This window comes from Suricata suricatta, chromosome 6 (genome assembly GCF_006229205.1).
Source record: "Suricata suricatta isolate VVHF042 chromosome 6, meerkat_22Aug2017_6uvM2_HiC, whole genome shotgun sequence".
In the NCBI taxonomy this organism is placed as follows: domain Eukaryota; kingdom Metazoa; phylum Chordata; class Mammalia; order Carnivora; family Herpestidae; genus Suricata; species Suricata suricatta.
Genome location: NC_043705.1, coordinates 85,310,003 through 85,379,221, shown reverse-complemented (window position 1 = coordinate 85,379,221; position 69,219 = coordinate 85,310,003). Strand labels below are relative to the sequence as shown.

At 46.5% G+C, this 69,219-nt stretch overlaps 4 protein-coding genes across 6 annotated transcripts; 2 read left to right on the top strand and 2 right to left on the bottom strand.

Moving 5' to 3' along the window:
* Positions 1–9,915: 9,915 nt before the first annotated feature.
* ARL10 (ADP ribosylation factor like GTPase 10) lies at positions 9,916–19,490 on the top strand. Of its 2 annotated transcripts, XR_003910131.1 has the most exons (5): positions 9,916–10,190; positions 10,871–11,072; positions 13,816–13,991; positions 15,957–16,302; positions 16,736–19,490. XR_003910131.1 is itself a non-coding variant. In XM_029942818.1 (4 exons), exons 1-4 carry the CDS (start codon positions 10,008–10,010, stop codon positions 16,128–16,130), a joined length of 735 nt encoding a protein of 244 aa, XP_029798678.1. In that variant the 5' UTR covers positions 9,916–10,007; the 3' UTR covers positions 16,131–19,490. The 2 variants fall into 2 exon arrangements, 1 of the variants encoding a protein (XP_029798678.1); XM_029942818.1 differs by having other exon boundaries at positions 15,957–19,490.
* A 1,742-nt stretch (positions 19,491–21,232) lies between these two features.
* Positions 21,233–25,578, bottom strand: NOP16 (NOP16 nucleolar protein). Its single transcript, XM_029942815.1, has 5 exons — positions 25,387–25,578; positions 25,190–25,298; positions 24,019–24,088; positions 22,256–22,362; positions 21,233–21,687 (listed from the first exon to the last, which is right to left on the bottom strand). Exons 1-5 carry the CDS (start codon positions 25,491–25,493, stop codon positions 21,541–21,543), a joined length of 540 nt encoding a protein of 179 aa, XP_029798675.1. The 5' UTR covers positions 25,494–25,578; the 3' UTR covers positions 21,233–21,540.
* A 128-nt stretch (positions 25,579–25,706) lies between these two features.
* Positions 25,707–26,672, top strand: HIGD2A (HIG1 hypoxia inducible domain family member 2A). Its single transcript, XM_029942816.1, has 2 exons — positions 25,707–25,931; positions 26,284–26,672. Exons 1-2 carry the CDS (start codon positions 25,778–25,780, stop codon positions 26,448–26,450), a joined length of 321 nt encoding a protein of 106 aa, XP_029798676.1. The 5' UTR covers positions 25,707–25,777; the 3' UTR covers positions 26,451–26,672.
* A 1,689-nt stretch (positions 26,673–28,361) lies between these two features.
* On the bottom strand, positions 28,362–48,858 carry CLTB (clathrin light chain B). 2 transcript variants are annotated; one of them, XM_029942813.1, is made up of 6 exons: positions 48,477–48,858; positions 43,081–43,127; positions 34,976–35,093; positions 34,625–34,736; positions 32,519–32,572; positions 28,362–29,032 (listed from the first exon to the last, which is right to left on the bottom strand). In XM_029942813.1, exons 1-6 carry the CDS (start codon positions 48,661–48,663, stop codon positions 28,861–28,863), a joined length of 690 nt encoding a protein of 229 aa, XP_029798673.1. In that variant the 5' UTR covers positions 48,664–48,858; the 3' UTR covers positions 28,362–28,860. The 2 variants fall into 2 exon arrangements, with proteins under 2 accessions (XP_029798673.1, XP_029798674.1); XM_029942814.1 differs by lacking the exon at positions 32,519–32,572 and having other exon boundaries at positions 48,477–48,857.
* Between the last annotated feature and the right edge of the window lie 20,361 nt (positions 48,859–69,219).

Below are 69,219 nucleotides of genomic sequence, written 5' to 3'. Positions count from 1 at the left end.
CACCTGAGTGGCTCAGTTGGTTAAGCATCTGACTCTTGATTGCAGCTCAGATCATGATCTCATGAGATCAGCCCTGGGATTCTCTCTCTCCCTCTCTTTCTGCCCCCTCCCCTGTTTGTGCAAGAGCGCATGCATACCTGCATGCACACACACACACACACACACACACACACACACCGTCTCAAAAATAAATGTTATAAATAAATAAATAAGTGCTTTTATCTCTGAATTGCCTTTTTGCACCTCCTTGGGCATTTCATACTTAAACAAATTTGGAGCCTCAAAAATTAGAATTGACCAGGACCTCTGTTTCATCTATTCTGGATGCCTCAAAGCATCCTACATTCCTACTTCATGGGGGAGGCAGGGAACAGGACCGAATTCTGCTTACCTGCCTTCCTCCTTAGACTTGCCAACATCCTCAACCACCCAACAGCAGACAGGAGCTTGTTTGTTGAGATGGGAGCAAGTGGAGCATTTGCATTCTGGGGTGGCTAGACTGGAAGCCTGCCCCATATATCATCAGAGATGAGGCATTTCCACTGCTCGCTCAGCAGCAGAGAAAATGAACACTCCCGAGGGGACCTTGCCAAAGATACCTCAGCCGACCAGGAAATGGCAGAGTTGGAATTCAAGACCACCGCTGAATGCATGCTAAAAGTTTGGCTGTAGGCTGTCCTTGGCCTCAGCTCCTCTACTTTTAATATCCCTGGGGCAAGAGAATTAAAGACACATTCCTAACGGACGGGGGGGGGGGGGGGGGGGGGGGGGGGGGGGGGGGGGGGGGGGGGGGGGGGTGGACCCTAGGAGTAGTAGCTCCCTCTAGTGGTGAGGGGGAAAGATTTCCCTGAAGAGATTAATTAAAGGATGTTGGGTCGACTGTCAGACTCCCCTAAGAGACCAACTTGTCCAGCCTGATATTACAGGTGGTGCAACTAAGGTAGAGAAAACAGAAGGAACCAGGCCAATGTCACACAGTTATTCTGGGGCAGTTAATTACATAGAAAATGTGTTCTTGTGTCTTAATGTCAGATGTGACGCTCAGTGCTTGGGATACACTGGGGAGGAGGACACAGTCCCTGACTGTTGTGGGCTGAATTGTGTCCTCCCAAAAGTCATATGTTGAAATCCCAAACCCCAGTGACTCATAACAGAACAGTATTTGGAGATAAAGCGCATTCTGCTGAAGATTGAATTTAAGTTTTCCTTGGGAGAACTAGGGAAGAAATCGCATACCAGCAGCTGGCCAATAATTAGTGTTGTGCACTTAATGTCCTTAACCTATTCTCCATTAATAGTTTTTAAAATTTTGTACTGGGATGTCTAAAAAACTTAAATTTTGCATTTCATGCTATCAAAATGGTATTTTCTTCCCAAACCAAAATAATCTGATCAGAGCTGGGGGGGGAAATTTTAGGGGGACACAGGTCTATTTTTAAAATAAAAATATTTCTTTTAAGATGAGTTTCCTTCTTGAAAAATCAGTGTATCATAAAATGCTGTTGAACAAATCATAAAAATAACTGAACAAATAATGTTTGCTTTGAGATGCACAAAGTTCAAAGTAAAACAAACCAAAAAAAAGAACAATGCTGTGTATAAACTCCAGATTACCACATGAATATTTCTGGATTTCGAACCAACATGAATGCTCAAATTGGCACTTTTAACAATCCCTCTCTTTCCTTTAATAATTGGTTAAACATCTAAAAAGAAATTGAGACTAGAGGATTTTTGTCAACTACCTAGGACTTTTATTGGGGTTTCTTTCTTGTTACTCTAATTATGTTTTGCTATTTTCTCCCATGTCTCTCTCCTTGGTGCTAAGACTCCATCACCACAACAACTTCAAGTCAACAGATACTCCTTTCTCCTCAAGGAGGTTGTCCACACATTGTCCACCTTGGATTCACCTGCTTCCACCTTTCTTAACACCCCTATATGTCCCCGGACTGACCAAGGTTGACCCATAGGTAGGAACATCTCTACACTGCCACTCAGCCGGAAGAAGCTACAGAAGATGAAACCTTCCACCCTCAGCAACCTTAAAGATTTAAAGGTCAAAACTGATTAGGGGGGATATGACAAGGGACCATAAAGCAAGCTGAGGACAAAGCACAAGCTAGCACCCCCAGCCCCACCCCCAGGTGGGATATGTGTGATATTCCTCAGGCACTCCTGGCTGCCCAAGGACAAAGGAAAGCAAAGAAAACAAATAGGAAACTGATAGAGATTGCCATCATGCAGGACACAAGTCTCCATCAGTTTACAAATATCTTAGTAAATTACAAGAAAAAGGCATTCATATTCAATAGCCTAACCTCCAGAAACCTATAGACTCAGTTTCCTGGAGCCCCTAATATCATCCTCCCCTCCATAGTGATGTGGGGAACAAAGGCAAGAAGGAAATGGTCAGGAAAATTAGATTTCTTTATAACTGCAGCCCATTGACAAATACTTGAGGTAAAAACAGGGTATAACATTTCTCCAGAAATCCCCTATTGTCATAATATGAACGCCTTACTAGAGAGAAAACAACCTCAGGTTGGCAATAGCAAAGCCTCCAGTATCTTAAGAGTCCTCTTTAGGGGCACCTGGCTGGCCAGGTCGGTTGAGGATCCAGCTTTGGCTCAGGTCATGATCTCGAAGTTTGTGGGTTCGAGCTGCATGTCAAGCTCTGTGCTGACAGCTAGCTCAGAGCCTGGAGCCTGTCTTCAGATTGTGTCTCCCTCTCTCTCTGATCCTCCCCTGCTCACGTTGTCTCTCTCTCTCTCTCAAAAATAAATAAAACATTAAAAATTCTTAATTAAAAGAGTCCTCTTTAGTATATCAAAGTCTTTCCGGAGGCCTCCTTTTTGTCTTTACCTTCCCCAACTCCATAGTCTATAACTAGTCACTCTTCACAACCCCAGTGCAGTTCTTTCTGCCCATGGGCCCTGTCCCTGTGCTTTAATAAAATCACCTTTTTGCACCAAAGGTGTCCTCAAGAATTCTTTCTTGGCTGTCTGCTCCAGACTCCTCCCACCCTCTCCAGGCCACCACTCCAAAACCTTATCAACTCCACTCCACCAGCTTAACTCACAAAATCCCCCTCTTGAATACCTGAAACCAGCTCTTATTTTCTCATCTTTTCATGTTATCATCATTCCCTCTGTGTCTGTAGGGAACATGAATGCTGATAGCTCTCCAGCTTTACTTCCACCAAGAGTATGGCTATTTCTCAAGTCCAGTTTGAAAGACTCAGACACTTGCCCTGGCTTGGGTCAGTGTTCCCTCCACTGCAGCCAACCGGCTGTGGCCAGAAGTATGCTACATTAGAAAATGTTAGCTTCCCTAGGAATCTCATGACTGATAGGAAAAGGGGGAGACGACAGAAAGAACAGTAGATGTCAGCAGACAGTAGATGCACTCAGCACCCGCTCAACAAAGGTGTGATGAATATTGAAGGGACAGGAATGGCACTAAGGGCTGGAGCAGCAGGGGCTCAGTCCCTGCCCTCAGGGCAACACAGGGGACTGGTGATAAACTAATATTCATCCAAATTGCTAATTAAACAAATGGTAAAATGATATGAACTACCACAGAAGAAAACTGATTAGCAAATAAACATAAAGAAAGTTGCTCAGCCTCATTCCCAAAGGGAAAAATACCAGTAAACAAAGAAATAGAAGCTTATTTCCATCAGATTTCCAAAAAATGTTAAGTTTGATAATACTATATGTTGGCAAGGATATGGGGAAATAGAGACTCAATATGTTTTTGGAATGGATTAAAAATTGGGACAACCATTTGGGAGAGCAATTTGGCAGTATTAACTTTGAAGATGCACACATAGAATGACTCAGCAATTCCACTCTCTAGGATACACTTCACATATATATCCCTCGCAAATGTGCTCACAGTGGGGTGCCTGGGTGGCTCAGCTGGGTGAGAGGCTGACTTTAGCTCGGGTCATGATCTTACAGTTTGTGGCTTCAAGCCCCGCATTGGGCTCTGTGCTGACAGCTCAAAGCCTGGAGCCTGCTTCCGATTCTGTGTCTCCCTCTCTCTGCCCCTCCCATGCTCATGGTCTGTCTCTCTGTCTCTCAAAAATAAATTAACATTAAAAAAATAAATTTAAAAAACTTACCAATGTGCTCAAGGAAATGCATATAACAACCTTCATTACATCACTGTTTTTGAGAGCAAAAATATGTAGTCAGTCCAACCATTTCAACAACAAAAGAATAAAAAAAGTAAACTGTGATATATTCATGCAAGGGAATACTACACAGCATTAGAAATGAAACCAGGTCTCCATGTGTGACATGGGTTAATCTCAAAAACATCATGTTGGATTAAAAAAAAAAAGATAACAACAGTATGTTACCTGTAGAGGACGCTTTTAGGCAATAGGCTCGAGGAGTAGAAACTTGAACCAGGCTAAAGTGCCCACAGTGACCACCAACCTGACGCAAAAAGATTCATTCATCAAGTGACCCACCTCAAAATAGCCATAGGCTCTAACTGACCAACCGCAACCAGGCACAGTTCTTAAGATCACCAAAAAAAAAGGAAAATTCCATATGTCCTACTTCCTCACTCTGCCCTCTAACTATAGCCCTTCACCACCACCTCCTGGCAGACAGCCTCTCCTCTGCTGCCCTGCCTGCTGGCTCTTTGGCAGTGTGTTTAATAAACTTTTATCTCTTTTGTTTGGCCTTGGGTGTATTCTTTCACCACCGTGTCTTGGCCCCCTATCCAATCAGAATATGCCACATTACTATTTACGTATATTATTTTTTTTTTTAGTGTTTTATTTATTTTTGATACAGAGAGAGACAGAGCATGAGAGGGGGAGGGGCAGAGAGAGAAGAGCTAGCTGTCAGCACAGAGCCTGACGCAGGGCTCGAACCCATGAACGTGAGATCTGACCTGAGCTGAAGCCGGAGGCTTAACCGACTGAGCCACCCAGGTGCCCCTTACGTATATTATTAAAATTTTTTAAAAAAGTTTTGATATGTACATAATAAAAGTATAAAAATATAAATGGGCATGATACACATCAACTTCAGGATAATGGTTATACCTGGAGATAGGAATAGCATCTTAGTTATGTTCAAAAATTTTAACTTTTTATTTTAGAGAGAGCACATGTGAGCAGGGGAGGGGAGAGAGAAAGAATCCCAAGCAGGCTCCACATTCAGCACAGAGCTCAATGCAGGGCTCGATCCCATAACCTGAGCAGAAATCAAGAGTCAGATATTCTACCACCATCCTGGTGCCCCTGAAAAATCTTTTTAATAAAAAAAGGGAATATAGCAAAATGCCAACTCTCAAATTTTGGTCAATACATGGGTATCTGAACATGTTTTTCATATTTAATATTTTTAAACTTAAAAATGTTGAGTTGATTAATTAAAATGATGAACAATCCAGAACTCATCTATGTCTGTGAAATTGAAACATCCTAAAATCCAACTGAGGACACATGTGAGAAACTTCAGAGCCAGTCCTTTGAGTTTCCCTTCTTTTTCAGAAGAAAAGTTTAATAAAATGAGTGGACCTAGATTCCTGGATCTATACAGAGAGAAACAAAATATCAAAAGCCTGGTTTTCAAGACACACAGGCCTGGTTCAAATCATAGCTGCCTCGGTTATTCAATATATGTTCTTGGGTAAACCACTTCCTCTCTCCAAGCTTGTTTTCTCTTTTATGAGATGGAGATAAGCTGACCAGATGGCAGCCCCAGGTCAGGGGATACCTGAGAGTCAAAGGGAAGCTGGCACATCAGGGAAATGCGGCCATGGCCATCGGAAGAGGGCTGGGCTTGGGTGTGAACAATGACAACCCATTACAGTAGAGGCCAGAGCTCTAAGAAGGGAATCAGGCCCTGTTGGGTTTCAGACAGATGTACCCCTTCTTCCCCCACCCCCCACACCCTTGCCCTGGGGAGACCTTGGCCAGCCCTACCACCGTTACTGCAGGCTGAGGAGACACTGGCTGGGTCGCTGGGTAGGCACCTGCTCCCCCTCAGGAACAAACTACAGTGTAGTGAACCAGCCTGTATTTTAGCAGCCTCTCTTCCACCACTCCTCTTCCCTCTCCCTGTACCCAAGTCCTAAACTAAAGCGACCAGGAGTGCAAGTTTCTATTAAGAGTCTTACCTGGGCCAAGAGAGTTACAGAGAGGATCTCCAGGGATGCAGTTGTCTGCTCAGGATAAAACCAACTAGGGGTATAAACTGTATACCAGAGAGCCTCCTTCCCAACTCACCAGGAATAGTTCAAACTACACTTGAACTATGCTGCCTCCCCCAGGCACTCAGTCCTGGCCCCAAGGAAAGAGGCATTCACAGGGGCAGATAAGAGATGTCTGAGGGGTACACACCCAACAAGAGAAGACAACATACAGGACTACCTTATCCAGACACACCAGAGTTAATGGATGAGGCAGGGCAACAACTGAAAATTAGCATTTTAAGTTTATTCTAAAAAAAAAAGAGAGAGACAGGACTTTGGAAATATGAATGGGGAAACAAGAAATCAAAAAGAAGAATCAACTACAGAACCAGATATGGAAAATATTGTAGATTAAATAAAGCCCCCAAAGGCTGTCATGAATAGCAGAGTGATATAGCCAAGGACCAAATAAGCAAGTATGAAGATCTGGTTCAAGAAATTGCGTTAAAAGTATAACAAAGGTATAAATAACTAAAAGGCAGGTTAAGCCACTGCTGTCTGAAGCTGGCTACTTCTGGATGGTTGGTGCCTGATAGAACCAGTGGGTCCTTTGGTCAGGGGTCCTGCCCCTCACTGTATAGTGGGTCCCCTCATTGTATGCTATGTTGTTTGTGGCTACTCCTGTGGACTGGGTGGGCATACTGTGACTCCCCAGATAGTGATGAAAAAAACAAAAGGAAGGAAGTTAGTTAGTTAGTTAGTTAGTTAGTTAGTTATAAAAAGATTGAACACAAATATCCCCTGGACTTTAAGAACAACAGTGCACAAGGATGAAAATGGCACCTGAATTCCAGCTCTCCCTTCTTTCTTTGTTTTTCCTGCTCTATCTCAGCCTCTCTGACCTCAACCCTTCTTTACAGATGGGAGAAATGGGGGCCTATATCTGGGCAGTTTAACGTCTTAATCCACCCAAGACAGATTGATCTCAACCCTCTGTATACCAAATTTAAGAATCCCATGGAAGGGTCTTCTTCATCCAGCTTGATCCAAGTCATTATCCTGGAACTAATTATTTGTGCCAAGTATCATATAAACATGGCAGGTTCTCAGTCAATTCAATCATCAGGGAAACAATTTTCAGGAGATGAAGACACAAGTTTACATAGCAGTACCCATTACACCAAAACACAGCATGATTATATAGTACGTGATCATTAAATATCAGCTCCCTGATGCCCTTCTTGCCCCATCATCAGAGACATGTAGTACTTATCCTGGTAGAGATGGGGAGCCACTAAGGAATTTTAAGCTAAAAATGACATTGTCAGCTTTTAGTTTGTCAAGACTGCTGTGTAGCAATATGGAAGTTAAACTGTATAAGTAAAGTTGGTAGTGTTAATCTTTAGAATTTAATCTTTACGGGGGCCTGGGTGGTTCAATTGGTTAAGCGTCCGACTTCAGCTCAAGTCATGATCTCACATTCATGGGTTTGAGCTCCATGTGCTGACAGCTCAGAGCCTGGAGCCTGCTAGGATTCTGTGTCTCCCCTTCTCTCTCTGCCTCTCACACACTCATGCTCTGTCTCTGTCTCAAAAATAAATATTAAAAAAAAAATTTTAAAGAATTTAATCTTTAATTGTAGAATATCTAGATGTGGTTATGACTGAAGAGGAATTAACATCACCCAGAGATGGATATATTGATTAATGGGACTTGGTCTTCCCTTTTTCAAAAGGTAAAGGGTGACTATTTTTATGATGGATGTTATATCATGTAGGTGGAAACATAAAGTTTAAAATGGATATAAAAGCAAACTGGATGCAAAGGGGTGGACTGTGCTGGTCACGTGCCTGTTTACTTATGACTCCATCCCTCACCTTTCACCTGCCCTGCTCTGTATTTAACTCTCGACTTCCAAAATTTCCTTGCCAAATGATCCAGTTAGTTTCAACTAATGGCACCCAATGCCAGGTAAGAGGAGATTGAAAAGGATTGGTCAGAGACAAGGGGAAAGATCAAGAAAAAAATGTGTTGTAGAAGCCAAGGGAGGAGCACATGCAATTCATTCAATTCTGCAAATATCTGTAAGTGTGAACTCTGGGCTTCAGTCTTATACTGAGCACATCAGACTCCAAGATGACAAAAGCCTGGTCAACACCCTCAAGTTGAGTGACGGAGAAAGTTTCAGGCATAGACTGTGACAAAACAGGGCAACTGAGCTCTAGCTGAGAGAAAAGACGATGATCACCCACTGGGTGTCAGGAGGCAGGAAAGGTAAGGCCAAATTAGACCTTGAGGAGCCTTTACGTCTCAAGGGATTAAGGTGCTCTCTTTTTAAATGGCATAAAACTTACATGAATGCCAAGACTAAATCCCTTTTTATTTTAACAAAAAAAAACTTAAAAAAATTTTTTTTCTGACTGCAAAGTTCTGGATAAATTCACTGGATCTAACTTTTCTCTTTGGGAACCTTGTACTCCTGTTTTGCCAGGGAGACGATCCCTCAAGGAGTGAGCTGGTACCTTGGCCAGGTTTTGAATGGCATCTCTGCCATGACTCCATTTAACAGTGTTAAATGGTGTAAGGAAGTCAAGCAAATAAAAGCTAAGATGTTACCAACAAATTTAATAAAGAGGGATTTGTTGGGGCGCCTGGGTGGCTCAGTTGGTTGAGCTTCGGATTTCGGCTCAGGTCCAATCTCACGTTTGTGGGTTCCAGCCCCGCGGCAGGCTCTGTGCTGACAGCTAGCTCAGAGCCTGGAGCCTGCTTCCAGTTCTGTGTCTCCTTCTCTCTGACCCTCCCCCTCTCATGCTCTGTCTCTCTCTGTATCAAAAATAAATAAAACGTTTTAAAAATTTTTTAAAAAAGGGATTTGTTAAGAGACCCACGTGAGAGCAGTTTCCCTGGGTGGGTGGGGTTCGGTACAGGATATGCACATTATTCAGAAGTAGGGCTGTGATAGAAAGGAAAGGAGGTAACCGGTGAAGGGCAGTTTCCCAAAACAAGAGAGATCTGAGCATACCTGTGAATGACTAGAAAAGAGCCCTTAGTCCCTCCTGGTTAACTAGATGGCTTGGGTTGCTTACAATAAGAACATCTATTCACCGTGCAGCCCCTCGTGGAGTCCTCCTTCAAAGTATCTCAGGATGTTTCTCCTGCTACCCCTGGAAACCTTCGCAGTCACTGTTAGTCACAAAAGACTAAACACTGACTCGTGATCCTGCCTGCTTCATTATCATGCCCAAGACCCCAAGAGAACAGAACCCCTGGAGTCGGAGAAGCAGCAAGGGAAGGTAGAGTAGCAAGAGTCTGGGATCCAGGTTCCAGTCCCGCCTCTGTCACTCCATAACCTGACACCCCATAGCCTTGTGATTTGTCTTAATTTGTTCCCCGAGGTCTTGAGGGATGCCCAGAAAACATCTTTTGGGTTTGAGTGCAGGCTGTACCAATGCACTACAATGCAACCTGTGCCTCGGTTTTCCCTTCTAGGAAGCCCTGTTTTACGGAGTAACCGAGAACAGGGGATCACCTAACCACTAGGCATACAGTTAAGTGCTCGGTAAATGCCAATATCACCATCTCCCATTGCACCTAGGTACAGCCTCTCGCTCCGCACCGCACCTAGCAGCGGGGGCGGGAGGTCCCTGCGCTCTGGTCTGCTGGCCCACTCCCGCCGCCCTGGCGCGGACCGCCTGTCGCCGCCAGCAGCGGTGCATTGTGGACCTTGTAGTGCGGGGCTGGGCTTGGGTGGGTGGGCGCGGCCGCTGCAGTCGCAGTGAGGCCATCTTCCGCTGGCCGGCTGGTTCGGCCTGTGCAGCCCGCACCCGCGCCCCTCGCCCGGCCCGATGGCTCCGCGGCCGCTGAGTCCCTTGGTGCTGGCGCTGGGCGGCGCCGCGGCCGTGCTGGGCTCAGTACTCTTCATCCTCTGGAAGACCTACTTCGGGGGCGGACGGGAGCGGCGCTGGGACCCGGGCGAGGCCTGGTGTGGCGCGGAGCCTGCCCGCCTTCCTGAGTGGGACGAGTGGGAGGTGAGTGCCGGGCCGGGGTCTGGGTCTCCGCACGTGCAGCTGAGGGGTGTGACGCGGCCCTGCTAGGCTGGAAGCGCCTGGGTCCGGGACTTGGCGCGGCAGCCCGCTGGTCCCTTGCGAAAGGGCGCGCGGCGGGCAGCCAGGCAGTCGTGAGTCCCGGAACCGAGAGACGGGGGGCATTTCAGGAGGTGTTAGGCAACACCCTGTGCTGCCGCGGGACCCGGGTTTCCTCGTGGGCAGCGGGGCTCCGTGGGCGCGGACTGGGAGCGATGTCAGGCTCGCGGCCTGTCCTGCCGGCGTTCGCCGAGCACCTGCGCAGTACGCACAGCCCCGCGGCCTTGGGCTTGCCAGGAGAGGCCTCCGCCCCCTTCCCGGCCTCCGACAGAATTGAGTTTTTCCCTGTCCGTGGTACCTGTGATCCTGGGTCGCGGGGATTGCCAGTCTGAGGAGACTGAAGCTTCGAAAGAGAAAGGAATTTCACCGAGGTCACTCAGGGAAAGCCAGACGAATAGGGTTTGGGATTCAGGACTCCAAAGACAGCGCTGGTCCCACGGCGCCAGACCATGCCTGCCTGCCCGTTGACGGGTGGAGGGTGGGATGAACACTTTGGTCTATTAAGTCTTCCTTTAAGGAGGGTCCGGAGGGAGGGTGCCGGCCGCAACCAGACCTGTGCTCCACAGCCTGAAGAGGAGGAGGACGAAGAGCCAGCGCTAGAGGAGTTGGAGCAGCGTGAGGTTCTGGTGCTGGGGCTGGATGGCTCAGGGAAGAGCACGTTCCTGCGCTTGCTGGCTGGGAAGCCACCGCTGGAAGGGCACATCCCCACCTGGGGCTTCAACTCTGTGCGGCTGCCCACCAGGAACTTCAAGGTGGACCTGCTAGAGAGTGAGCAGACCCCCCCCCCCCGCCCCCCACACACACCGTCTCCCCATCACTTCAGCTGGACCCAAGCCAGGGATCTTTGCCTGGTGGTGGCTCCAGCATGCATATCAAAGTAGGACTCCTCCCTGTATGATCTTCTTCCCCGGCCTCTCTGGGGCACAGGATATAGTCCAAGCTCTGTATTCTGAAGTGGTGGGCCGTTCATGATCAGGCAACTCCAGCTTGGTCACTGCCTGTCCTCACCCCAACTGAAGCTCTCATGCCTAACAGTGAGATACCAAAAGCTAAAGTTGCCTGTATGCCAAGCAGTTGACAGGCATTATGCACTAAAATCCTCCCAACAACTCCAAAAATCTGGAAAGTCATCAGCCTTATAACGTACATGAGGAATGGGAGGTCTGACAAGTTACATAATGTATCCTGGCTCACCCAGCTTGCCAGTCTGCTAATGCAGACTCTGGCTCTAAGCTCTTGATGTTAAGTATCATGCTACGTTGCTTGTTTCTGAAGGGTACTTGCTGTTTTCTTCTGCCCTTTGTTTGCACTGTTCTCTCAGTCTGGAAAGCCCTTCTTCCCTTCATAAACTGCTACACCTTCAAGATTTAGGTCAAATATGATATCCCTGTGAAACTTCTCTGACCCCCAGGCTAGGTTAAGGGCTCTTCCTCTAAGTTGGTATTTGCCACAAACGAGGCTGTGTCTGTGACTAGGCAGCTGGGGCACAGATGGGTGGGATCCAGTTCTGGCCCCTAAGCCCCAGCCTCAAGCAGACACCTGGGAGAGCTTGTTAACTGAGTGATCAGAGAGGATCTGGGCAGCCCCTGTCCTTAGTAGTAGGCTTCTTGGGATCCCAGGAGAGGTTGGCAGAGGGGATATTGAGGGACAGCAGTACTTAGCCAACTGGGTCTAACTACAGACTTCGTGGGGAGGGACAAGTGGACTTCTGCCAGCCACAGGACTCAGAACATGAAGATTGGGTGGGTTAAGTGCTAGGTAGTGGGACTAGACTCTTGAGGGCCTGGTTGTTGGCCTGAATGGGCCCAGTTCTTCTGGTGTCAGACGTTTGCTGGCCTGTCCCAGCGATATCTTTCCTCCCTGAATGTGACATTGATATTCACCTGGAATTTGGTCCTTTAAACAAGGTTTCTCCCATCACTAGAAGAAGGGGTTTAGTGTTTTCATGTTACCCAAGAATCTGATTGGTTACAGTCTCCGTTTGATAGGGTTATTCCTGGATTCAAATTCAGACCTCCCATTCAAGTCCTAGAGAGCTTTCCCTTTCCGCAACACTCACTTGGCTGTGGTCTCCAGTGCCCTGCCTGGAGCCCAGCCAGGAATGGGCCTTTTGTGGATCTTTGATAACCCTTCCCTTCCCCCCACTTCCTGTATCTATTTTATTAGCCAATTCTTTCAGCTTTATTTTCCAATAGTCTGCATCGGTCCATTTTTCCCCACTTCTACCACTGCCTGCTTGATCCAAGCCATCATGTCAGTACTGTAATAGCCTCTGTGCTTGTCTTTCTGCTTCTACTTCTGTCCCCTGTGACAGCCAGCAGTATCTTTCAGAAACCCATGTGTCTCTTGCTTAACACCCTGAAGGGGATCCCCAACAGCCTCACTGTAGCCTCACAGCCCCTATGTGTTCAAGCCCTGGCCAACCTTGATGGTGATGGCTTCTTCCTCCCTCCCCGAGCCACCCTGGCTGCCTTCTGTCTCTCGAACACAGTGAGCTTGCTCTTCCTTCTGCTTGTAATGCTTTTCTCTGCTGCTTCCCTTAGCTAGCTCCTTTTCATGACTCCAGACCCAGCTCACATGCTGCTTCCTCGGGGAGACCTTCCCAGATGACCCAGTCCAAAGCCACCCTCAGCCATTTTCATTATTTCTGTTTGATCTTCCTTACTTTCTGAAATAAGCTTATGTGTTATTACCATGTCCGTCTTGGTTACAGACAGAGCTCCTTGAGAGCAAGATCCTGTCTACCTTGCTCACCTCTGTATCCAGATCAGCGCTTGGCACCTAGTAAGCACTCAGTAAATACTTGTTGAGTGCCTGCTATGTGCCAGGCATTGTGCTGAGGGCTTTGGGGGGTGGGAGTGGGATCCAGATGTAAACAGCTCTAACTTTCAAAGAGCACAGAGTCTGCATCAGAAATCTATTCAGCAACACTAGGATGCCGTGTAACTAAGGAGGACTGTGCAGAGGGACAGAGAGGAACAAAAAGGCAACCCAGGGTACTATGTGGACAGCCACGTGTGGTAGTAGGACTGAGTATGGTGTTTGCAAGGAAAGAAAATGGGGTGTCCAGATTGAACAAGAGACACTCAAGGGAGAATGGCTGTACACAGGCTGGGCCAGGAGTCCTGGCATCTGACCACACCATTACTGGCCAGGGAGGAAGCTAGGAACTGCAGGAAGCAGCCCAGGAAAAAGAACTAGAGAGTACTAGTTAATAAGCACCAGTCCTGTGAAAGTTGTGTTGTGTGTGGTACTTTGGGGTTTTGCTGCAACCTGTTAGTAGGTAAGTTCAGAGAAGAGGAGAATGCTGCTGCTGGAAGGCAGTGACATGCCCAGGGAGCCCCCGCTGTCAGAGCCAGAGCTAACCAGGCCCGATTGGCTCCAGAACAGTTGTCTTTTCCTTGCCCTCAGCTGGTGGAGCCCTGGGAAGCCGGAAGAGGGGTGGTCTTGGGGCTATATGTACAGAGCCAGGGCCAGGGAGACTCTGAGCTGGCCCCTGACCTCTCCTCAGTCGGTGGCAGTCAGAACCTACGCTTCTACTGGAAGGAGTTTGTGAATGAAGTAGATGTGCTGGTGTTCATGGTGGACTCGGCTGACCGCATGCGGCTGCCTTGGGCCCGGCAGGAACTGCACAAGCTGCTAAACAAGGACCCTGACCTGCCTGTCGTCGTGGTGGCTAACAAGCAGGTGAGAGCCATGGAGGGCTGGCTGAAGCCAGTTGGGCTTGATCTATCGATCCCTGGGCAGGGGCAGAGAGCACAGGAAAGAGATTCAGGCCGGGTCCATGACCTGGAGCACCTGGCTGAGATTCCATCTCCCCCTTTTCTGCCTGTGCTTTTTCCTCTTCCCTGATCCTCATCTTCCGTCTGCCTTCCTCCTTGTCTCCCTGTCACCCACCATCCTGGAGAAATGAAAACAATAATGATTAAGCATCCACGATACGTCAGGTATAGTTTTGAACAGCATTTCTTATTATGCTTCTAATTGACCCTACTAGGTATGGGATACTATTCCCATTTTTAAAACTGGAAATCTGAAGCTCAAAGAGGTTTTGTAATCTCCCCAAGGCTGTACACCTTGAAAATAGTGGAATTGGGATGTCTAAATGCAAAACTTGTGCCTTTTCTGCATTGCCACGTCCTTGTGACTTTCAGCTCTAGATCAGAGAGGTAAAGCTGGGAAGTAATAAGTTGAGCAGATTGAAATGACAATAATAACTAAGATTTATTAGAAGTGTGCTTTCAGTGGGCCAGGCTAACCACCTGACAATCATGACCTCACTTAAATCCTGCAAAACCTCATGATAGGCCTCGTTATTATCCCTCAATGCCCAGAGTTACAGCTGGTATGTGTCAAAGTCAGGACTTGAACTTAGATCTTCCTCAAAGATCCCTCTTAACCACACTGTACCTCTCCTGAGCCTTTGGCCAGACCTCAGGTGCCAGTCTCAATACACCTAAGGTGCCATTCTCAATACATACCAAGCAGAATTTTGCCACAGTACAGAGTTCTGTCATTGTGGCCTGGTCCATGTCCCCGAGGGCTGTGGCACGTGTTCGCAACCTGCCTTGAAGAGAAGCTGTACGTCTTTGATCCGTTTTCCTTGCCTATCAGAAAATATTTGACAGGGGCGCCTGGGTGGCTCAGTTGGTTAAGCGTCCAGCTTCGGCTCAGGTCATGATCTCACGGTTCATGGGTTCGAGCAGCTCTGCATCAGCTCTGTGCTGACAGCCAGCTCAGAGCCTGAAGCCTGCTTCAGATTCTGTGTCTCCCTCTATCTGACCCTCCCCTGCTCGCACTCTCTCTCTGTCTCTCAAAAATAAATAAAAGACATTTAAAAAAAATTTTTTTTAAATATTTGACAGTTATAAATATGACCATATGTCCTACTTTGCCTGAGATGGTCCCTATGTATGCCTGTTATTCTGGTATAATTATTAATAGTGCCCACTTTGAGTCTCAGAAGTACCCTGGTTTGGATGATGAATTCTATTTATAAACTATAATTTATAGCAATCTAGAACCTATAGGAGACAACACCTAAGGTCCCAGCATTCTATGAATTGCTCCAAGAATTATTTTAATTTGGGACCAGGGATGAAATTAAAACATACCCTTGCCAGCTATGCTCTGCAGTGGCCTCTTTTCCCCTCAGCCAGTGTCTAGGAATCTGGAGGAGATAAGGCTCTTGTCTGGAAATGACCCTAGTAAAAGATCTCCCCACTGCTGAGTTTAGGAAACTGAGCTAGGATTCCTGTAAGGGCTGTAGGCTTGGTTATCACACCAACCTGGGTTTGAAACCTGGCTTTGTCACTGTGTCCTTAGCTAAATGCCTTCACCTCCCTGAGTCCATTTCCTCATCAGTTCAGTGTAGACTGGGAGAATCATATAAGTCTAAGTGCCTCTTACAATGCCTGGCTTAAAGGAAGTGCCGTTTCCTACCACAGTGGCTGGTGGTGGTATGGAAAGAGGTTGGTACAAAGAAGATCAAGATGAGGAACAAAGTTAGGACAAAGGGCCCCAGAGGCTACTCTGGGAACTTAGGCCCCAGTGTTCCCCACGGTAGCCAGAGAACAGTTCCTTTGAGGGTGACAGCATGCATGCTGGGAAACTGTCAGCCCTGTTCCAACCAGCTTCTCCATCTCCTCCCAGGACCTGAGTGAGGCCTTGAGCATGGTGGAGCTGCAGCAGGAGCTGGGACTGCACGTTTTCGATGGCCAGCGGGAGATGTTCCTCTTGGCAGCCAGCATCGCCCCTGCAGGACCTGGCTTTGAAGACCCTGGCACCGTGCATATCTGGAAACTGCTCTTGGAGCTTCTCTCCTAGGCTGGCCCCCACACCTGCTCACCCACCCAACCCTGGAGATCCCTATTCTGCCATTCCTACCTATCTACTGCCAGCCTAGGTCTGAGGCAGGAGCCGTGTGACAACTCTTCCCTTCTCCCATTCTCCAGAGCAGGGCCTGAGCAAGGCCAAGAACCACACAGAGGCCTTCCTGGTGAGGTGGCCGTGAGGCTGAAGAAGGGAGGCAGGTGGGGCAGAAAGTGGAAGAGCATAGTATCTGGCTCACTCCAGGCTGGAAGCAGATCCACCTTTCACCAGTGAAGGCCTGCACCCTCCTTCTCTGACCTGTACAGTGAGGTGTTTAGCGGGCTCAGTTCTCGCCACTGCAGGTTGCGGTGACTGAGAACCAGTACAGTGTCAGAAGTGCTCCCAGTCTAAACCATTCCCTCCTGGTGACTTCACACCCCTCTCATGCAGGCAGGTTCTGGGCAGTACACAGTGAGCCTTGGCTCCAAGGCCCACAATGTCCTGCAGCCCCAGATGTGCCCAGCTGGGTCATGGTCTTGTGCTATCTCTGTCCTGGGGCTATCGCTTTTAAAGAGAGGTAATTCCCATGGTTTTTTCTAACTTGGAAATACATTTTCCAGCCATGAAGGTAAGAAGTGCTAGAATGAACCTGAAGATCCTAGCAACCTCTCTGAAACCTCCTGCTTCTGCAAGCCAACGCCTGCCCACCAGACTACAGGATCAAGCGGTATTCACCCCGATCATAAAAACTAAAGGCTTTTTCCGCCCTAATCTGGACACAAAAGCTGCTGCTCTTGTACTAACTGTGCCAATGTCCATGTTTACAGAAGTCTGGGGAAGGAGTCCATGTCCCTGGGGAGATAGCTGTTAACTGGAGCTGGGTGTTGGCCTCAGAACTGTGTTTTAATTATTTATTTATTTATAAAAGGAACAGGCCAAAGTTTTAGGTTCTGTTTCTAGGTGACTGTCATGGAAAATTTGTGTCTTTGAGGAAAATAGCTGCAATTGTGAGGCAATGTGATAACCTCCACCTGTCAGTGGAGACAAAGCTCTAGCTTCCCTCACCCCCACTACCATCATTTATAGCTGTGTTCAGTATCATACTTCACATTAATCCACACGAACTTAAACTCCACCAACTTGGCCCAGTGTGTCCAAAGGACACATCCCCTTCTGGGTAGATGGTGACTCTAGGAGAGGAAATTTCAAACATGTAAATCCAGGTAAAAAGAAATGAGAATTAGCAGATCAGCCAATGGGGGGCTTTGAGTACCTCACTCAGCCTTCCTGGACCTGCTGATTCCCCAACTAAAGCAAAGTTGGACAGAATTTCTGGCTTTTCTCCAGTGCACACTACAGGATTCTCCTGTCTCCAGTGATCAGAGTTTGTCCATATATTGGCGCTTCTCTTTCGTGCAGGCAAAAGGAGCCTTTTGTCTGTCAGGGGCCACTGAGTAATCAATCAGTAGCCACAAATGAGCTTTTTATTTTTTAGAGGCGATACCTAACTCCATTTGCCTTTTAATTGAGAATACAGATTATGTGCCTTCATTTCATTTGACACTTACTCAGTGTGCTTCAGTTCCACGCTGTGGCCTATGTGAGAAGAGGCACCAGGAGGGAAGGTGGGGACGGAAGCTCCCCAAGTCCAGAAGTGTGATTATTGGCCTGCTGTGCTCTTGGGCTGTGGGTATAGCAACAGAATCACTGTTATTTGAAATCCTGACTAACTTTCTACAGAAGAAAGAAGAGATTTGTCTTTTATTTAAAATACTTAAGGAATGACTTAGCTTTTAGAATACGCTTTGAAACTTTGCCGACAAGTTTTCATTTTGACACTGAAAGATTCTAACACTTCACTTCTCCATTCTTTGAACTCTTTTTTTCCCAGTGCTTGACATTTACCTTTGGAACCAGCAGCAGTGTTGTAGGGGACCCTTTTCTAATTAAGATCTGCTTTTGGTCTAAAGAGTATCATTATGTAATACAATTTTCAAAGTCTCCAGTGAGTGCAGTGAACTTGAATAAACAGTTTAACTGTATCTACTTGAGCAACTTTTGAAGACCACTCACAGAATTGACAGGTCCCAGTGGTACACCAGAAATCACACCACTGAGGGGTGCTGAAGGTCCAAGTTCTCTTGGCCTATGGGTGTGCCTCATCACATTTGTGCCTGACAGCTGTGCTCTGGCTGGGTTGTTGGCCTATCCTCCAAGCAGAGTGCCAACACTGCTTATCTGCTCTGGGTTCTACCAGGATTAGACCAGGTGAAGTAGATGAATGGGTCTCTCTTATGAACAGCTATGCAGCTGGCCTGTGGTATTCTTACCCAGTTGCTCTTCAATGTGACTTTCTGATTCACAAGCCCAGATCACCTGCTCCTGGGACCCAGCCATTATCTGGAGTTCATCTCAAAGTTTTCTGAGCTAGCCTGGGTTACACTGTCCCCCACCCCCACTGCCCAACACTACAGCTTCCAACCTACCTGAACAGGAGTTAGAGGTCAAATGTCTGCAGCTCTCCTAGCAAAGGCAGCTGGAAGGAAGGCTCTGGATCTGAGAGAACAGATGGGCACTCCACATCAAAGGAAATCCTCTGCTTCTGCTTGCCTGTTGAACCTAGGCTTGATCATTCACCCTGGCTTTGAAGGCTTCTGTTCTAAAGATTTACTTAATGCAATGTGGCTTCTGGTTTTCCATTCTTTGACCTGCTGCCAACCCTCTGAGAGGCCAACTTGGCCCAAAACTTGGTCATGTGGATGGTTTGAGCAAAATTAGGTTCTCAGGACTACTGAGATCACCACCTTGGACTGGCTGCCTATCCAAGAAGCCTCCTCTTGGTGCCCGGATGCGGGTCGTAAGCTTGCGCTGACACACTGGCATCCAGCTGAAAGGAAGGGGGTGGGGTGGTGAAATCAGTTCATCACAGCCCTCCTAATTCCCCGGAGACGTGTGAAAATCTGAGGACTCTTGCCTGTCTGCCTGAATGAAACACTAGATTCTCCAAAAAATGTTTCCACTTGTCTTTAGAAAACATTTTGTTCTTATGCTAGTTTAGTAGCAATTGCCAGCACTTTGAACTAGCTGCTGAAACTCACCTGTGGTACTTATCCTGGTGCATCTGTCCACACCTCAGACCTGGAAGAGTCTGAGCAGTCTGCCTGTCTCATTTGTTGGCTCACACATCCTCCAAGTCCTTTCTAGTAGTTATGAAAAGAACCTCCACCTTTTCCTCCCATCAAAGATCTGGAAGTAAAGCGGCCTTGCTGTCCCAGCCCAAGCCCTGTGAACCCAAACCTGTAGGGTTACCAAGAACAATCTGCATTAAAGCGCGCCGGCAGCAGTTTGAGCCACACAATAAATGCCAAAAACTCAGACATGGTTTCATTTGAATTCTGAGTTTGAGGAGTATATGCTGGTGCTTACAGCTCCAGTGAGGGGCAGGTATGGAGGGTGGTCCCAGAATACTTCCTGTGACACAGTCACTGGTCAACACCAAGCCCCAGTCCCCTGACGCTTCAGCCCACAGCTCAGTACCTTTTGGGAAGTATCTAAACCTGGCTGGCACTCCTTGGGAGTTCTAGATGGAGGGCTGGAGCCAGGGTATGCAAACAGGAGCAAAGGATGTCTTCTAACTGCCTCCATCCCAGAGATCAGAATGGGGCATTTCCCTAGCACCTGCCTTGGGCTGGGCTCTGGATTCCCAGGCAAGGTGCCTACACTCCAGCCCAGTCTGCTAGGGGATGTCAAGCAGATTAAAAGGCAGTTATGACTGATCTTTATTGCTACAGGAGTCTGGGGTGTAGGGACAATAGGACACTTACACAGCCTGGGAATGGGGCACAGTGGTAGGAAAGGCTTCCTAAAATTGGCACCAGAGTTGGATAAAGAAACAAGAGGACAGCCATCAGAGGCCTGAATTTGGAATGCTGTGGAGGGCATTATGAAGCCAAACAACAAAAGCTCTCGTGAGCTCTGCTGCAAACTAGATCCAAAGGCTGTGTGTACACTGCTTACAATGGGCAGTCACTGCTGGGGTCTAAGCTGGCTGGGTCCCCTAGGAGGGGTTTCTGGGAACCTGTTCAGTTTCCAAGCTGCCTTCAAAGGGGACGAGAGCAAGTAAAAGCCCAGGCTTAGCTGTTGGACAGAACTGACTTCAAACTTCACACTGACCTCTCAAGTCTGAGTCTCCTTACATGTAAAAGGATAAAGCCACACACCTTACAGTTTTACATGAAATGATTTATGTAATAACACCAAGTCCTTTATAAGAGCAGTAAGAAGAACCAGATTTTAGGGGCCCTTCTAGAAGAAACATTAGGAATAAAGGGGTTTGAAAATTGTAATAGCTGAAAATAGGGGCACCTGGGTGGCTCAGTCGGTTGAGCATCTGACTTTGGCTCAGGTCATAATCTTGCAGTTCATGAGTGTGAGCCCTGCCTCAGGCTGGCTGCTATCAGTGCATAGCCCGCTTCAGATCTTCTGTCCCTCTCTCTCTTTGTCCTTCCCCCACTTGCACTCTCTCAAAACTAAATAAAACATTAAAAAGATTTATAATAGCTGAAAATAAAGGACCAGCAAATGCCCAGCGCCCACCCCACAACATGCCTGTAATCCTGTTCTATGAGTCATTGGCCACACAGTGTGTAGCCCAGTGCTTGGCACACAGTACAGTGGTATTAAGCAGTCTACCAGTCTCAGAAAGCAGATCTGGGGGCCCTGCACTCCTTTCAGGGCAAGCAATCTGAAGATGCAGTGATACCCAGTCACAAGGATGCCACAGTACAGCTACTTGCCCTCTGGCCATGGAACCACAGGGTAGGGCCACGGACAGCCAGTCTGCCAACCTCCAGCCTCAGAGTGGGGCTAGCGTTGGCAACACAGACCCCTTCCATGCAGCCTGGGGTTGCCGGCAGGCTTCTATGGAAGGGTTAATGCTGTGCAGGAAACCAAGGCAGAGCAATGGAACCAGAACAGGGCAGAAGAGGAGGGAGGCCACACCTAAGAGAGGGCGTGGGAATGTGGCACACAAAGGGCTGGATGGCCTCTTTGCCCGGGTTGAGTTGGTTTTCACAGGGGCAGTCCAGGGCTTGGCTGGGAGGGGAAACACATAACCATTAAAGAAGTAAAATAGCCTTATTTTATTATGTACACATTATATGTAAACAAACCACCCACTCTGAAAACAGCAGGTTCTGGCTTTTCCCAGGGCCCTTAGAAGCCCCCTGGAGACGGTTCCTTCCCAAGAGGAGCATGTATGTGTGTGCATGTGTGTGTGTGTGTGTGTGTGTGTGTGTGTGTAACCTTTTGATTCCATGGGGTTTGGCCAGCCTCATTTGGCCGCATGCCCCTCCTTGCCTTAAACCCTGGCTTCCAGCTTCTTTGGTCCAGGAGGAGGCCTCAGCCTGGGGCAGGCATAAGCCCCTCACTCATCAATCTCCATCTTATTCTTCTGCAAAGAATCAACGAAGGCTTGCCACTCCACTGGGTAAAAACGCTTATAGACGTTGATCTTATTCCGAATCTGTTTTGGGGTATCTTGATAGTAATTCTTCTCATCTCGGGCCATAGCCTAAGAAGAGAGAAGGGCCACTTGAGGAGGGCTGGACAGGCAAAGGTCAGCTCCCAGTTCTGCCTGAGTTGGGCCAGCCACCTCGTGTCCCCAAGATTCAGGTTCCTCACCTCAAAAACCATCTTATATGTAGGGAAATGGGTGCAAATGCCCTCGGTGACCCAGCAGGAGCTGAGGCCAGAGGAGTTGCTAATGCTCCATCCATAGCTGGCTGATCCCACTTGAGCACCAGAGTCCAATGCAGCCATATTTTTCAATTTTTTAGAGAAGTCAAAAACATGAACTTTTATTTGAAACCTCCCATAATTAAAATGGCAACTTGTTCAAGTTCTTTAAAAATAACCTGCAAACAAAATAGCGTATCTGTGAGTGGGATATGAACCACAAGCCAGGCAGCCTATCCCAGGTGTAAGCATCTGTCAATGAGATCAATTTCCTAAAGTCTCTCTTTCCTTTCTTTGTTTCAACTCAGTCTCAGGCAAGAAGTCAAGAAAATCAGACCCCAAATGGTCAGGGTGCCTTCCCAAGAGACTCAAGTGGTTCTTCCTGCGAGGCCCAAACCACTCACCTTATAGTCCTCCCCATGATTCTCCACCATGTAACGTACATAGTCAATGAGGTCTCGAGACAGCGTGTTTCCTTTCTTTTCTGGGAGGCTGGCCTCTGCCTCCAGGTCTGGGGTGAGAGAAACCAAGAGACAGGAAATGAGGTTTTGCCTCCTGCACTTTTTGAGTTGCCCAGTCACCCTTTCATCTAATCCCAAACCATGGCCATCAGATGGGCTTTGCCTCTCCATCCTCAATTCAAGACTCTTCAGCCCCTTGGACCCGACTCTGCCTATGACATAATCATCTATCAGTGTTACCACTACCTAAAAGGCATCTCTCTTTGGGTCTCAGCTTGATAAGAGGCAGGCACCAAACTAATAATCTCTACTCAGCACCAGGTCCTGGGCACAGAGATACATTGCCTACCACAGGCTGGGACTCCCTTTCATCTCCAAAACTTCCTGAGAACTTCTTTTCTCGAAGTGTTACAATAATAACATGAAATGGAAGGTGTGAATGAGAACTGATGTTGCAGGGCCTCAGGCTGGGCCTCACAGGCGCCTCACTGCTCCATGTGAGAGAAAAAGCCAAGCTGTGGAGCCATCCATGGCTTTACTTTTAAAATATCTAGGCAGGGGGTGCCTGAGTGGCTCAGTCAGTTAGGCATCTGACTTCAGTTCAAGTCATGGCCTCATGGTTCATGAGTTCAAGCCTGGCATCTGGCTTGCTGCTGTCAGCACAGAACCCACTTCGGATCCTCTGTCCCCCATTCTCTCTGCCCCTTCCTGCTGAATCTCTCTCTCTCTCTCGAAATAATAAGTTTAAAAACTTAAAATAGCTCACAGAAAGAAGGTGGTCAAATGTTATCCAGGGGTTAAATGTTAAATTGCTTATGGCCAAAATGATCTTCAACTTAGTTGCAATGAGCTGGGGGGCAGGGGAGATAGGAACAGGGAATTTGTTGTTTAATGGGTAGAGTTTCAGTTTTGAAGCCGAAAAAGTTCTGGAGATCTGTACATGACAATATAAACATACTTAACGCTATTGAGCTATACAACTAAAAATAAAAAAGACAGTAAACTTTATGTAATATGTTTTTTTAACACAATTTTTAAAAGTTTTTAAAAATGAGAAGTAAAACTTTTTAAAATTAACTTTGACTACAGTAAGAACACTTGATTTTATTTATGCTATCCTATGTACTAATTCTTATAAGAATCACTGATGGACTAATAGGAACTCGAAAAATTCTCTATCAGATGTCTGGCCATTTAGAACTCTTTTACCTTTAGGAGAACCGTTAAAAAATCTTGGACAGGTAAGAAGAAGGATGGGTGGAAAATTTCAGAGTATACCTGCTTCCCTGCAGATTTTACTCTGCTCTGTCTTAATATTTGGTCTCTATAGCCTTAATATGCATGAAATTGAAGTGTCACTGAAACGACTAAATGAGATGGTGGAATCTCTATAAAAATCTGTTCATCCTTAAATTCATGACAAGCTGAACCCATGCATGAGACTTAATGGTTTCTTTTCTATTTTCTTAAGGCACCTACCTACATCCTCCCTGAACATCTCTGACCTCACTCCACACACTGGAGTTTAGTAAGTAGACTGAAAATGTCCCAGTAAGAGATGCAGTCTTAACTTTGGGAGCCCTGGACAGGTCCCCTTCTTCCCTCTGAACCTCAGTTTCTCCATCTGTAAAATGAAGACACCTGAAGGGCCTTTCTAGCCCTGACTATGCAGGATGGTGACCTAGAGGAATGTAGCCAGCACTCACCATTTAGCACATAGGGTTTCCGCACAAGCTCTTTAGGCCTTTCCTGTACGTCAATGTCCATGGCCTTCACCTGCAGAGAAGAGAGGCTGTGAGACCAGTAGACAAAGCAAGGATCCCAGATGAGGGGAAAATTCTAGAGGTCTCTGCCCTCCCAACACAACTGCATTACCCATAAGAATCCCTACACAAGTTCAGGCAGAAAAAGATGACAGAGAGAACCACTGCCCAAGATGCTTTATAGTTCCCAAAAGAAACTCAAGCAAGCAATTCATCCTTCTGTGCCTATCTAGAAAATGGGCATAATACCCTTTGCCTACCTCACCTCATGTGTGCTAATCAGGTGAAACAATGCACATGAAAGCTCTTCATAATTTACAGTGAGGATGTCAGATATCTTTTCTATGAAGAGGAACAACCTGACAGTGTTTAGCAGTAGCTTCATATTTGATCAAGAAACAGTAGTGCCATTTTACTCTGGCATGATGGAATAAAAACAAAACTTGTCTAAAAGCAATGAGACAAATCCAATCAGCAAGCCCCTTCATTAACTACTGAGCACTAGTCACATCCTAAGCACCACTGGGGATTTAGTAGTGAACAAAACACAAAGTTGTCTCCAAGGAGATGATGTTGGGGTAAAGAGGCACAGACAATAAAATATATAAAATACCATCAAGTATTTACAAGTGCTATGAATTAAAGCAGGGAAGAAATTACTGAGTAAAAAATGGTGCTATTTTTGAAAGGGCGGTTCAGGAAAAGACCTATTTGAGAGAAACTAAGGAAGCCTCAAACCAGGATCACTAGGGGAAGGTGTAAGGAAAAGGAAGTGAAGATCCCAAACTCTGGGGAGTCCTTATTAGGAGAGTTAAGGGCAAGACAAAGATAAATTCTGGAAAACACCACTGAAATGACGAGGGACCCAAACAGGTTAATTTTGGAGGGAAAAATGAATGGAGAAGAAAAAGGGGGAAGCTCCAACCCTGATCCAACGTGTGCTGAGGAGTCTGAGCGTGACTCATCCACAGTCAGTGCAGGCTGCGAGCTGGCTGTGGAAGGTCGCAAATCCAGGAAAAGCGTAAGCGTGGGAATGGACAGGATGAAGTTTTGGAACCCAGCTAAGTACGGCGAGAAGCAGGGGTCAAGGTCCGGAACCCTGCCATGTCAGTACCTTTCTCTTACGAAGTGGCACGGCCTTGTTGGGGTCCATAGCCAACCCCATCTCGGCCAGGTTCTGCCGCACGGATTTAGCGTGGTCCCAGGCATGTCGGATGTGAGAACTACGGGCAAAGAGAGAGATCACGGAACCGTCATCTCGCAGGCCGTCTCAGCTAAGGTCCCCTGCCTCCTGAACCCCGGACCCCTCACCACTCGATCCGCGGCGCTGCTTTCCGTCTAGCATTTCGGTTCAGACGCTTCCGGTTAACATTGTAACCGAACTTCTGTCTCCTGGTCTTCCCCTTGGCCTTGGGCATTGCAGTTACCACCGAACCTGCAACTACAACTGGGTTCCTCTCACTCGCAGCACCTCGTGTAGCAGACTACTTCCGGCAGATGCGCGCAAGCGCTGTGCAGGCTTTTTGGGAAATGTAGTCCTTCCTAGAGCGATATCACGCAGTTTACTACAACTCCCAGAATGCAATGAGCGGTTGGCGCCTGCGTACAATGCTCAGCAAATTCCTTTTCCCCGCCCCCTTCATGACCTTATCAGGAGGCGGAGTTTAGCGTCCCTAGTTTCTCCTAAAGCAGTTGCGGGGTCATGGCGGTTCCTGGCCCTGTGACTCCGGGGGCGCCCTTTGAGCCATCACAGCCCCCAGTCATTGAGGGCTTTAGCCCCAGCGTCTACAGTACTCCAGAAAGCTTCAAGGAAAAATTTCTTCGCAAGACCCGCGAGAACCCAATGGTACCCATAGGTAAGCAGGTGTTATAGGAACTGTAGACCGAGAGGATAGTGATGTGTGAGGGAATGAATTAAGGGGGGGGGACCGGGAAAGCCAAGGGGGACGCGAGTGAGAGCGTACCAGAGTTGTGGCCGGGCAGTGAGGGGTGAACCTGATTGGAGCTGGGCAGGACTGGGGGACGCTGAGATAGGGCGAGCCCTGTAACTGGGAGGATCCTACCTCGACCAAAGCCTCCCACTCGGCCCCAACCCCTTTCCCTCGGCGCTCTTCTGAGCTCTCCACTCTCAGGAAGGGGGACCCAAAGCGGGGAGGAGCCCACGGGGTCCGCACACGCCACTCGGCACTTGCTTTGTCCCCTCCTCAGGCTGCCTGGGCACGGCGGCCGCCCTAACCTACGGCCTCTACTGCTTCCATCGGGGTCAGAGCCACCGCTCTCAGCTCATGATGCGCACCCGGATCGCTGCCCAGGGCTTCACGGTCGCAGCCATCTTGTTGGGTCTGGCTGCATCTGCTATGAGGTCTCGATCCTGAGCCCGAGACTTGGCCTTGAAAGTTCCGCAGAGATCATTCCTAGCCCCAGAAGCAGCCACCGTTCCTGTCACCTGACTTATTCCCTCATCTCCCCTGACAAGTCGGAAGTGTGTGACCGACACATGTTTTTTAAGGAATCTCAAATTCGGTTGTTTGGGTGTTGTATCTTCTATTTGTGCCTCACTTTCTCCACCTCCTACTTAATAAATTGATCCACTTGTAGTTTGGTGAATTCATTCCTTCGAACCCCCCAAGGTTTTTAGTCTTTGGTTTAAGGACGAAATTGTCTAAAGACTGCAGGTGCCCTTAGAAATCGTAATGGTTTAATCGTTAACGAACTTTCCTTTCTCTAACGAAGTAGAGATTCCCTAAAGTGATGCTATTTGAAAAAAACTGATATTTCCAACAATTTCAAACTTTCTTTCAATAGGAAAACCCTCCTTCAGACTAGGCCAGCAGTTGTGGCCACGTCCAAGGCAGTGGGCTCTGCCCTCCACTTTGCTCCTCACCCCACTCTCACCTCCTGAGAGCACCTAGGGCTCCATTGATCTAGACTGTTTTTGATGCATCTTACAGAATAGGAAACAGGCTCAGAGAAGCAGCCTGGAGTGGTAAGAACATTGTCACAAAGCTTGCCACTGGTTTTGTACCTTCTGTTTCAGGGTTAAGGAAGAAAGGAGCCTGGACCTAGCAAACTCTAGAGAGAGGCAACCTATGAGTTCCTCATTCATGTAAAATCTCACACAAGTATTCCTGGACTGTGGTCAGATCCAACACATTGATTTGGACCCAAGTTCCTTCCATGTGTGACTTCATCAATTTCAACAGCATCTGCAAGCTGCCAGAAGGGAAAAGAGGGTGTAAAGAAGACACCCACTTTTTGAGTCCCATAACACAATCTAAATTTCAAAATGTAGGAGTGTATGACTAGGACTTACTAAGATACTTGCTCCCATCGAGGTCTCTCAGTTGTAAGGCAGAGATTATAAATTTAAAGCAGTACATTGTGGTGACCCTTGCCTCAAGATTTAAGGAATTGATATGGAGCAGTGAGGACTATGGCACTTTTTAAAGACAAAGGCCACTATTTTTGGCGGTTGGTGGTATTGTGTTCCCCTACAAAAGAAATGTTGAAGTCCTAATCTAGTATCTCAGAATGTGATCTTATTTGGAAATAGGGTCTTTACTGATAATTAAGTTAAACTGAGATCATTGGGGTAGGTCTTAACCCATTCTGATTGATGTCCTTATCAAAGAGGGAATTTGGACAGAAAGATAGACAATGCACAGATGATGTGAAGATGACCTCTGGGCTGTAGTGATGTACCTTGAAGTCAATGCCTGAGGCTGCCAGAAGCTAGGAGAGAAGCCTGTATGGATCCTTCTCTAGTGCCTTCAGATAGACCATGGCTCTGCTGACACCTTGATTTTGGACTTCAGGCCTCCAGAATGGTGAGACAATACATTTGTGTTGCTCTAAGCCTGACACTACAGTACTTTGTAATGGCAGCTCTAGGGAAATAATAGAGTCGGTAGTTAGTCAAATCTTTTTAAACATTGTGCAGGTCACAATGGCTTAAACATAGCCTGTTTGCAATCTCTTCTGAAGAGGAAGGTGTGGTCACTGATTATTTATCCAAGATCTACAGAGGGGCACAGCTAAAGGAGGGAGAGCGGTGGGCCTTCCCCATCTGGAAGGTACTGGCCAAACCCAAGGAAAGGAGTCTGGCAGCAGACACCTTCACCAGCCTCTCACCCAGGTCTAGAGGGGAGCTACCACCGAAAACGTCTGGTCTTGCCTCTTCTCTCCCACTTGAAGCTTCTTACTCTGGGAGCCTTGGTGTCCAAGGCTATATCATGACAACAACAGAATCTCTATCTCACGGGCTAGTCCAAGAATCAGAAAGGATCAAGGTTGCAAAAGCATTCCATTAGAGGTTGTCTTTCCTCCAGAGAGGGAGGCAGCAGACATACACAGATTGGGACACCCACTTCCACCTGGGAGGGGTCCCAGGGGAATAGCCTCACCTTCTCTCAAAGCCATGAAGCTGGGAAAGTTCTAAGCACAAACTGAGCCCTGACACCGGTTATGGCTTCCAGAGAAATGAGAATGATAATAAATAAGTGTAAAAAGAGTTAACAACACACCCTTTAAGCCAAGAAAAAAAATACTTCAGGAGGGACAGTCACAATTTTGTGGACTGAGAGGAGGTGTGAAGGGCTGGGCCACAGGGCTAGGAGGGAATGGGGTGAGGGGGTGAGGGTTCCCCTTCGCAGCCCCAGGAGGTGGGGAGGAACGAAATAGGCTGTGTGTAGCAGCTGCTGCAGGCGCTGTACCCCTGGCTGAAGCAGCTGCTCCTCCTGTGCCCAGGCCCAGCCCATGCTTTGCGGCCATGCTTGTGACAGGCACCTAGCGGGATAGTGGCGTCTGCTTCAGGGACATGAGCACTGAGCGCAGGCGGGACACGTCTTTGCACTGCTTGCTGCTCTTGGGGTTGAAGTCACACAGCTGAGCCACCTTCTCCCACTCTGTGCCTGGGGTCTCCTCCTTGGATTCCTTCACGAAAGCCTCCTCAGATGCCCTGCAGGTGGAGACAAGACAGAGGTTTCATGGCTGTCTGTCTTTTCCCTAATCAGTGATGCTCTGCTCCCACTGAGTAAGCTGCTTGGCCTAGCCTACTATGGGGTATTCTGTCCAGAGTTAGCCCTGTGTCCTATGCCCTCAGGCCCTCAGGAACAGCCTTGGCATCAGAGAAAGCCTACTTTGGTCCTGCCTCAGGGCCTTTGTACTTGGCTGTCATCTCTTCCTGGAGTGCTTTCCCCTATACCTGCTCATGGCTTGTAGCTTCTTTTCATTCACATCTGACTGCAGGCCTCACCTCCTCAGCAAGAATTCCCAACTGGGACACATGAGAGGCTCAGTCAGTTAAGCCGCTGACTCTTGATTTCAGCTCAGGTCATGATCTCACAGTTTGTGAGCTGGAGCCCTGCACAGAGCTCTGTGCTGACAGTGCAGAGCCTGCTTGGGATTCTTTCTCTCCCTTCCTCTCTGCCTCTCCCCTGCTCACTCACTCTCTCAAAATAAATAAATAAATAAATAAACTAAAAAAGAATAAAATAAAACATTCCCAACCTGGGAATCCCAACAACTAAAGAATCTTGGAGGAACTAGTGCAGTACCTCAGCTATTTTAAACATTTCCAGAACCTTGACAGAGATAGGACATTGACTAACCACCTTACTGACTGGTTCAATATTGCCTCTGTGTGCTGTGGACCCAACAGGTATTCTCCAGAAAAGCAGTCTGGTCAAATACACATAGAAAATTTAGTTAGGGGCGCCTGGGCGGCTCAGTCGGTTGGGCCTCCGGCTTCGGCTCAGGTCAGATCTCACATTCGTGGGTTTGAGCCCCGCGTCGGGCTCTGTGCTGACAGCCAGCTCAGAGCCTGGAGCCTGCTTCAGATTCTGTGTCTCCTTCTCTCTCTGCCCCTCCCCCTCTCATGCTCTGTCTCTCTCTGTATTAAAAATAAATAAAACATTAAAAAAATTAAAAAAAAAAAAGAAAGAAAGAAAATGTAGTTAAAGAGGATCTTCAAAGCAAGACTTCCAAAACCCTTAATGTGCTGGTCAGAGCCTCTAAGGTGGAGTATAAGATGCAGATAGGATCTACCACATTCCAAGCATATTTGACCTTAGAGCTCTTTTTAGCCCAGAATGACTTATCTCCATGGAGCCATGGCCTGGGGGAATACTCCATTGGAGTCTTTGCTTTTGGTTGGAATCAAATTAGGATGAAAACCGGTGATTTATCAGAAGTTCTGGTGGACAGTTATAGAAGCCATTGATTAAGGAACAATAGAGAAACAAAATACAGTAAATAACAGCACAGTGGACAAAACCCAAATGTGGGAATCTAAGAAAAAGACAAAAACTGGTCTCCAGTGGAGAGGGCTGGGTCTATGTCCTATTTGACCAGCAAGGGTCCCTGGAGGGCCCCTTTCCCCTTGTGGCCCCTTTGGTATCTCAAGCAGGATCAGTTCTGCACCTGCCAGGCAAGGAGCTCTTGGGGTGATCCCCGTAAGCTGTGTCAAGAATGAGCTGGTCCTAGATCAGGTGACCTGAAAGGTACCCCTCCCTAGTGATCTTCCTTTCCTTCCATGTACTCATTTCCTTTTTTTTTCCTCTTTTTTTTAAATTTTCTTTAATGTTTTATTTATTTTTAATACAGAGAGAGACAGAGCATGAGAGGGGGAGGGGCAGAGAGAGAAGGAGACACAGAATCTGAAGCAGGCTCCAGGCTCTGAGCGAGCTGTTAGCACAGAGCCTGACGCGGGGCTCGAACCCACGAACGTGAGATCTGACCTGAGCCGAAGTCGGAGGCTTAACCGACTGAGCCACCCAGGCGCCCCCATATACTCATTTCCTAACCTCTGAAGTGATAATCAGCCTCCACCTTGCTGATCTGTCTCACTGGCCCGAGAATCTAGCAAAGTGGTGAGTGTGTGCAGGCTTGGAAAAAAGCTTTGAAGTTGGATGACCAATGGGGCTGAGGAGTGCTGTTGTAGGAGCTGTCCCTTCTAGGTCAAGAGGCTCTCCTCTAACCTTGCTGTTCAAAGTGTGGTGCATGGTCCGGGAGCATTGGCATTACCATGGAGCTTGTTAGAAATGTGGAATCATGGCCTCACCTCAGTCCTACTGAGTCAGAATCTCCCTTGAACAAGATCCCTCAGTGATTCATAGGCACAGAAAAGTCTGAGCAGCACTGGTCTAGGCTCTTTCTCTTTTCAGGAACCTCCTGGGTGCTATTTTGTCAAGCGCAGCAAGAACACTGAACCCCGTGTGGGATATTCCCCAGCACCCATGCCCTTGTCATCCCCACTTTTCTATTTGAAACCTATGGCTCCTCACTGCTTTCAGGATCAAGTCCCAGCTTATAGATCTGGCACAACAAGCATTTTGCAACTAGCCCCAAGCTGACCTCCCATCCTTAGCTCCCACCCACCCCCATGGCCCCAGCACTTCACTCATGGAGGCTGCCCCCGTCCTCTTCCAGCACATCCCTTCCTTCTCATACTGAAGGTCCCACATCTCCGAAGCCGCTCCCCCAGCAGATGGTGGCTCCCAGAGCTCGGTGTGCCCTTCCACACAGCCCTTATGACAGCACCCTCCTGACCACGAGCAACTTGGGGGGGACAGGCTGTGTTTTATTCCTGTTCGAACAGAGACTGTCACTGGGCAAGTCCCAGTAAGTACTGGACAGAAGGAGGGAACACTGGCTGTTTCTCTGGTGGGGCCTGTGCTCTGTGAGAACAGTGTTAGCCCAGACAGCATCAGAGGCCTGCGGAGGGTGAACCCGGAGACAGGAACAGCAAATACTGGCACACACGCGCGTGGCAGACATCACACATTCATCACTGCTTTTCCTTCAGCCTCCCCATCCCCAACACATCTTCCAGGCTGTCACTACCAATCATTTGGGGTGGCATGAGAGGAAGCCTCTGCCATCTCCGGTCTAGTTTAATCACAGTCCTGACTAGACCCCAAACAGGAACATGTGAGAGGGGCCCGTGGTGGTCTAGGCAGGGTCTTGTTGCCAAACTTGGGCTGAAGCTTTGAGGAGGAACAGTGCACAGGGCAGGAGGAGGGTATGGGGGTGCATCTCTTCTTCTTTATGCCTCTGGCACTCAATGTTTTTTCAACAGAAGACTCCTTCACCCCACCTCCCAGCCCTAAGAGGCATCTCAGAGGGAGGGAGTTTGGCTGTTTGCATTTGCCCCTCTCATTACTTGCCTGCCCCCTGCCCCCTTGGGGAGCCAGTGCATTATTTTCTCTGCTTAGATTTGGCAAAGCTGCCTCCTGGAAGAACAGATGCTCAATTAACATTTGCTGCAGGGATAGAGATGATGGTCAGTGCCTGCACCAGCTCTGGAGTTCCACCTGCTCTGATCATTGCCACCTCCACCTTGTTTATACCCCACAAGCAGGAGACTCAAGAAACAGAGCCAGTTCCACAAGGTGGCCCCTCACCGTCTCCCACTCCCTGACAGAGGAGCAAAGAAGACACATACACATAGCCGATGATATCAGCATCTGGCTGCTGGTAGAATGCTTTGTCAGCGATCCTTGAGGGCGAAGGGTTAGGCAGGGGAAGACAGATGGCAAGACAGACAGGCAGAGGATTCAAGAGAAAAGGAGACAGCGTTAGTACCTCCAGCTGGAGAGTGTTAGGAAGCACAGTTCTATAATGCTTGGCAACTATCCACAACCCAGAGAGGAGAGCAGGATCCTCCACCAGCCTGATGAGTGCCTCTTCTAAAACTGCCCCGATTGCGTAACATGTCCCATTCACAAATCTTCGGTGGCTCCTTCCCACCCTATCTGTCCAACCCTGTTTTTGGAGACCCTTCACATGTGACCCCTCATTCCTGCCTTCTCTCCTACCACTCCCTGACTCACTAGTGCCCGAGACACAACATCCTCTCTTTCATGTTATGCTGTTCCCTGGTCTAGACTCCCCTCCCCCAACCCTGTCCTCTTTTCCCTGATGAACTTGTAGTCATCCTTCCAAGTCCAGGTCCTCAGACACGGAGGTCCCTCCCCGACCCACTGCCCTTGCTTCCACGGCCTTGCAGAGAGCCCTACTGTGGAGTTCACCTGCACATGTGTGCTTCTCTCCTCTGAGCTCTTCAAGGATACAGACGGGGTCCTCAGCTCTGTCTCCCCAGTGCCCAACCCAGAGCCTGGCATGCAGCAGCTCCTTGAACAGAAGTGCGGCAGCTTCTCAGAGCCAGCCTTTCCTTTCTGGGCAGGCCAAGTAGCTTGAAGGACACAGCCTCAAAGGCTGAGCTGCTGGCCGAGTCTCAGAAGTGGTCTGAGACCATGTCCATGCAGGTGCTCTCTGGTGGGTAGCCACTGTCTGCCTGCCCAGCATCCAACCCCTTCTTCCAAGAAGAGCCCCTGATTGTCTTTTGTAGGATCAGGCTGGCCCCACTTCAGTCCTTGTGGTTTGGGTGAGACTGACTCCACGCATGCCCAAGGAATGGGACTACCACCCGCGCTGGGACTGGACTATCAGAGTCCCTCCCCCAGTGTAGTCACTGGGCCAGGAATGGCACAGGATCCACACCACACCAATAAGGGTGAGGTCGAGGATTTCAGTGGGCCCTAATGGGAGCAAGACACTATTCTCACTGAAGCTGCCAAGAGAAAACGGCAGAAGCCTGGAGCTGCTGGTGGCCATCTTTCTGCCCCATCCCACGACAAGAGAGGAATGCCGCATTGAGAGACAGTAAAAGTGAACGCCAGTCAACTTTGAGCCCCTGAGCCTAGTGTACCTGCAGTCCCAACCAGGCTTTTCAGCCAAACAGGCCACTAACTTCCTTTTATCTTTAGCCTCTCTGTGTTGAAGTGTTGCCATTTCTACAGGCAGTAAAATCCTGTGCCCAGGTTGGTTATTCACTCCCAGGCAGGCCTGTGGTCCCTGTGACACTAACTGCTGGGCCCCGGACAGTCTGGCTCCCATGCCAGGGTCCTGGGACCTCTTCTGCTGACTGCAGAACTTGCCTCTCTCTGTTGTGGTAAGGTGACAGCTCAACAGTGTACCGCCTCTGAAGGGCTCTGAACTCCACAGGCAACCGAGGAAGCAGCCCTGAGGGTTTCAGCTTCTGCTCCTTCTATGTTCTTGCCACTAAACTCCCCATCCTCAAGACAGTCCCCATCCCATAACTTGTCTCACTGTCCCCATGGCTGGCTTCATGTCCCCAGAGCCCCCTCCTGTCTCCATAAGTCTCCTCCTGTCCCCACAGTCCCCTCCTGTCTCCATAAGTCCCCTCCTGTCCCCACAGTCCCCTCATGTCCTCATAGTCCCCTCATGTTCCCATAGTCCCCTCCTGTCCCCACAGTCCCCTCATGTCCTCACAGTCCCCTCCTGTCCCCACAGTCCCCTCATGTCCTCATAGTCCCCTCATGTCCCCACAGTCCCCTCATGTCCTCATAGTCCCCTCATGTCCCCACAGTCCCCTCATGTCCCCAGTCCCTTCATGTCCCCATAGTCCCCTCCTGTCCCCACAGTCCCCTCCTGTCCTCACAGTCCCCTCATGTCCGCATAGTTCCCTCAGGTCCCCACACCCTGTCAAATTTCTATAGCTGCCCTAATGCCCCTTAGCCCCTCTCACCGGTTGTTGATCTTGTTCTTCTCAACTTGTTCACTCTGGCGCTGGTTCCACTCCTCCAGGTCCTTCTTGGCTTTCTCTCGCCACTCCTGTTCTGTCACCTTGGAGGCAGCATCTGCGATCCCAACAGGAGAATAAGTGGCAGCTTTCCGGTAGGAATGTGAGGGCACAGCTGCCCTGGCTGCCCCTCCCCTTGGCCCTTGGCAGGCAGCCTCAGGGCCCTACCTCACCCAATACCCACATTAAGGCAGTGTGGGGGAGGGGGGCCTATACTCTAAGGATTCCCCACCCCCCACCATATCCCAAACAGTCAACCCAGCTGGGAGCCACTCCGAACCCCAGCCCGGCCCTTACCCAGCTCTTGCAGCCGTTTCCTCTGCTCCTCTCTCCACTTGCGGATGCTCTCGGGTTCCTGAGTCAGTCTGTCAGCCTGAGCAATTGCTGCATAGCCATCTGCTGGACCATTAGCCTCCTAGGGCACAAACACACAGCTGGTGCACCTGCCCCTTTGTCTCTGCTGCCTGCCTACCAGGATCTGGATTTCCCAGCAGTCTCCAGCAACTTCCCACCCGCTGCCTCTGGTGACTATGACTATACCTTGCCTTTATACTTGCTACGCCCTTTGCCAGCAACTCTTCCCACTGGGGGACCCTGGGCAAGTTACCCAGCCTCCCTGTTCCTCACCTTCCTCATCATGAAGCAGGCTCAGTAGAAGTATCCACCTTAACATTGATAAAAGGTTGAAATCAGTTTTTAAAATGTAAAGGATTTTGGGGCACCTGGATAGCTCCGTCGGTTGAGCGTCCAACTCTTGATTTCGGCTCAGGTCGTGATCTCATGGTTTTGTGAGTTTGAGACCTGCATCGGGCCCTGTGCACTGACTGTGCTGAGCCTGCTTGGGATTCCCTCTCTCTTACTCTCTCTCTGCCCCTCCCTCACTCGCACTCTCAAAACAAACAAACAAACAAACAAACAAAAAGAGTGCCTGGTATGGGGCAATGGATGGCTCAATGAATGGTAGAATTATCATAATTATCATAATTATTAATTCTCATTGTATAAGGGAGGAAATTGAAGCCAGGAGAGATGGCATGATGTAGTGGCATGCGTCCAGGCTTCTGACTCCCAGGCCGGGGCTCTGCCCGCTCTCCCCGTGCTGCCTGCCAGAGCTAGGGACTCCCGAGTGCTGGTGGCTGAGAGCTCAGCCCAGCAAGAACGTGGTTCCCCCTGGTCTCGCAAAGCCAGAAACCTGCCAGCCCAGTCCCATCTCCTGCCTCCTCCTCTGGCGCGCTGCTGGTCCTACACATTCCAGTCTGCACACACCCCACACACTCCTGCAGCCCCGCCTCTGTCTCCGGCTTTAGCTGCAATTGTCTCCACTCCCTTCTCTGGCTGATGAAATCTTGTTCCGTCCCACGAGCTTCCAGCTCTGGGATATCCACCCCTCTTGGCAAATTTCACACCCCTTCTTCTCTGTGCTCTGTCACGGCCTTCACCTTCTGCACAAGAGTCTCCCCGCTGGCCCAGGAGCTCCTGGTGGGCAAAGCTGGACCTTATTTACAGCCTCTGATTCCCTGTTCCATCACTTCCTGTGCTCCTCCTTCAAGCACTCATCAAAACTGTCAGGAACTGCCAGGAACTTTTAACGTCCTCTTGCCACGAGACAGTGCCTGGGGCGCCCTCTGTTCAGGGGTGCTCCCTGCTGTCCCTGGCACAAATCGGTGCTCAATAACCAGCGTCTGCATGGATAAATATCCCCAGAGCCTGATGTGTCCATGTCAGAGGAGGTGCTGTGTAAACATCTGCCCAAAGGGGTGTGGGCAGCAGGGTGAAGGAGCACGCAGTGGGAACACGAGGGCTGCAGCCCCCAGCTGTCTGAGAGGAGAGGGAAGGGCAGGCCCAGAGCAGAGCAGGCCGCCTGGCACCTCCCGGGGCTCAGGCCCAGCCTTGGGTGGGACAGTTGGAACACCGCCCCATTCCTCCTTCCAGCACAGCATTACACTTCAATTCTCACCACACCCGAGGGCCCTACTCTGGAGAACACAAGTTGATCACTCATGTTGAGTAAGCCCCACCCTGCCCACTTCAGAACAACACTGTCCTGAAGCCAGGCCACTAGGCCTGCTGCCTGATCCTATAGAACATCCCATCGCAGACAACTGCAGTTACTTTTGTGTATATGTGTTTATTCGGATGCTGAGTTTCACTTTCCTCATGGAACTACTTTTAAAAAAATTTTTTTTAATGTTTTTTATTTATTTTTGAGAGACAGAGAGAGACTGCATGAGCAGGTAAGTGTCAGAGAGAGAGGGAGACACAGAATCCAAAGCAGGCTCCAGGCTCTGAGCAAGCTGTCAGCACAGAGCCCAATGTGGGGCTCAAACCCACGAACTGTGAGATCATGACCTGAGCGAAGCTGGATGCTTAACCGACTGAACCACCCAGGTGCCCCCCTCATGGCACTACTTGCTGTCTGAAATGACATGTTTGTTTCTGTGTTTACCATCTGTCTCCCACCCGCCCCAACCTCAAGTAAGTGAGTCCCATGCCTACCTCTGTAGAGTATCTACAAGGAAGGCCCAGCAGTCGGAGGATTTCTAGAACATTTATTGAATAATTAGCATATGCCTGGGCTTGGGGACAGGGGTGAATAAGGTGACCCATTCCCTCAGGGAATCTAGCAGGGGGAGTCCCTCCCAAATGAGGACCAAGTCTGGGTAATGCACTACAACATAGGTCAGGAAAAGAGTGGGGTCAAGAGAGGACACAGCCATTTCGGCCTGAGGGTAAAGTAGGATGGGAAGAACCAGAGAAAGGTCATTTCAGAACAGAGCCAGCAGCGTATGGACCCTGTGGGGCCACTGCCTTTGGGAAACTGGATACATTGATGCTGCCAGGCATGGGAGGGGAAGGGGGAATGTTGGCTGGAGAAGGGTCCTGTGGGCAGGAGTTGGGTAACCCAAGTGTACTCAAGCCCACTATCTCCACAAAACCTGCCCTAAAATTAAGATTCCCAGATTATAGTGCTTTAAAACTTGCAGAGAAATCACAATTAAACAGTTCTCTTTGATCTTTACAACCCTACACGATGGGTTTTATCATCTATGTTTCACAGGTAAAGAAATTCTAGCTCCAGAGTCCCAAGGTCACCCAGCTGGGAACTGGTGGAGCTGAGATTCCGACAGAATTCTTGGGTGTGGACTTACTGGCCACACAGCAGCAGGGACCAAAGTCACACTTACTCTCTTTGTCCCAGATAAGTCTACTTCCCCAAGATTAGAGACTACACCCACTCCTCCAAGTGACCCCCGGCCCATCCCCCATCTCTCTCACACCCACACACCACCACCTGTCTGCAGCATGCCTCAGGCTCCCGGCAAGGCCCACACAGTCTGCCTTAGCCTCTGTACTCGGCACACACCTTCCTATCAGCCAAGACCACCCACATGCCCCCGGGCAGGCTGGAAACCCACTTCCAGCACCCCCTCCCTGTTGTACTCCCTGATTCAGTGCAGCACCTGGCGCCTCAAGTCCCAGCTCTTCCCAGCTGTATAACCAGAGCAAGCTATTAAACCTCTGTGCAACCTCCTCTTGGTCTGAAAAATGGGAATAATGACAGAACCTACTTCATAGGGGTGTCAGGAGGATGAATGACCCTACACATAAAGCTCTTGGGGGATGCCTGACACATTGTTAAGAACTCAGATTTCTAGCTCCTTTTTAAAATTTTTTTCTAATGTTTATTATTTAGTTTTTGAGAGAGACAGAGAGCAAGCAGGAGAGGGGCAGAGAGAGAGGGAGACACAGAATCTGAAGCAGGCTCCAGGCTCGGTGCAGTCAGCACAGAGCTTGATGTGGGGCTTGGACTCATGGATCAGGAGATCATGATCTGAGCCGAAGTCAGAGCCACCCAGGCACCCCTCAGACTCCTTGCTCTTAATACCACCCCTTTATCTGAGCCTTACCATCCTGCACTTGCATCACTCCTCTCCAGGTCTCTGTCCTCCATTCCAAGCGAACTGCTTTGAGGGGGGTAACGGCTGGTAGATTTGCCTTTACAAACACCAGCCTGAAGGGTGCCTGGAGGCTCAGTCGGTTAAGCAGCGGACTCTTGAACTCTGCTCAGGTCATGATCTCACAAAATGTGGGTTCAAGCCCCTCATTGGGCTCTGCATTGACAGTGGGGAGCTTGCTTGGGATTCTTGGTCTCCCCCTCTCTCTGCCCCTCCCCTGCTCACGCTGTCTGTCTCTCTCAAAATAAACAAAAATTTAAAAAAAATTTTTAAAAACCACCACCCCGAGCTGTCGTGGCACGCACGCAGGTGACTTGACTAAATGAAGGGATGAGTGGCTGCCTGCAAAGTGGTGTGGAGGGTGCAAGAATAGCCTGGCACACGGCATCAAAGGGACTGGGTTTTCAGTCTCCTCCTACCACTCACTGGATATGTGACCTTTGAGAAGTCCTTTCCCAAGGCTCCTAGTGTTTCATCACCTAGTAAATGGGGATAGCAACAGAGAGCCTGGGTGGCTCAGTGGGTTGAGCGTCCAACTCATGATTTTGGCTCAGTTCATGATCTCACAGTTGTGAGTTGGAGCCCCGCATCCGGCTCCACACTGACAGCGCAGAGCCTGCTTGGGATTCTCTCTTTCTCCCTCCCTCTCTGCCCCTCCCCCACTTGCATGCCCACGCGTGCGCGTGCACACACACTCTCTCTCTCTAGATAAACTTTCTTAAAAATATAAATAGGGGCACCTGGGTGGCTCAGTCAGTTGAGTGTCTGACTTCAGCTCCGGTCATGATCTCACAGTTCATGAGCTCAAACCCCACATCAGGCTCTGTGCTAAGAACTTAGAGCCTGGAGTCAGCTTTGGATTCTGTGCCTCCCTCTCTCTCTGCCCCTCCCCTACTCGCACTCTGTCTCTCTCTGTCTCTGTCTCTCTCTCTCTCAAAAGTAAATAAAACATTTATAGATACATGATAGATAGATAGATAGACAGATAGACAAACATACAATGAATGAGAGTGCAACCTCCCACTTGGAGTGTGAAGCAGGGCCCACATGAGACAGTGCCATGGGCCCCCTGTAACCTGTACAGGCTGTGCACGTGTGGGGGCCAGCAGGGCTGTGTGGCTCACTGCTGGGACCTATGCTGCACCAGGTCCAGGAAGAGCACGTGGTGCTGCTGGCACGCTGGGCCCTGAGAAGCCGTTTGCTGGTTCCTGGTCTCCAGCCACTCTGTGGACTTATTTTCCTGCCCCTGCCAGTGAGCTGTGAGGTTGGGGGCCACAGCAGGGCTCCTCTTTAATCCACTGAGTGTCCCAGAGAGGAAATCAAGTCAGCTGCAGGCCGGCAGCCTAGGTGGGCTCCCCAGTGGCTGCAGGAACGCTCTGAGCACCCCCAAGATCAACAGGGAAGGGGACAGGAATGGCCAGGGCCAAAAAGCAGGAAGCCAGTCAGGGCCACGCATATCTTGGTCCAGTTGCCCAGTGCCCCTCTCCTGAGGAACCCCTCTGCAGGACATCACCACGAGAGCCTCCCCGGGTCAGGCTGGCCCAGAGTGTGCTGTGACTCTGGAGACAGGAGGATGAGACATATCCATCTTGGGGATTGTCCATCTAAAACTAAGCTAAGCTGAGCCGTGGATTCCTCTAAGTACCTCAGAGAGGGATGATGGCAGTGCGTGGGGGGAGAGAGCGTTTGTGCAGGAGGAGGGAGTCCTGCCGGGGCCTTCTATCCTGTCTCTGGCAGTGCCAGATGGAACGGCAATAGGTGTGGGCAGACTTATCCTTATGCCTTGAAGACAAGGTTTATAGCTGGACCTCCTTGTGGCCCAGGGGCTGCCAAGAAAGAATAAGAAATGTAGTAAGAAAGCTCTGCCCAGGACACTTGAAAGTGTTGGGCATGTACAAGCAAGGCTTCCCCCGATCCTTCTTCCACAGCACAAAACCAGACCCAGGTCTATGCTCAATCCTAAAAAAGTCTGCAGGGGCTTTCTACCTAAGATCCAGTCACTGTGGCCAGCCAGTTCCAAGGAGGTGGGACAAAAGGCACCAGATCAGGGGCAGGAGATCTAGGAGAACCTGAGTTTTGCCACTAGGTACCTGAGTGACTCACCTCATCCATGACCCCTCCCCTGCCTGTAATGATTCTAGGATGGCATGAAGTGAAATGATTTATAATTAAACACACCTGGATTATTAGTAGCAGTGAGAATAAGAGTTCCCATTGAGACTGGGAAGGAGCCCTTGGGTTTCCTATAGCTGCCAAATAGAAAGTAAGGCTGGGGGGCCAGGGAAAGAGAAGACTTCAGGATCCTAACCTATAGATAGGGAAAATTATCTTGCTTACAGTATTCTAGGTATTTCTGTGGTGCTTACAGTGTTCTAGGTATTTCTGTGGTCCTAAGAGTATCTCCAGCTCCAGGTCCACTTTAGGAAACAGACCTTTTGGGTCAAGTGAAGTCCTTTTGAGTGTGCCCAGGACAGGGGCCACCTGGGTCTCAATGACCTACCAATCTGTACAGGAATAAATGCTGCTTTCTTGGTGCTCTAGGGCCTGAAGGGACACAATGCTCCTAAAGTCCTAGAGTGTGACTTTTCTAGCTTGCTGATAGTTGAGTAATTTTCCAGAAATGGGACTTGGCTAGGTTCCTTGTGTAAGGTACCAGCCCATCCCTCTTACATAAGAAAGTATTGTTTATTCCCCAGTGAGGATTTTCGAGGCCAGCGCCTCAATGGGGGTGGGGCTCAGGAGATCCTGAAGCTGCAGCCCCAAGGGTCAAGGGTCTTTGGCCCAGCCAGTAGGAATTAAGCCTCATCCAGCAAAGACTTTACCTCAACCAAGCATTGGGGGGTGGGGACTGTGGCATCTAGGGGGGTCCTAGGGATGCCATTTGTGGTCCAAGTTCTCCTAGTGTATGGACTCTTAAACTGCTTTGTGTATAAATGAGGGGAGGCGGCAGGTGAGTACAGAGAGCAGTCTAACTAGAAATACCCTTATTAGGTGGTGTGTGTGTGTGTGTGTGTGTGTGTGTGTGTGTATTATAAGACTTCTATGAGGAATTTTAAAACAATCCAATGGAACTGAAAGCCTTTTTCTTATCTCACGCCCAACCTTGGGGCTAACCACTGTTAACCATTGTTCACAGTGGGTGTACATCCTTTCAGATATTTTGTGCAAACAGATTTCTACAAGAAAAACCTGGACCATACTGTGCATATTATTCTACAAGGGACTTTTCCACTTAATATATTGTGGGCCTCTTTTTACGTCAATACAGAAAGCTCTGATTGTTCTTTTAATTTTTTTTAACATTTATTTATTATTAAGAAACAGAGACAGAGCATGGGTGGGAGAGGGGCAGAGAGAGGGAAACAGAACCAGAAGCAGGCTCCAAGTTCTGAGCTGTCAGCACAGAGCTCGACACAGGGCTCAAACTCACAAACTGTGAGATCATGACCTGAGCCAAAGTCAGACGCTTAACTGACTGAGCCACCCAGGCGCCCCAATGATTGCTCTTTTAAAAGACAGCAGGGTTTTCCAGTTTACCTATTCAGGCCCTTGATGCTGGACACTTAGGTTGTTTCCAGTTTGTTATTTTTTAAAAACTTTTTATTTGAGTATCTTTGACATACAATGTTACATTAGTTTCAGGTGTACAATTTAGGAATTCAACTTCTGTATATATTATTCTATGCTCACCATATAGTTTGTCTGCTCTTATAAATAATCCTGCAGGGATGCCTGTGTGGCTCAGCCGGTTAAGCATCCGACTTTGGGTCAAGTCACGATCTCATAGTTCGTGAGTTCAAACCCCATGTCGGGCTTTGTATTGGATTGTGTGTCTTCCTCCCTCTCTGCCCCTCCCCCACTCATACTCTGTCTCTGTCTCTCTCTTTCAAAAAATAAATAAACATAAAAAAATCCTGCAAAGATCTGGGAGTCTGGGAGTCTTTGTTCAATTCTTTCCTTAGGAAAAATTCTACAAAGTAGAATCAGTGGATCAAAGATCTACCCACTTAAAATGCTCAGTCATGTGAGGATGGCCACTCAGTGTAGCCTCCCATCATGGTGCACATGTGTGCAGGGCCCAGTGTGCAACCATGCCATGTGGGCCACTTTCTCTCTCTCTCTCTCCCTGCTAGACATCACCATGGGCAACCTGAGGCCACACACCATCAGTCCCTGTCTCTATTGGTCCTTATTCTTCACTCCCTTCCCCTACACAGCGGGAAGGGAGGAAGGAAGGGAGGAAGAAAGGGAAAAAGAAAGGAAGGCAGGAAGGAAGAAAGAAGAGAGAAAGAAAGCATGTCAAAACTCTTGTCTGTGTTCCCATCCCAATGCATCACACGTAATGAACAGAGTAACTTGAAGCTTTAATCCTTCTGATGAGGGGCCATAAGTAACCAAGACCCAGGCTGACCATCCCTACCACGGCGAAGACAGAGTCTTGCTTACCTGAAACACATCTCCATTGACGGTGGTCCCCATGTCCTCAGAACCAGCTGGAAAGAGAACAAAGAAATGGCATTATTCACAACTCAGCTTAAAGCAAGCACAGAATTGTTCTACATTAGCTCCCCGAGTCATCCTCTGACTATGCCCATGTGTGTATTAACACCCGCTTCCCTTGTAGACATGCAGGATACATAAATAAGTTGGGCTCCATCCATGACTGTTCACAGAGACTTCTCACAGCCATTATCACATTTGATTGTCACCACAATTTTGAGATGACATTATCAATCCACTTTACAGATACTCAAACTGAGGTCCAGAGAGGCTTGTGATTGCCGAGAGCCACCCAGCCAGTAACAGCCCCTCACCTACCTGAGATTACTTCACCCTCGGCCATGGTTAGGAATGGCCCGATTGTTTGTGGAGCCTGTGCCTGGTGAGGAGACAGAGGCCCTGTGGGCTCAGGGCGGTGTCTGTGAGAGCTAAGGAAGAGGGGCCTAGCACGTCCCTGCCTGTCCCCGTGATGCCTTGAGCTACTGCCCCGCCTGGGAGAGCAGGAACTGCAGCCCCCACCAGACAGCACCTGGCCTATTTTTCCTCCTTCTGCTCCTCCCAAAAGGATTTTCTTTTGCCCTCAACAATGACTCCTCCTGATCCCTTTCCCTGACAGCTGATTAGTCACGAATTCCTGTGGCTTTTGCTGCAACGGTGACCCGCAAAGCTGCCCTCTGCTCTCTGCCCCCTGTCCAGTCTATCGGCCCTGTCAGTGGCAAACACCTCGAGGGCCATACTTGGGTCCTTTCTCTTCCCCACTGTCTTCCCCAGAGGTGGGCACAGTCAGAGCTCAGAGATATGTGTTAAATAGACATGAATACATGCATCAGAAAAAAGAATGGATGGCTTTTGTCCACTCACAGGCCTCCCTGACTCCAGTTTCACCCTCTTCCAATCCTCTTTCAAACCATCCGCCAGGGCTGACATTTTGTAAAGCATACACTTATCTATGTCCCTCCTCTGACAAACTGAAAAAATATCCGCTTCCCATGAACCACAGTGGCCTTTTGGGCCTGTTCCTGCCTTGGGGACTCAGCAGGTACTGTTCCCTCTGCCTGGAAGGGCTTCCTATCCGTATCCACACAGGCTGTTCCCTTGCTCTTTTCAGCCTCTGCCCAAATGCTGTCTTATTAGAGGCCTTCCCTGACCCCTCCAGACATGTACCCCTCGCCTGGCACCGCTCCCTCCTGCCCCTGCAGTATTTCTCTCCTTACCCCGCCTGATAGGCTTCTTTGTGAATGTGCTTGTTATCTATCTTCACCACTTGAATGGACCCTTGTGAGGGCAGGGACTTTGTTTTGTCCACTGCTAGGGCCCAGCATCTAAAACAGAGCCTGACACATTCTAGGGGTTCAATAAATATTTGTCAAATGAGTACGTCAAACCTCAGACCATAGTGCGTGAGAACCTCTACACTCTGGCCCTGCCTCCTTCCCTGCCTCACTTCCCACCAGTCCCTCTCACAAACCCTATTCTGGTTTCTTGCACCCCATGCCCTTCTTCCTGCTTCTCTCTCTAAAGAATGCTATTTGGGGCCATTCTCCAAGGCCCAGCTCGCAAGTCTTCTCCTTTGGGAAGGCTTCTATCACTTCCCCTCCTTCCCTAGACACTGACGGAAGGTCCCACCTCTGGGATATCACAGAATACTGTACAGCATTCGCCACCCACTTGTGCAGTTATTTGTGACCTTCCAACGAGCATGCACTCCCTTATCAAGCCAGTGTCTGTATTGTATTTGGCTCCTAAGGGTTCCTGCACAGAATGGGTGAACAGCTGAGCAGTGAGTGCCACCTGAATGGAAGGTGAATTGCTCTTTTGGGCCCACTGCTACCTGCAAGGCCTGCCTAAGGCCTCTCAGAAACTGTGATGCCTCCTACCAAAGAGCCACAGGAGGCCACAAGCGCTTTCCCCAGATGGACAAGTACCCCTTTACCAGCCAGACAAAGCTGTAAGCAGGAACCACAGTGATTTCAGCCGAGGACTAAAGGGAGGGATACTTAATCGTATGGAAATAATCCCTGGTTGATATCAATTATAACTGACTATTTTCAAAGAGTGATTACTTCTGACCAACTATGTCAGCTGTCATTCCTACCCATTCAGCTAGGGCTTCTCCTGCAGAGGTGGCTTCATCCCTCGGTCAGCAGGGCGGGGGCAGGGGGGGGGGGGGAGGCGATGGGGTTTCAGTGGCAGCAGCATTTGCTAAAGGGCTTCACCTCCTGGAGCCTCTCCTCTACCAGGTCCAATGCTGCCAGGGTACACTCATGAGTATTCCAGTCTGTGCACTTGGCCTTCTGGAGTGGAATCAGTACCACCCCACCCCATTCTGACCAGATCAGTCCCAGGTCCCTGGTCCACAGTCCTGGTGCCTACCCTCGCCTTTCAAAAGTCTCTCTGCCTCAGTTTCTCATTCCCATGAGCACTTCTCTGGAGATGAAATTTCAGGCTCTTTGAGAAGCCACACACACCCACACACAGATTTAGTATCTGTTTCCACAATGCTTTCTGATTATTGCACATTTATAATCATATGTCTGCAGCCTGCAAACTAGAAGCGCAGCAGATATGAGTCCCATGGATAACCCTGTGGGTGTTGCTTCCCTCGGATTCCTGACCCTGTTTGGAACAAGGGCAGACAGGGTCCAGAACATTCCTGGGAGCTTACTGAGGCCCAGCAGGGGAAACAGGCTTGCCAGGAACTGACTGGGCAAGTCAGGGGCAGAGTCAGGCTAGGGCTCAGAAATCTGGGTGTGAAAATGTAAACCTTCTGGGCCCTACCCACCGCTGATGAATGGAAACAAAGTGTCCATTGCTGGGCTGGCTCCAGATTCAGCCCCAGAGGAGAGGCTCAGTGTGGCTGAGGCTCAAGCCTACATCAGATACCTCTTTCCCCAGGGGTAGCAGGTAGCCCAAGAGCAGGGCAGCGAGCACAGTGGTGTCATCTAGGAGAACAGCCACAGAAGTGTTGATTGGCCGCAGCTCCGGAAGCCAGGTTCCCCCAGATCCCAGCAGGCCAAGGCACTTTTTCTCCATCTATCCAGGCTTCTGGCACTTTCGCAGGTTAGGGACGATTACTTGCTCAGCACCCTTGAGGTCTGGGAAGGTCAGATCAATTCCAGCCTGTCTGGCCACCTACTAAGCCATCACCCCATAACACCTCCCGAATCCGCGGGCCCCACTTGGGAGAGCAGCTGAACATTTGCAGCTTCAGCAAGTATGATCTGGAAGGCCTTCAGAGGGCCATGCCTCTGCTTTTCTCCATGCTGTCTCCAGTCTGGGGTCAATCTGTGCCCCACCCCTGCCACAGAGGGAACCTCTCATCCAGGCCGGAAGTCCCTGGAGCCCCACTGTCCCCCGAGAGGCCACAACCTGCTCAACTCCCATACGCCTCTGGCTGCCCTTAGCCTAAGTTCTACCTGCCCTTCTCACTCAGAGGGTTCTGATATCAGCTCTTCTCAGCAGGGCCTCTTCCAGGCCAAGCCAGATTGAGAAAGCTGGTGGTTTCAAGGAGGAGGTGTGGACTAATGAATACTGGTGCATGACTACAGGCAGGCATTTCCTAGGAGTTCCCTGGGATGTGTAAGGGTCCACGATAAGGTGCTAGGAGCTGCTGTTTGAGAAGACCTCCATTATTGGCCTGGTTGGGTCACAAAGCCACCCCTCCATCCCATTACCTCCAAGGGTGACCGAGGGTGACTGCTACATTGTTTGAAAGAGTGTGGGGCCCAAAGTTGGGAGGGCTAGGATCAAGTCTTAAACCTGTCACTCATGGCTGTGTGACTTTGGGCAAGACACTCAGGCTCTCTGGGCCTCCAGTTTGTTAGATGTCACACAAGGCTTGCTACATTTCTTATATCAATGGGATACTGAGATGCTTCAAGCTCCTACAGCCACAGAAATTATCTTATTAATTTCTATATCCCCAGTGGTCCTGCCACACAGTAGGCACTCAGTAAAGGTTAAGTAAATACAAATATGATATAAGGAACCTAACTTGTAAACACTTTATTATATTTTCTCTTGAAGTTAGTCTTTATTTCTCTTTTTTTTAATAACAGTTTATTGTCAAATTGGTTTCCATATAACACCCAGTGCTTCTCCCCACAAGTGTAAACATTTTTTTAAATATATAAGTTACCACTAATTCCAACAGGACAATAAGCCCCAACCAAAATGAAAACATTAACAAGAAGCACAGGCTGTTTTGGATACACCCATGAAAGTATCTGTTTTTTAGCCAAATATTTTAAGAAATTGTTCTTGGGGCACCTGGGTGGCTCAGTCGGTTAAGCATCTAGCTTTGGCTCAGGTCATGACCTCACAGTCCATGGATTTAAGCCCAGCATCGGGCTCTGTGCTGACAGCTCAGAGCCTGGAGCCTGCTTCAGATTCTGTCTCCCTCTCTCTCTGCCCCTCCCCTGCTCAGTCTCTGTCTCTCTCTCTCAAAATAAAATAAGGACATAAAAAATTTTTTTAATAATAAAAAAAAGAGAAATTGCTTTTTCCAGCCAGAACCAGAACAGAGTATCATTGATAAACATGCTATCCAAGGGACCAGGCCCTGAGCCCTGATTCTAAAGCTAACCACAGTAGCCCTGGACCACCTTTAGAAAACCATTAACAGACAGTTAGAAACCCTCAGGAGGCTAGTACCAGGTCTGAATGATGCCCTTTGTGCCCCTGCCCCCACCTTGATGTCTAACTCAGAGCCAGGCATATGGATGACAGTGTGGTCAGGCGAAGAGGGCTTAGAGTCTGACAGAAACAGGTTTAAATCCTCACTGCCACTTACTAGTTGTTTCAGTAGTGTACCTTTTGAGCCTCAGTTTTGTCATCTCTGAAATGGGTTTAATAATGCATAGGAAATGACTAAATATAAGTACAGTGCCTAACCCAGTGGCTGCAGGATGGTAGGTGGTCCCCAGGAAAGGTCTGTGAGTTCTCAGGGCACTGAGCGTCCTCAGGGCCTGGGAGGTCTGTGGCTCTGCACACACCTGCAGGGCTTAGCTGGGAGCCAGGTACAACCAGCCAAGAGGCGAGGTTCAGAAGGGCTCTCAGGGCCAGTCTATGTTGGATTCCGGAGCAAGGCAGCAGTGGAGCTGGCCCTGGGATGAAATGTCACGACGAATTTCTTCTGTCCGTGAAGCCACCAGGGCCTCAGAACTCTCCAACAAGATTCCTCCCCATTTCCTCCAGGTCCCTCTCAGCCCCAGGCCTGCTCCTGGCTGGCCAAAGCAGGCCCTTTTCTCTCCACCGCAGGGCCCCGAGGCCGGGTCTGCGCAGCCAGGTACTCGGGTGCGAGCTCCAGGCCCCCCAGTTCCCAGGCCCCTGTACTGACTCACCCCCACTCGCGGGTCCCAGCTGGGAGACGGCCGCATGGCTGCCGGCAGGTGCCCCGAAGCCCTCGTCATTCTCAATGCCCGCGATCTCACTCTCCTGCTGGGCCAGGAAGGCAGCCGCCGGGTCCTCCTCCGCCGCCTCGGGGGCCCCGCTCTCCGACGACGAGAAGAAGCCAAAGTCATCAGCCATTTTCCCCGCGTCTCTGCTGAAGTGTCTGCCTGGCGCTCGGCTCTGCCCGGCGCGTGCCCGGCGCTGCGCCCGGCGGCCGCGACAGTGTCACCCGAGCCGCCCCGGGAGCCGGCCTCGGCTGGGACTGGCTCGGCGCTTCGGCCCCGCACTTCCTCTCCGGCCCGGCTCGCCTGTCACTGCAGCTGCAGGCGGGAGGAGCCGGGACGGGAATGCGGTGATGTCACCGGCCGAGGGAGGGGGCCCGCGGCGCGGCCGGAGGTCGCCTCGCAGCGGCCGCAGGAGGGCGGCAGCAGGACGGTGGCGCAGCCCCAGGGGCACGGAGGCCCCGGCAGCGCTCCCCGTTCCTGGCCGGCATTGCTCTTTGCCGGGACGCCAGGACGAGGTATAGCGGCCTGCCGGTCTGGAGGCTAGCGGACCGGGCAAAGTGGCTGGGGTATGAACAGCTCAGACCACCAGAGTTTGTACAGCCCGGCTGCGCCCCTACTTAGAGGCCTGGCCCCTTAAATATCTCTTAGTATGAACTGATCTGAGAAAGACCTACTTTATCCACCGCAGGTAGGCAACCCTGGCCTGGGAAGCACCGAGGAGGGTAGTGGCTGCGGCAGACCTTGCTCCCTATTCATTCTGAGAATTTCTTCACCTAAGATGGGCAGATATTATGAATCCCAGTTTTATGAGCCTCCGCCTCTATAAGAGGAGGAAAAGGAGGCTTGGAGAGGTGGACACTGCATCTCACCGCCTCCTGCAAGTCCAGGGCATTTCCCCTAAGCCTGGTTGCTAAAGTACATTTCTTATGCATCTCTCTTCATTTAAGGCGGCTTCAGCTCAGACTGCCAGAATTTGGATGACCTGACTGGGCCTCTACTTTAGAGGCTGGGTCCCTTAAATGTCCCTCACATATGAAACTGCCTAAGAACGGCAGACCTAATTTATCCAGGCGTCTTGTCACTCCTCCACCCAGCCACCCTCAGCAAAAGGCTCCGCCTCCTTCCTGTCAGCACTTGGCCAAGCACCAGGGCACCAAAATGTGGTAGAAAAGCCAGCCTTGGCCAAGGAGACATTACAGTCTATGAGACTAAGAGATGATAAATGGCCCATCACAGCATCACCTGTGATGTGCTCTGACCTGATACCCCTTTATTCCTAAATATTTCATTGTTTTCCTAAAAATAGGAACATTTATTTACACAGTCACTTTACAATTATAAAAGTCTAGATATTAATATTGATATAAAAATCATTGTCTAACTGATATAACTTAGATTTCACCAAATGCCTTGATAATAGAGGAAAAGAAAATCCTAGATTATGCATTGCATTGTTATATGTTTGATCTATTTTAATCTGAAGTGGTTCCTATCTTTGTCTTTCATGACATTGATGTCTTGAAGATCACTAGTCAGTTATTTTGTCCTTCAACTTGAGTTGTCTTATGTTTCTTCATGGTTAGATTCAGCTTCAACATTTTTGGCAGGGTTAGTGTGGATGTGATGCTGAATTCTCGGTGCATCATATCAGGAAGAATATTATGTCCATTGTCCAGGCACTGGTGATATTAACATTGATCATTTGGTTAAGGTGGTGTCCGTCAGGTTTCTCCACTGCAAAACTATTTTTCCTTTTATAATTAATAAGTATCTTGTGGATAGGTATATTAAGATAATGTAAATTTTGGGATGCCTGGGTGGCTTAGTCAGTTGAGCGTCCAACTTCAGCTCAGGTCATGATCTCCATGGCTTTGAGCCCAGAGTTGGGCTCTGTGCTAACAGCTTAGAGCCTGGAGTCCACTTCAAATTCTGTGTCTCCCTCTCTCTCTCTCTGCCCCTCCCCCACCTGCACTCTGTCTCTCTCCCTTTCTCTCAAAAATAAATAAACATTAAAAAATATTTTTAAAAAGGATTATGTAAATTTTATGTCACTCCTCAAACTTCCACCTATTCATTCATTATAGCATCTATTGATTTTTGCTATGATTCAGGTATTATGATAGTTGCCAAATGGTCATTTTCTAGCAGTGTCATTCCTTATGCATTTATTAGCTGGCTTTCTACTACAAAGAAAATGTTCGTTTCAGTCTACATGGGTTCACAAACTCTTATTTTATCCCATGGGCCGTGATACTTTGCTATCATTATTTCATTTAGTGCTCAAATGCTCCAAGATTGGATCAGTAGGAGCCCCTTCAAGCTGACTCCTGGTTTTTATTTCCTTATCATCTTTGAGTGCTTTCTTACCTTCTGATACAATAAAATGTTCCAGGCTTAAGAATAAGCCATTTCTAGGGGTGCTTGGGTGGCTCAGTCGGTTGGGCATCCAACTTCAGCTCGAGTCATGATCTCACTCACGGGTTCTAGCCCCGCATCAGGCTCTGTGCTGATAGCTCAGAGCCTGGAGCCTGCTTCGGATTCTGTCTCCCTCTCTCTCTATCCCTTCCCTGTTCATGCTCTGTCTCTCTCTCTCAAAATAAATAAAAGTTTAAAAAAGAAAAAGAAGTAAAAAAAAAAAAGAATCACCCCATTTCTAGGGATGCCTGGATGGGTTGGTTGGTTAAGCAACTGACTCTTGATTTTGGCTTAGATCATGATCTTGCAGTTTGTGAGTTCAAGCCTCACATGGGGCTCCACACTGACAGTGCAGAGCCTGCTTGGGATTCTCTCTCTCCTTCTATCTCTCTGCCTCTCCTATGCTACCTCCCTCTCTCTCAGAATAAATTTTAAAAATATTTATAAAAAAAAAAAAAAAAGAAGACTCCTGGTGCCTTTGAGTGGAAAATGAAAAACCAAGATCTGTTTGCCAGGTGTGATTATTATAATGGCTATAGCTTCTTCTCCTCCTCCATCTTTATCCTTAACTTCTTTTTTATACAACCACAGAACTATTATAACATCAAAAAAGTTTCTCCCCAAATTCTTCAATGTCAGCTTTTCCCTAATGAGTATTCAAATTTCCCCAATTGTCCCATAAGTTTCTTTTTATTGTGAGTTTGCTCAATTAGGATCCAAACAAGGTCAACACATTGCAAACATGTATAGCACATGTATAAAGGTGGAGGTGATGACAAAGTTCAATAATGAAATTTTAATTGTAATAATGTAGTAAATGCCACTGTGCCCATCCCCCACCCTCGATGGGTATCAGTATTTGGCCAAACTTGTTTCATCCACACCCCTTCCACTGCCCTGTGCTTTCATTCTTTTAAAGCAAATTTTGCATGTTTTTTATCAATCCATCCATAAGTACTTCTCTAAAAGAGAAGGAATTCTTTTCTCTCTTTCAATAGAACCACAATATAATTATCCCAGCTTAAAAAATTTCAACAATATCAATATCAGCAAATGTCCAGTCAGTATTCAAATTTTCATGATTGTCTTATAAATGTTTTAGCAGTTGGCTTGTTAGAACCAGGATCCAAACAACATTTCCACATTGCATTTATTTATGCTTAGGTCTGTTTGAAAAATCAATTTTGTGAGGTCAAATTTATAATCAATGAAGTGCACCCATGTTAAGTGTACAATTCCCTGAGTTTTGGCAAATATGTATTCGTATATAACTATCAGCACACTCCAGATATGAAATATATCCATTACCCTAAGAAATTCTCTTGTGCCCCTTTTCAGTCAATTCACAACCCCTTGCCCAAGGCAACTACCACCTTCTGTTACCGCAGATTACTTTTTAAAAAATATTTCTATATTTTGGGCAGAGCACAAGTAGGGAAAGGGCAGACTGAAGGGGACAGAGGATCCAAAGTGGGCTCTGAGCTGACAGGCTGACAGCAGCAAGCCCAGTGTGGGGCTAGAATTCATGAACTGCGAGATCATGACCTGAGCCAAAGTCGGACACAACTGACTGAGCTAACCTGGAGCCCCTAGATTACTTTTCATTAATTCAACCATCTAGTATGTATCACTGTTTCACATCTATGCAGAATTCTGTAGTATGAATGTAACATAAATTGTGTATCTTTGTACCTGTTGATGGACATTAGAATTGTTTGCAAGTTTTTGCTATGATGCCTAAAGCAGCCATGAAAGTTCACGTACAGTCTTTGCTTGGACAAATTTTCAGTTCTCTTGTGTAAACATCTATGAGAAACATCTTTTATGAGGAACAGCCAAACTGTTTTCCAAAGTGGTTGTACCATTTCATGTTATTGAACGGTTCTCTCTCTTTTTTTTTTAAATGTTTATTTACTTTTGAGAACCATAGAGACAGAGCGTGAGCAGGGAAGGGGCAGAAAGAGACAGGGAGACACAGAATCCAAAGCAGGCTCCAGGCTCTGAGCTGTCCACACAGAGCCTAACACAGGGCTCAAACCTATAAACTGTGAGATCATGACTTGAACCGAAGTCAGTGGCTTAACTGACTGAGCCACTTGAAGCTTGAACAAGTGGACATCCTATAGAAAAAATGAACCTCAATCCTTAGCTCACAATGCACATGTAAATTACCTTGAAATGGACCATAGACCCAAACATAAATGCTAAAACTATCAAACTGTAGGTGCATCTCACAAACTTTGATATATTGTATTTTAATTTTAGTTTCGTAAAAAGAAGTTTTAATTTCCATCATCAATTTTTCTTTGACTTAGTCATTTAGAAGTGTGTTAATTTACAAATATTTGGGAGGTTTACAATGAATACACTGTGCATGATTTTAATAATTTGAAAATTTATGAAGCTTGTTTTATGACCCAGCATAGGGTCTATCACTTGCACTTGAAAAAAATATGTATTCTACAGTTTGGGGGTGCAGTATTTTATATTATTTAAGTCAAGGTGCTGAGTAGTGTGTCTTCTATATCCCTACTGGTTTACTTTATAATTGTTCTATTGATTGCTGAGAGAGAAGTAATTGCCAACTGTAGTTGTGGATTTTTGTCTTTTCCTCCATTCAGTTCTACCAATTTTTGCTTTCTCAGTATTTTGAGACCTTATTAGGTACATATATAGTTTGGACTGTAAGATCTCCTCATGAATTTAAAGCTTTACCATGATAAGATCTTTTTTGTTATTGGTAATACTCCTTGTTCTGAAATTGGTGTGGTCTGATATTAATATAGCCATTCCAGGGGCACCTGGGTGGCTCAGTTGGTTAAGCATCTGACTTCGGCTCAGGTCATGATCTCATGGTTCATGAGTTCGAGCCCCGCATCGAGCTCTGTGCTGATAGCTAGCTCAGAGCCTGGAGCCTGTCTTCAGATTCTGTGTCTCTCTCTCTCTCTGACCCTCCCCTGCTCATGTTGTCTCTCCCTCTCTCTCAAAAATAAAAAAATATAATATTTAAAAAATAAATTAATTAATATAGCCATTCCAGCTTGCATGGTATCTTCCCCATCCATTAAATGTGACTTTATATTTAAAGTGATTTTTCCCTTTCCAGCTCACTGAAGCCTCCCCCAGCTGTGTTTTGGTGCTCTGCTCTAGATCTGGTTGAGTTTTTCCAACTTTATCCTCACTTCTCCTGGGAAGTGGCGGCCACCAGGAGTTGTCTGGTCACCCTGGAGAGGGAAGGAAGAAGGGGAGACTTGTGAATTAGTGCAAATCCATGGAGCATCTGTGGAGATGAGGCAGAATTGGAAGGACCAGGTGAATGTGGATTTACTGGTTTAAATGGCTTGGGTATCCTGCAAAGGCACCTCGAAGTCCACAGTCTCCCACGCACTCATAGTCGTGCTTAACAATTAGCAAATAAGCCTGACCCTAAATCCAGAAACAAAGGCTGTGTTCAGTACCCAGGGGCAATAGGCCAACTCCTCTGGCTGGCTGCCAGAGAGTAGTAGCTCACCTCTTTGGATAAACCCTTAGCAGAAATGTGGGTTGATTTTGTCTGACTTAGATCTTGGAATTAAGTTTTGAAACATGGCACCCTCATTCTTTTGTTTTCCAATTATATACTTCGTGCCCTGTAAATTGGGCCCAAGCTGCCAGGCTTCAAATCAGTGTAAGGGGGCATCTCGGTGGCTCAGTCGGTTAAGTGTCCAACACTTGGTTTCCCGAGTTCCAGGTTTCCTGATTTCCAGATCATTATGTCAAGGGTTCCTGAGTTCAAGCTCCACTTAGGGTTCTGTGCTGGCAGCACAGAGCCTGCTTGGGATCCTCTCTCTCTGCCCCTCCCCCACTTATGATGTTTCGATCTCTCTCAAAATAAATAAATAAATTTTAAAAATTTTTTAAAAATCAGTGTGAGGAAAAAAATCCAAAGCTCTCAAATTATGGCAGGAACATGGGCAAATTTGGGTCATGTATGGGGGGAGGAGTTCCATTATTATTCTGTACATTTAAACTTGCATATAACACAAAGGAAACATTTAGATAAAATCTCACTCGGTGGCGTGCCTGGGTGGCTCAGTTGGTTGGGCGGCAGGTCACAATCTCAGAGTTCAAATTCCAGCCCCACACTGGGCTCTGCACTGTCACCTTAGGGCCTGCTTGGGATTCTGTCTCCCTCCCTCTACGCCCCTCCCCCCCTTAAATAAATAAGTAAATGAATAAATAAATAAATAAACTTTTTAAAAATAAAATTCATTGGCACCTGTGTGGCTCAGTTGGTTAAGTGTCCTATGCAGGTTATAATCTCTTTTTTGCACTGATAGTGGAGTCTGCTTGGGATTCTGTCTCCTCTCTCTCTCTGCCATTCCCCTATTCATATTCCCTTTCTCTCTCTCAAAAATAAATAAACTTAAAAAAAAACATGTTACTCAAAGGGTGCCTGGCTTGCTCAGTGGGTGGAGTAAGGAATTCTCGATCTCCAGGTTGTGAGTTCCAGCTGCATATTGGGTGTGGAGATTACTTAAAAGTTAATTCTTTTTTTAAAAAGTCAATCAGGAGCAAGAGTCAACTACATGCTTTCAACAAGAAATAAAAAAGTTTTTTGAGAGGGAGAGAGCATGGGAGGGTGGCTCAGTGGAGGGTCCAAATTTGGCTCAGGTCATGATCTCATAGGTTTGTGGGTTTGAGCCCCTTGTAGGGCTCTGTGCTGACAGCTCAGAGTCTTTGGCCTGCTTTGGATTCTGTGTCTCGCTCTCTCTCTGCTCCTTCCCCACTCATGCTCTGTCTCTCTCTTTCTCAAAAATAAATAAGCATTAAAAAAATTTATTAAGTCAATCAATATTAATAAGGTTCAAAATCAATCCCCCCCAAACAATCCCATAAACTGAAGAAATTTTAAATAAAATAAAATAAAATAATTTTCTTGTTGTAGCACCCAGGTGGCTCAGTCCATTAAGCATCCTATTCTTGATTTCAGCTCAAATCATGATCTCATGGTTCATTAGTTTAAGCCCTGAGTAGGGCTCTGAGCTGACAACATAAAACCTGATTAAGATTCTCTCTTTCCCTCTCTCTTTGCTCCTCCCATGCTCTCTCCCTCTCAAAAAACTTTTTTATTTCTTGTTGAAAGCATGTAGTTGACTCTTGCTTTATTTATCATGTCTGGTGTTCTTTGCCTTTTAATTGGTGTGTTTAAACATTTACATTTAATTATCAATCAGACTGGTTTTAAATCTACTCCCTTGCTATTGATTTTCTCTCCTCCCACCTGCTTTTTGTTCTTTGCTTCCTTTTTATTTTCTGAATATTTTTTAGGATTCAATTTTACCTCCACTCTTGGCTTATTAGCTATGCTTCTTTGTGGCATTTGCTGTTGCTATTGTTGCTTGCTCATTTGTTTGTGATTGTTCTAGGTTTTATGATACACATCTTTAACTTACAAGAATTTATCATCAGATAATGTGTTATATTTTATGTATAAAAACTTGACAACAGGGGTGTCTGGGTGGCTCAGTCAGTTAAGCGCCGACCTCGGCTCAGATTATGATCTCATGGTCCATGAGTTCAAGCCTGGCATTGGGCTCTGTGCTGACAGCTCAGAGCCTGGAGCCTGCTTCAGATTTGGTGTTTCCCCCTCTCTCTACCCCTTCCATGCTTATGCTCTGTCTCTCTCTGTCCCCCAATAATAAATAAACGTTAAAAATTTTATTTAAAAAAATTTTTTTAATGTTTTATTTATTTTTGATACAGACAGAGACAGAGCACGAGAGGGGAAGGGGCAGAGAGAGAAGGAGACACAGAACTGGAAGCAGGCTCCAGGCTCTGAGCTAGCTGTCAGCACAGAGCCTGACGCGGGGCTCGAACCCACGAACGTGAGATCTGACCTGAGCCGAAGTCAGAGGCTTAACCGACTGAGTCACCCAGGCGCCCCTAAAAAATTTTTTTAAAAACAAGAAAACTTGACAGCAAATGGGAGTGCACTTTTATTTATTCCCTTCGATTTTTTGTGGAATTGTTATTCTACATATTTAACTCTACATATGGTTTAAACCACACAATATATTATCAACATTTTTATTTAAACAGCTAATTTTTTTCTAATTTTTTTATGTTAGATACATATAATGTAAAATTTACTCTCTTAACCGTTTTTAAGTGTACACTTCAGGGCACTAAGCACATTCATATTGTCGTGCAACCTTCACCACCACTCATCTCCAGAACTTTTTTCATCTCATAAAACTGACACTCTGTACTCATTAAACAATAATTCCCCCCACCCCAAGTCTTGGCAATCCCCATTTTACTGTCTCTATGATTTTGAATACTAGGAGTCATGTAGTGGAATCATAAAATACCTTCTTATGATTGGCTTATTTCATTCAGCCTAGTGCCCTACAGATTCTCCATATTGTATATATGTTAGAATTCCCTCCCTTTTTAATTGTTTATTTATTTATTTTGAGAGAGAGAGAGAGAGAGAGAGAGAATCCCAAGCAGGTTCCACACTGTCAGTGCAAAGCCCGATGCAGGGCTCAAGGCCCCAAACCACGAGATCATGATGAGTCCAAATCAAGAGTTGGTTGCTTAACCAACTGAGCCCCATAGGTACCCCTCCCTTTTCAAAGCTACATAGTATTCCATTGTATGTATCTGCCGCATTTTGCTTCTCCAGTCATCTGTTGATGGACACTTGGGTTGCTTCCACCTCTTGGCTATTGTGAATAATGTTGCTATGCGCATGGGTGTGCAAATATCTCTTCAAGACTCTGCTTTCAATTCTTCTGAGTATATGCCTGGAGCTAGAGCTGCTATATCACCTGGGAATTTCATTTTTAATTTTTGGGGAACCTGCCATGCAGTTCCACAGCAGCTATACCACTTTACATTCCTATCAAGAGTGTACAAGGGCTCAGATTTCTCTCCACAACCTTGACGATGTGTTTTGTACCTCTTTTACAGTAGTCATCACGCTGAGTATGAAGGGGTAGCTCATTGTGACTTGATTTAAAGTTTTCTAATGTTTAGCATCTTATGTGCTTATTAGCTATTTGTATATTTTCTTTGAGAAATATCTATTCAAGTTCTTCACTCACCTTTGAATTGGGTTGTTTGATTTTTGTTGTTGAGTTTTAGGAGTTCTTTATATATTCTGGGTACTAATCCCTTATCAGATTACAAATATTTTCTCCCATTCTGTGGATTGCCTTTTTACTCTATTGATAGTGTCTTTTGATTCACACATTTTTTTATGAAGTCCAGTTTGCCTACCATTTTTGTTGTTGCTTGTGCCTTTAGTGCCATATCCAAGAAATCATTGCCAAATCCAATGTCAGGAAGACTTTGTCCTATATTTTCCTCTAAGACTTTTATTGTTTTAGGTCTTACATTGGATCTATTTGGAATTAATTTTTGCATCTGGCATTAGGTAAGAGTTACATTTTATTCTTTTGCATAGGAATGTCCAGTTTTCCCAGGATCATTTGTTGAAAAGACTCTCTTTCCCTATCAAATGGTCTTGGCATTCTTGTCAAAAATCCTTTGAATATTGATTCAAAAATCATTGAATATATGCAGGTTTATTTCTGGGCTGTCTATTCTTTTCCACTTGTCTATATGTCTGCCTTTATGCTGGTACCACTCTATTTTGATTATTATAGCTTTGTTTTAAGTTTGAAATCAGGAGGTGTGAGTCTTCCAGTTTTTCAAGATTGTTTTGGCTATTTGAGATCTCTTGAGATCCCATATAAATTTTAGAATTTTTTTCTTGCCATGGTTCTTTTTTATTTCTGCCAAAAATACCATTGGGATTTTGATATGGAATGAATGTACATTGAATCTGTACATTGCTTTGGATGTTATTGACATCTTAAAACTGTTAAGTTTTCCAATCTATGAACACTGGATGTCTTCCCATTTAAGTAGGACTTAATTTCATTTAGAATTTTTTAATGTTTGTTTATTTGATAAATATTTATTTGAGAGAGAGAGAGAGAGAGCGAGCACAAGCAGGGGAGAGGAACAGAGAGTCTTAAGGAGAGAGAGTCTTAAGCAGGCTCCATGCTCAGCATGTGGGGCTCGATCCCACGACTGTGAGATCATGACCTGAGCTGAAATCAAGAGTTGGATGCTTAACCATCTGAGCCACTGAGGCACCCCAGCAATGTTTTGTGTTTTTCATTGTACAAGTCTTACATTTTCTTGGTTAGGCTAATTCCCAAGCATCTTATTCCTTTTGATACTATTATAAATGGAACTGTTTTCTTAATTTCTTTTTTCAGACTGTTCATTGTTGGTGTAAAGAAATACAATTGATACTTGTGTGGTGACTTTATCCTGCTACTTTGTCGAATTCATTTATTAGTTCTAAGAGTGTGTGTGTGTGTGTGTGTGTGTGTGTGTGTGTGTGTAATTTTTAGGGTTTTCTACATATAAGATCACATCATTACAAGCAGATTGTTATTTAGCCAAAGATTCGAGGGCAACTTCTCTGCATGTTTCTGGAATATTTGGTCTACCTATCCCCCTCCTTTCCAGTACCATGCCCTATAAATCCTAGTTACTTCAACCTCCCCAAACTCTTATCTCTGTCCCCTAGGCTTTTGAAACCAATGCGCTGCATTTGAGTTCCCCTTTACTCAGCAGTTTAGAAATTCCTTTAGGTTGAAAGCCTGGAAAATTACAGGGCTCATCCTGTTTATTTCTCTTCTCCCTGGGATTATAGACCTGTGCTGTCTCTTGTCAATATTGAAATTCTAGCACATATTTTGCCCAGTTTTCAAGTCTTTTACAGTGGGAGGGTAATTTTGAATCCTGCTACTCTTTCACAATCAGTGTAGAAAAGTAGACATTTCTTAAGTCTTTTTTTTTTTTTAGAAAAAAAAAACCCTAATCTGTCCATAGAGGATTAATATCATTGCTTATGAAAAGAGGAGTTAATTGTCATTAGAGGATGTGCTTCTGTGGGAGTTAATGGAGTTACTAGATAGAGACATTTAAAAAAATTTTTTTTAATGTTTTATTTATTTTTGATACAGAGAGAGACAGAGCATGAGAGGGGGAGGGGCAGAGAGAGAAGGAGACACAGAACTGGAAGCAGGCTCCAGGCTCTGAGCTAGCTGTCAACACAGAGCCTGACACAGGGCTCGAACCCACGAACGTGAGATCTGACTTGAGCCGAAGTCGGATGTTTAACCAACTGAGCCACCCAGGCGCCCCTAGAGACATTTTTTTGAACAAAATTTTCTTCTCCAAAGGGGTTAGTGGAAGACTTTCTGGTTGATGATGAAACACACATTCCCAAAGATGGAGATAGTATTCTGAGATCCTGGCACTCTTGGTGCATCCTGGCTGGTACTAGATGGGGCACGGGATCCCAGCAGGGCAGAGAAGGTGGATTTCTCCACCACAGTTGTTGATCTTGGAATTTCACACTTTTCTTGTGACACATGTCTTTGTTTCTGAATTGCCTGTTTCTGCCTAGAAAATTCAGGCTCTCCGAGGCCACATGAAAGCTGCAGTTACTGCCCCCAAATATAGCGCCACTTCAACTGAGGTTGATTTCCACTCCCCCCAACCCAGGGACCATATGGCAATATCCAGAGATCTCTTATTGTCACAACTTGCAGAGGTGCTACTAACATCATGGGTAGAAGCCAGGGATGTGCTAGATATCTTACAATGCACAGAACAGCCCTTCACAAAAATAGAATTATCCAACTTTAAGTGTCAGTAATGCCCAAGGAGAAACCCTGATTTAGAGGCTTGACAGATTCCCCATGAATTTTTTTGCAAGGCTATTTCATATATAATGTTGGGAAATTCACTTGCATCATGTCATGTTTAGTTGCTTCTTAGTGACATTAAAATTGATCAGCAGATCAGCTTGATCCATCAATAATAACGTTCCAGATCAGCTTCTTACCTCAATTGTTTTATTTGAGGTTTAGAAATTGTGGTGATCCTATTTCTCTCAATATCTCTGTATTAGCTGGAAATTTTTATTAAGTTTTTATTTTAACTCCAATGCAGTTAACATACAGCATTATATTAGTTCCATGTGTATAATATAGTGATTCAACAAGTCTATACATCACCCAGGGCTCATTGTGACACATGCACTTCTTAATCCCGATCATCTATTTCACTCATCTCCTGCCCACCTCCCCTCTGGTAACCACCAGTTTATTCTCTATAGTTAAGAGTCTATTTCTTGGTTTGTCTCTCCCCTCTCTCTTTTTTTCTTTTTGCTCATTTGTTTTGTTTCTTAAATTCCACATATGAGTGAAATCATGTGATGTCTTTCTCTAACTCACTTATTTTGCTTAGCATTACGCTGTCTAGATGCATCCACGTCATTGCAGATGACAGGATTTCACTCTTTTTTTATGGCTGAGAAATATTCCATTTTATGGCTGAGTATGTGAGGACATATATATCTATATCTATATATTATATCTATCTATCTATCTATCTATCTATCTATCTATCTATCTATCTAAACACATATATATACCACATCTTCTTTATCCATTTATCTGTCTAGACAGACTTGGGCTGCTTCTATAATTTGGCTATTGTAAATAATGCTGCCATCAACATAGGAGTGTATGTATCACTTTGATTAGTGTTTTGTAGTTTTTGGGTAGATACCCAGTAGTGTGATTACTGGACTTACATATGTGAAGTTTATTGCATGTGAATTTTACCTAAATAAAGGTATGTACTTAAAAAGTATAATGTCTACAATAAATTGAAACACATTGAATATGTATAAATATAGGAGTTCATTATGATACCAAAAAAAAAACCCAAAACCAAACCAACCCAACAACAGCAGCAATTGGATTATAGGGTAGTTCTATTTTTAACTTTTTGAAGAAATTCTACAGTGGCTGAACAAGGTTGCATTCCCACCAATAGTGCAAGAAAGTTCTTTTTTCTCCACATTCTCACCAACACTTGTGTTTCTTGTTTTTGTTTTGTTTTTAAATTTTAGCCATTATGACAGGTGTAAGGTGATAGCTCATTGTCATTAGCTGGAAATTTTTAAAGAACTTTCACTCATTATCAGTTTGGTTACCCGGAGGTAGAGTTCATAGAGGACAAGTAAATGCTTGATTATTTCTCTTAATTGCTAACTTTCAGAAAAAAATGAGTTGCTATGCTGACAGTCTCCAAAAGTGCTTAATGAGCTATTTGTTTGTGGGTTGCCATTGTTGTTGGGCTGGATTTTGTTTGGTTTGGTTTGGTTTGGGTTCATAATGAACTCCTATATTTGTACATATTCAGTGTGTTTCAGTTTATTGTAGCCTTATTCTTTTTAAGTAGATACCTTTATTTAGGTACAATTGCTATACAATAAACTTCACATATGTAAAGTTTCCAAGTTGGTAAATTTTGGCACGTGTGTACACTTAAGAAACCCTCAACACAATAAAGATAATAAATATATTCAATACCTGGAATTTTGATGCTTCAATTTTCCCATCTTTGGGTCCTTGTAATAATTTGATACCTTCTTTGCTTTTTGGTACACCAAGGTGTTCCTGGCTCATTCTGTATATTTCGTGTCCCAGACTTGAATCAGTCATTTCTTCAAAGAGTTCTACAACCTTCTAGTGGGAAATGATACATAGAGACCATTGTCTGGGCCCCTCAGTAGTTAAGTACTTCTTATAGACCTTTTTAGTCAACAGAACTAGGAAACACATTTTCTTTTTGAAAGAAAAAAATGCATTGTGTTCATATTAATATTTCTTCTTTTAATATTTTATTTATTTATTTTAATTTTTTTTGAGAGAGGGAGGGAGAGGGGCAGAAGGAAATAAAGATCATCTTAAGCAGGCTCCATGCTCAGCACAGAGCCTAACAGGGGACTCAATCCCACAATCTTGAGATCATGACCTGAGCTGAAACCAGGAGCTAGATGCTCAACCAACTGAGCTACCCAGGTGTCCCGAAGATTTTATTTTTTATTTTTTAAGTTTATTTATTTATTTTTGAGAAAGAGAGAGAGTACAGGGAAGGGAGGGGAGAGACAGAGAGAGAGAGAGAGAGAGAGAGAGAGAGAGAGAGAATCCAAAGCAGCCTCTGCACTGTCAGCACAGAGCCTGATGTGGGGCTCAAACTCATTAACCACGAGATTGTAACCTGAGCCAAAATCAAGAGTTGGGTGCTTACCTAACTGAGCCATTCAGGGACCCCTGAAGATTTTGACTTTAAGTAATCTCTGCACTCAATGTGCTCAGACATGAGATCAAGAGTCACACACAGTACCGACTGAGTCATCCAGGTGTCCCAAATAATATTTCTATTAAATTGAATATTCTAAAAAATTTAATATTATATTTTCTCTTAACCTATTTTTGATGTATTTTCCCTTTCACTGAAAAATCTTAGTTCTAATGCATAATATACTCTTTCACTCTATTTAATATATATGATTTTAAAATAAAAGCACTAATATTATTACTGAGGGGGTGCCTGGCTATCTCTTTTGGTAGAGCATGCAATTCTTGACCTCAGGGTTGTGAGTTCAAGCCTCATGTTGGATATGGAGATTACTTAAAAAAATAAAATCTTAAAAATATATTACTATTGATACTATAATTACTGAGTATCATTTAAGATTTCTTCACTATTCTTTCTGTTCTTAGAACACAAACCATTGGGAATATCAGGCAAATTACTGTATTTTAAGTTCTCTTGAAATTGTTATTTTCGGGGCACCTGGGTGGCTCAGTCGGTTAAGCGTCTGGTTTCAGCTCAGGTCATGATCTCACAGCTCATGGGTTCGAGCCCCATGTCGGGCTCAGTGCTGAGAGCTAGCTCAGAGCCTGGAGCCTGCTTCCTGTTCTGTGTCTCGCTCTCTCTCTGACCCTCTCCTGCTCATACTGTCTCTCTCTGTCTCTCAAAAAATAAATTAAAGACACAAAAAAAATTCTTAAAAAAGAAATTGTTATTTTTTTCTGTAGGTGAGCCACTAGCTTGATAGAAAGTCTCATAGCCCAGGTTACATAGAAAACATAGCCTCTCTGAATCAGAAGCTTTACGTGTTTGTACTTTACCAGGGAGTGCAGTTCCAGTGAATGAGGCATGACAGAACAGGGGAGTGGGGCAGGGAAATAGGGCAAATAGAGGGCTGACTGCTGCTTGGTAGCAAGTGTGCTGCTGCATCCACTGGGTTTGTCCTCAGAGAAAGCATATGAACGATTGCATCTCAGGATAGCTCATCATGGATCAGGAAATGGGCTTTTATTTGGTAGATCCCATATCCTATTTGCCAGGATTTTGCTCCATCCCCCTGTACTTCTGAGTTATGCATGTGTGGGCATTGTGCTGGCCTGAGGTGTTTCATGCTTCAGTAGCACGAGGCAGGCTTTGGATAGGAGGTGGAACGCCTGTGGTGCATGTGTGAAGTGAGGCGCTGTGGGACTGTGTCTGAGTAAGATGGTCATCAGGGTGTTGGCTAGACAGAATCTACATAGAGTTGGTCACCACAGAAGTGGCTGAAGAGAAACAAAAGGCCCAGAGCCTTGGAGACAGATGAGAGTTCAAAGATCTGAGGTAAAACCCAAGAGGTTTGATTCAGTAACCTTCCTTGCACTGCTCAGTGCTGCTCCTTCCCCTCCTTATGTCCAGTCCTGTACTATAATATGGGTTCTCTGCCATTGTGGGGACAAAAGACCTTCACTCCTTCCAAGATGGTGCAAATCCAATCACTTACAAAAGTCTCTCTAATGCAGCAGCCAGCCAGAATCTCTGTAAAGACCGAAGGCAAGTATGTTAGGGAAATAAGCTACTGTTCTCTGAAGCTGCAGCTGGTCCCAAGCCTGTAAGTGATAATCCTAGCATCTCTTTCCTCTATTACTCATTCTAGATTCCCTCACTCTTGGCTTATACTTCAGTTGGCCTGACTGCTTGCCAGTGGACTAACCCAGACTTTCATTTCTGAAGGGTCCGAGCCTTTAGTTGCCTTTCCCGTGTCGAGTTGTAGTTGTTACAATTGCTTATTTTCTGTTATTAGTGGGTATGGAAGTACCAAGAGATGTTCTAGTGAATCCCCTAGGCACTGGACATACTCCTTCTGACTCCATTGTGTGCAACAGCAACACTGGCCCCTCACTGTAATCAGAAGCATTACCTAGCCAGTGTGTTAGCTCCACCATCTCCAGGTTCACAGCCATCAGGACCCCAAGGCATCCAGATGGTAACTGCAGCGCCCGGTTCAGTGGAACCCATACTCTGGCCTCGAGAAACATGCTCCTCCTCCTCTCTGAATCAGAGCCTAAGACTGTGGGGACAATTTATATGCATCTGGGTTATTTAAATCATCTGTAAATAGGTGTCCTGCTTTTCCTTCCTTTCCCATTCTGCCAGCTGAGGTGATGTTTGAATTCGTTCACAGTTCACAAGTCATGTAATTTCTTATGGGCATGGGGCTTTAAAAATGAGCCATAAAATATCTCTGTTTTGAAGGTCATCTGTCGTCAGCACTCTTTTCTCCCATCACCCAAAACTGATGTGGTCCTTTATCTTTTGATTTGAGATGCTCTAATTAAAGATCATCCTTTTATATCCTATAGGCAGTAGCTTAATTTTCCATTTAATTTCCATGACTTTACTCTCATAAGCCCACCCATTCCACCCCTGTCCATTAGGCCCTGCTCTAAGGATCTAGCCTGGGCAAAATATTTACAGACCCTGTACTCTGTGCCCAGCACTGTTCTCATCACTGAGGACTGAGTGGTGGCCCAAGCCAACTTGGCCTCTGTTATCCTCATGGCATACAGAGCTGAGAAATAAAAAAAATAAATAAATAAACAAGTAAACAAGATAATAGCATCTAGTGATAAGTGTTTTGAAGAAAACATAATATGTTTAGGTCTTCATTGAGGATATAGCACACATGTGCTGAGATCTAAATGTCAAAAAGGGCCAGCCATGTAAGGATTCAATAAGAGTGTTCCAGGCAGAGGGCGCTGCACATGCAAAGTCCCTGAGGTATAAATGAGAATAATGAAGTGGAGATTTGAAAGTAATGAGTTCCCAGTAATAAGGTCAGAGAACCAGTAGAGCCCAGATTGCACAGGGCCTTGTATACCACATTAAGGAGTTTGGATTCCATTCCAAGGACAATGGGAAGCCAATAGTAGGTTTTGAGTTGGGGAATGTTACAATCTGATTTAGTTTTTTTAAAAATGTTTTTTGTTTATTTTTGAGAGACAGAGAGAGACAGTGTGAGCAGAGGAGGGTCAGAGAGAGAGGGAGACACAGAATCTGAAGCAGGCTCCAGGCTCTGAGCTGTCAGCACAGAGCATGATGTGGGGCTCAAACCCACAAACTGTGAGATCATGACCTAAGCTGAAGCCAGATGCTTAACCGACTGAGCCACCCAGGTGCCCCTGTTTAGTTTTTTAAAAGGATTCTCTGGCAGCTGTCCTGAGACTGAATTGGAGAGGGGTAAGAGTAAAATCAAGGAGACCTGTTAGTGGAGAGATGAGATGGGCAGCTATAGGACCTATGTCACTGATACAGTCTACTACCAACTACATACTTTTGGGTCTCTGTTACTTTCTACCTGATACTGCAGTTAATTTCCTGCTAGACTAGGAGATTCCTGATGTCAGGTCATGCCAAGAACCAACAACTATAAGACAGTAACAAATACATGTTGAATCAATTGACAGTACTAACTTTTGCAAATAACTTTAGCATTGACAAAGCCTTTAGCATTGACAAAGCCTTTCCTTTTTTAAAAAAAATTATTTATTTTATTATTTATTTTTTCAGTAGGCTTCACATCCAAACTAGAGCCCAACTTGGAGCTTGAACTCATGACTCCAAGATCAAGACCATAGCTGATATCAAGAGTCAGATGCTTAAGTGACCAAGCCACTTGGGCACCCTGACAAAGCCTTTGCATAATCCATTATTTCATCCCATCCTCTTGTCTAGTCTGTAAAGTAGATACGATTAGGTCATGGACTTTCCATGTCCCTTTTGATTTAATCCTTGCCATGACCTGATGAGGTAAGGACTATTTGTTTAGAGAAGAGCAATAAGCAAACCGAGGTTTAGAGAGGTTAACTTGCCAAAGTCACACAGTCAATTAATGGTGGCATCAGTTTGTACTTGGTCCTCCCTGAAGAGCCTGAGATGTACTTTGTGACCTATGTAAGCTGAAACATTGCCTCCAAGCCTGATTTGTTTCATCAGTACAAGTACTCCTAGTAGAAGCCTGGGAGCAGGTTTTGCCTTTCTCATTAATTTGATGGGGCAGGAGGCCAAACAAAAAACTGTTGCTGACATCTCAATGGTCTGCTTTACTCAGCACTCAAGATACTGTGTCCCCAACTGATAGAAAAATTCTTATGTTCCAGCCGCTCAGAAATTGGAGGCTTGTTCTAGGATTTCCATGACTTGGCAGGACATATTTTGTCCTTTATTAGGAATAAAATCAATAAAGCTCTATTACTAGAATTTGAGAAACAAATATATTCATTAAATTCTCTAAAAGAGCTATAAGTCACAAATCCTAGTGTGTTATAGGCATAGAAATGGGACTCAAAAACTTATCACACACACACACACACACACACACACACACACACATCCTTCTATAGAGTGATGAAATTCATTTAACTTACCATTAAACTGTGTGTTCTTAAAGGGTAGCAGCCATGCCCTGTTTATTATTGTAGCATCCAGTTCAGAGTCTGGCTCAGAATAAGCACTCAATAAATATTTGTTGAGTGAATTCCTAAAAATCTATAAATTAATATAATTAATAAATCTATTAAAAAGATCATTAGAATATTCTAGAACTTCACTATCCAATACAGTAGTCACTGTCCACATGTGGCAATTGAATACTTGAAATGTGACTAGTCCAAACAGAGATGTGGGGTAAGCATAAAATACACATCATATTTTGAAGACTTAATAAAAAATATTTTGCATATATTGACTTACTTTATTAAAAATAATTTCACTTGTGAAATTATGAACATTCAGTGGTGTTTAATAGAGTATTTAAAATTACAGTTGTGGCTCATATTATATTTTGATTGGACAGCACTGCTCTAAAAGGCAGAATAAAGTTCAGGGGGAAAAACTGTTCTTAAAGGAGAGGACAAGCCATTAATTAATTACACTTTCCATGCTTTTCACTTTGAACTAATTAAAAAATCTTAGGTTTCTTCCCAGGTGAGCTTCTGCCATGGCAAACAGAGACCATCAGGATTCTATCTAGGTCAGAGGGGCAGACTGGCAGGTCATAGGTTGGAATGTGGCTCGCAATTATAGTTCACAGAGCAGTTTTCTTAAAATCTGAGTAAGTCATCACCATTTTAAACTGGGAAGATTTTGTATGCAGCTCCAAATTTGTAGGTTCTCTTTTATTTTAATTTATTTTTTAATTTTTTAAAGTTTATTTATTTGTGAGAGAGAGAGAGAGAGAGAGAGAGAGAGAGAAAGAGAGAGAGAGATCAAGCAGGGGAGGGGCAGAGAGAGGGGGAGACACAGAATCTAAAGCAGGTTCCAGGCTCTGAGCTGTCAGCACAGAGCCCAACGTGGGGCTTGAACTCATGAACCGTGAGATCATGACCTGAGCTGAAGTCAAAGGCCTAACCAACTGGAGCCACCCAGGTGCCCCTGTAGATTCTCTTTTAAAAATGAGAAGCTGGGGCACCTGGGTGGCTCAGTCGGTTGAGCATCCGACTTCAGCTCAGGTCATGATCTCACGGTTTGTGAGTTCAAGCCCTGCGTCAGGCTGTATGCTGACAGCTCAGGGCCTGGAGCCTGCTAAGAATTCTGTCTCCCTCTCTCTCTCTGCCCCTCTTTTGCTCGTGCTCTCTTTCTCTCTCTCTCCAAATAAACATTAAAAAAAAAAAAAAAAGAGAGAGAGAGAAGCTGTAGGGGGACTGACCAAAGTCAGAGCATGGGACTCTAGATCTCCCGGTCGGTCATGAATTCAAGGCCCTACCTGTTATAGGTCAACTTATGAAACGTACTTGGTCAACTTAAAAGATATCAGAGAGCTTACTTTATACAAATTCAGTTTAAACCTCCGTTCTGGAGAATAATTAAAGATTGGGCAATCTGGAAAGACCCTAAGAATGTAACTTGATAAGGAACATTGTAACCTAAAGTTTAACTTTAACTTGTTCTTCAAGATTCTGTTAAGTAACCCCACCCCTCTACTAAGACCTGGCTAAAGCAAAGTCCACGGGTGAAATTCACCTAGTCACTGTCTCTCGCGGTATCTTAGATGTCT

Coding starts and splice junctions, on each gene's coding strand:
- ARL10 (XM_029942818.1), top strand. CDS start 10,008: ATGGCTCCGCGGCCGCTGAGTCCCTTGGTGCTGGCGCTGGGCGGCGCC. Junction 11,073..13,815: donor CAAGGTGGACCTGCTAGAGA/GTGAGCAGACCC, acceptor ACCTCTCCTCAG/TCGGTGGCAGTCAGAACCTA. Junction 13,992..15,956: donor TCGTGGTGGCTAACAAGCAG/GTGAGAGCCATG, acceptor ATCTCCTCCCAG/GACCTGAGTGAGGCCTTGAG.
- NOP16 (XM_029942815.1), bottom strand. CDS start 25,493: ATGCCCAAGGCCAAGGGGAAGACCAGGAGACAGAAGTTCGGTTACAAT. Junction 22,363..24,018: donor GAAACCCTATGTGCTAAATG/GTGAGTGCTGGC, acceptor CTCTCACCCCAG/ACCTGGAGGCAGAGGCCAGC. Junction 21,688..22,255: donor ATCATGGGGAGGACTATAAG/GTGAGTGGTTTG, acceptor CTCTCTTCTTAG/GCTATGGCCCGAGATGAGAA.
- HIGD2A (XM_029942816.1), top strand. CDS start 25,778: ATGGCGGTTCCTGGCCCTGTGACTCCGGGGGCGCCCTTTGAGCCATCA. Junction 25,932..26,283: donor GAACCCAATGGTACCCATAG/GTAAGCAGGTGT, acceptor TCCCCTCCTCAG/GCTGCCTGGGCACGGCGGCC.
- CLTB (XM_029942813.1), bottom strand. CDS start 48,663: ATGGCTGATGACTTTGGCTTCTTCTCGTCGTCGGAGAGCGGGGCCCCC. Junction 35,094..43,080: donor TCAATGGAGATGTGTTTCAG/GTAAGCAAGACT, acceptor TTTGTGCCCTAG/GAGGCTAATGGTCCAGCAGA. Junction 32,573..34,624: donor AAGAACAAGATCAACAACCG/GTGAGAGGGGCT, acceptor TTCGCCCTCAAG/GATCGCTGACAAAGCATTCT.